This window comes from Cupressus sempervirens, chromosome 2, assembly GCF_028749045.1.
Source record: "Cupressus sempervirens isolate cs-2001-9-10 chromosome 2, ASM2874904v1, whole genome shotgun sequence".
NCBI classification, from domain to species: domain Eukaryota; kingdom Viridiplantae; phylum Streptophyta; class Pinopsida; order Cupressales; family Cupressaceae; genus Cupressus; species Cupressus sempervirens.
In genome coordinates this window covers 363,224,185-363,296,273 of record NC_143119.1, presented here as the reverse complement: position 1 = coordinate 363,296,273, position 72,089 = coordinate 363,224,185, and positions in this window count along the sequence as shown.

Below are 72,089 nucleotides of genomic sequence, written 5' to 3'. Positions count from 1 at the left end.
CCTTGTATCAATATATTTTCTACCCTTATAGAAATTTCATAGGCATCTGGTAAAGTATCCCCTCCCATAGTTTGTACTATGGTAGCTATGTCACTAATAAAGGCTCTGAGGTAATATAAGAAGGTATTACAAGGGGTAGGCTTTATTGCAATATGTATTCTATCCCATGTCTTTTGAAATCTATATTTGAAATCCATCATATATTCATGTGGTGCTCTCTTGATAGTTGTTAGCTGCTCTAAAAGTGATAGGTGTGATCACTCTTATCTTTAAAATGTTTACAAAGTCTTGCTCCTAATCCATCCCAATCAATAATAGAATTATGAGGCAAGCCTCTATACTATTGTAATTCTTTACCCTTTAAGGATGAAGCTATAAGCCCAACAACAACATCATCCTCTATAATACCATGTATATTACAAACATTTGAAATCTCTTGAATATGTTCTACAGGGGAGATGAAAGTTTCACCAGTGAAATCAAGTATACCTTTGAGAGCTGACACTAGGATATCATGTCTTTGAGCCAATAGGAGAGGACTCCCACCATTAAAGGTGGAAAATACATGTGCTCTAGGCTATGTCATATGGAATAATGACCTATTTAAATGAAAAGATAACAACCTACTGTAATCAATCAACATGAGGAGTGGAGAGAGATCTTGCAAGTGTATGTGCTACTACTGCACTCCTAACTGGTGATAGAGATAATCTATTTCTCTTTCTCCTAGGGCTTGAGAATGAAAGCTTATTGCATTGAAAATTAACTCTAGAAGATGCCCTTGTATGAGTCTTGGGCATGAGTCACATCAACTTGGTCTGAAACTAGATGTATTGTGGAAGCCTCTTAAAGGCCTATAATGCTAAGAGAAACACTATCTTCTCAACAAGTATTTGAAGTTCTTCTTTGACACTAGTGAACTTAGTATGCTTAAAATATTAGCCCTATTGGGCATGCCAAAAATTATTGTCACAAAAGCTTGCACCCTTGCCTAAAGTTTTTACCTAAAGGCAACCTTGTGAAACATGAGAACAATCTCCAAGTTGTGGGACTTGAACTATGAGATTGAGTCTTTGGAGAAGGCTGACTTCCTTACTATTAGGGTGCACCTAATTACTCTTTGAGAGGAAAATGGAGGAGGAATTCATGGAAGAAAACTACCTAATCTAATCTAAAGGGGGTGATACACTTCCACCTAACAATGCACTATTCATCAAAATATTCCCAAAATATACTGATTCAACCTTTGTTTCTATCCAATAGCCACAAACAAATCATAAACCAAATGAAATGCTACAAGGAAGGAGCTTCACTCTATAACATCTAAGGAAAAAGTAGATATTGCTATGCAAATTGAAGGATAGAAGACAAATCATCAACAAAGGTAAGAAAATTTTGCATTTATATTAATGGGAGAATGAGGTAAGATAAAGAATACATTCATGCATAGACAAAAGGAAAATTATAGTAGCAAAGCATAAAATGAAATACTAATGAATCAGAAAAAGGCTGACCCTAAGAAGGGTTACAAAATTTTCTTTTATAGTTGGAACATAACTCAGATAGCTTCTACCCTAAGAAAAAGCACAACAACTACATTTAAGGTTACAAAGAACAATCACTGCAAATTTGGGAAAGATCTGGTCATGGTACACATCCAAATATAGGAAAATCATATCATTCATCAAATAGAGCCTTGTGAGGATAGAAATAGTGGCCATTATCATTTTGACTAGGTAGATGGATAACCAAGTGGCGATGGAGTGTCCCTTTACATTTATGAGGCATAAAGAACATTTGTAAGTGGTTATAGATAATCAAGAAGATCGGATTTGACACTAAAGAGTTATTTTTCTTTATTCTTGACATGCCAAATTAGATAAATAAAAAAGTTAATGGGATTTGACTGTCTAATCCTACCATGTGGCCCAATGCCATTTGAATATTATACCACCTTTCTAGTCCTCTCATTCTATATTGATTGGTTGACTGCCCACTACTCACGACTTCACCACCATTTTTCTTTGAATTAAACTACCATTTACTACTAACTTTTCAACCTTCCCAACATGCCACATGGTGACATTTGATTTTCTTTCCTCTGTCCTAGCTTTACCACCTAGGCCCACAAGGACACATGTCAACTTGTCATTATGTCGCTAGGAATATTCATCTTGCAACTTTTGATAGAGACAAAGCAATGACCCTTGATCTATTTTCAATTTGATGATAGAGAAAATACAACACGTTATGAACTATGATGGGCCTACTGGGACACATATCCCATCATCTCTATCTCGCTATATATTTTTAGTGTACAACTTTCCATAGCAAAAAAGTGACAATTGTTGATCATGGAAGATTGGTCAACCATGACAAATACCCTTTCTCTATATGGTATATCTATAGCAAATAGGAACTTGATAGCTGGAGCCTTGTCTGACAACTCCACTAGTTGCAAAGAAGAAAGGCCTACCCAAGACATTTAGCATGCTATCGTTATGTCACTATGGATAAAGGTGTAGCAACTTTTTATAGTGACAAAATGACATCCATTGACCTTAGATCTGATTGACGGTGCTTGTTGAATATTTCAAGAACTTGGTTCAGTTGCAGAATAACCAATTAAACAAGAAAACCTATCATCTCCTTTGACATCCTTACAAGATGAAAAAGGAAGTGGCCCACTAGGACATGTGACATACTATCGGTATGACAAAAGACCTTTCATCTTTCCATAGCAACAAAATGACATCTATAGATCTATCAAAAGATCTATGGTTGAGATGTTTTTGCTGACTACCACACATGACTGAAAGAAAGAGGTCAAATTGTTCTTATGTCACTATGAAAATTTGTTGTGCAACTTTCTATAGTGACAAAGAAATGTTTGTTAATCTCTTTAAATTAGATGGTTGAAAAGATGTGGGCTTGCTAAGGTGTTTATAACGTGAGACAACCTGAAGACAAAGGATATAAAGATAACCCAAGGTTTTATATGTATCCTTTTAACATTAGAATGTTTGAAAATTTGAATATTTTTTAAGATATGACCATTGGCCATGCTTGATAGGAAAAAATCAAATTTTGGTAGGAGGGCAGAAATGGCTAACAATTATGTTCATTGGGGTTGGATTGGGAACTTCCATTGCCTTTAGGAACTCATGTCATGATGAGCATGAGTATGTAGGGTAGATGTGTGGAGTGGCTTCTCTTGTGTACTACGACTCGAAAATGGCCAACAAGGTAACATGAAGAGGTTCTAACAAGTGATAACAAAATTAATAAATGGATACTAAAAATTAATGAAAATATAAGATTTAAAATGCTTGGCCTCCCAAGGGATTTGATCAAAGGTATGTGTGTCTGGTGTCCTAAGGGAGTTGATCAAAGGCACAATATCTAGCCTCTTGCAAGAGTTGATTGAGTCTAGCCTCCCAAGGGAGTTGATTGGAGGCTTGAAGTACTTGCACTACGTGATGACAAGTAATGACACTCCACTGGAGTCCCTACATAGTCATCCATAAAGGATTTGACTAGTGACCTATTGTACTTGCATTGTCTCATAATCTTATTTTCAGTCATCTTACTATTTGGCATAAGTGTTAGCCATGGATATTTTCTTATGTGTGTTTTTGGTTGAATCATTATCTCCATTAGCACAACGAGAGTGGACCTATGGGTTCCAAGTGGTTGGAAGGTGTAGCTACCTATACCATTGTTGGGGACCAATGTACAGAGACTGTCTATTATTCTAGTGTAATGGATGCTTGATGTTTCACTTGGTATATTTGGTATTCTAGAGTATGCTTCCTTGTGATTTATGCTTTCATTGAAATACTTGGATATCATGTTTAGATTATGTTAGTTTATTTGAAGCATTCCTATATTATGATGTTTAGCATATGATTATATGATATTTTTTGATTAGTTGGAATATCTATTGCTTTACTTGTTAGCATGTTATATTTCCTTGTTCTTATGATGTTATTACACTTTAGCAGTGACACCCTCATAAGATAACTTTGACTATCTAGTTGGTAGTTTTGGATGTTATGCATGGGGATGGCTAGGACCTTCGAGGTCTCATGATGTTGTTATGGTTGGGAGGAACCACACATGAGTTTTGATATGATCTTTCATTGTGATGTTGCTTTATGTACATTTCCTTTAATGCTATGTTTTAGATGGTCAGATGCAGTTTCTGTCTTGCAGTTATAATGTTCAAGTGTCTAAGCTTTGATTTGTGGATCTGGTACTCCCTAGTGTAGAGGAATTATTTTCCTTTTCTTCAAATCTTGTGTATACCTTTCTTGATGTTGCGAATCCTTGTGCGAGATTGTATTCTCTTATGTGCAAGACAGTACTCTCTTGTGCGAGACTTGGCATTTCCTCACGTATAAGCTTGCATTTATTGTTGTGGTTCCCAATACTTCCTTGTGTGAGCCTCAACATTAGTGGAGGAGTTTTTGGATTCTAGGCTAGGTATTTCTTCCCGTGAAAGGGTAGTTTCTCATATAGCATGTTGTACTTCCTCACACAAAACTAAAATTTGTGATTTCCTCCCACAAAAAATAGGAGGCATCTCTGCTATTTTTTGGGAAACTCATTTTGGCAATTTGAGTACCCTTTTGAGTTTCTTGTATTTTCATGCTTCAAAAAATCTAAGATTTCATGTTCTATTGTCATTTGTAATTTTATTTATATTTGAGCATGTTAGTTTGGTTGTGGTGTTTGGAGATTTTTTGGTTGTTGGGATTGTTGGTTAAGTCTTCTGTTGTGATCTTCTTGATCCTTGTATGTTAATTGTCGTGTGCATCCATACTTGTTTTAGAGAAAATAGTCTTGGCTTTTCTTTATTCTTGTTTCAAAGATCTCCGGATGGGGCATTACAAATCCCAACTTGATCCATCTCTTAAAGTGATCAATCTAGACATAAGAAGGTGGAAATTTCATGCGAAGGAAGTGCATTAAAAAATCCACATTTTTGTTAATGATTGGTTTCTATTTTTTGAACCATTTATAGTCTGAATTAAATGCAATGGGGAAAAGGTTCACATTTTGCTTGCTATTTATTTTTAATTCATAATTGCATGGTCTAGGAATCAAATTTTTTTCATTTATATTTATCAACACCTTCAAATTGCCAAGATTTTTTTTTTGCATAATAAATCAATGTTGAACTATTCAAGCTCAGAAGTATGCACCATTGCATTAAACATTGAGAATATGTCTATGGGAACTTGACACCTATCATTATTGAAGATGAATTCTTTACCAATAGTTTTATATATTGTGCTTATCATGAGAAAATGTGAGGAGAGAATCATTCCTTTGATTCTAAGACCTTTGATTGACCCATCGAAAGCAATTTGGGTATCAGGTCCATGGAGCTTAATTATAGTTTCCTTGCTTTCACCTATTCTTCATAATTTCTTCACAAATCATATTTATAGGTGTATCCTAAATAAGAAAAATGTGTGTTGAAGAAGATGAAACAAAGAATATTTGTTTGAATATCTTCCTCTAAGGTGAAATGCCACTCAAGGAATGAAAATGCATACCCCTCAAACCAAATAGAACACTAAATTATAAAGGTGATCTGTGAACTTCCTTAGATATTTCTATTGTTTACTTATCAAACATTTTATTTTATAACTCTTAAGCAAAAAATCTAATTGTAATGAAATGATAAACCATATTCATATGGGAGATACTATTTGGATAAGAGACAAGCCATCCAAATAGCAACATAGAAGATTAAATTTCTTAAGACCGGATGCTTCCACCTTGGTAGTTTTTAAAAATATTTTGATAGAGGTATATATTAATAAATGATTTAATCTTCTATGAAGTATGGCTCACATTTCAATCTTCATTCATTTGTATATACATATATTCTTCTACTTAATCTCTACTTATCTTTATATAGACACATACTTTGATGTATTTTCCTTCTCTATATGTTTCTAACATTTATCTACACAACTATCATGATGTAGTTAATAGAAACCTATATCCTCTAATCATCAACCCCTCCAAAGTTATTCCTACTATCATAAAATTGACCTTCCCCTTTCTACATTTTATTTCATTCTTTTGTTGACTAGCCTAATTTATTTTCCCATCTTGAGCCAACTAAATACATGTTTTAAGAAATTTAATGATAGGTGATAATAATATTTAGGTACATTCAATGCATCCATTCTAAGGATTGAAGTATCTCCCATTTATCAAGCATCCTAGATCATAAAGGAGAAATCAATAGTGAAACATGTGAGTTTGATGCACTTAAAGGAGTAAAACACTGACACCATTATAGGGCTATAGCTTGCTACCTTTAAGCTTTGGCACACATTTTTGGTGTCGACCTAGTATGATCTTCTCCTTGCAAAATATCTATTCTCTTCTAAGGTGATTCTAAATATTATTAGACCTTAAATATTAGAAAGGATAATAGTATCTAAAGGTGATCCAAGTGAACAATAAAGAAAAATTATACACTATAAAATACAAATATTCAAAAAGTTGATATAATCAAAATAAATTACATTTTTTTATTTTTGTGAAAAGTGGCATGCCGCTTTGGTATATATATATATATATATATATATATATATATATTTATATAACTAGTTCAATGGTTCATGAAGGGAAAAACTAGAAAGAAACCCTCCAATTGTCACCAAATATAGAGTTATATGAGATTCTATACATTTAGATCCCCTCACTATACCAATATACAAAGCCCTTATAATATTTAAGCTATTTACACCATACATGTATGTGATATAAAACCAAACCATTTACATTAGGCTTGAACTATACAAAATACATCCCAAGAGAATTTACAAATTTACATGTTTCATACTCAAAAATTACCCCTTGGGGTCCCAAAAAATGAACTACTAAGACCTCAAATTAAAACCACCCAAACCTATAGTAGATCCGCTAAAAAAAAATCAAGACCACTGCAAAATGCAAAATCCACTTAGTATCATGCTACAAAGATGACTCCCAGTCCATCAAAATTGGAGCTCCATCATCAAATAAGTTCAATTGAGCCAATGGATTGTTAATTTGCAACAGATTGACTACCCCATGTTCATAGGAAGCTGATGGGAACCTAGCTCGACCATGACCTTGCAAAGATCTTGGAACATCATGAACATGAAAAAGGAGATCACTGATACACTTAACTTTCCCTCGAATCAAATGAACCTCTTCTCTTGACATAAGGTCTCTATGAATCCATAGAATGTTGTCTAGTACATTGAGGTCCTTGTTTAAAAGATTTTTTGTCAAATTTGACAGGAGGCTAAGAAATCTTGCATCTCTCCTAAGCGACAAATTGGTGAACACACCCCCGACTGGTGCTACTCCCATAATAACATCAAACTTGTTTAACTCCTCTATAATTAATGGTTTTTAAAATACACTATATTGTACCACCTTATCCATAATATGAACACCAGCTTCACAATCAAAAGGAAGATCCATTAAATAAGTTAAAAATAGAGAAACCACATGCGACAGCATGATCAAATTTGGCAAAACTAAATAAAGGAAATTGGAACCCAGAATGCCCATAACATCATCATGGAATTTAGCACAACCAAAGAAAAATACTTCTTCCAAATCTTTCATGGTCAGCCAACCAAAAAATGGAATTTCCCTTTCATAACATCTCCTAATGACTCTGAAAAACTTACCACTCCCTTCCATAGCTTATAAAGAAAGAAACCACTGCCATTTTTGCATTCAAATTTTGTGACAAGGATGTGAACAAAAAAAGAATAATATTTCTTTAAAAAAATCACCTCACACATGCAAGAATCCACTTCCATCAAATAATCCACTTCAATCTGATATTTTCTCGTACCAAACATTCTAAATTCATAGGCAAGTAGTTAACATGATTATAAATCACCTTGTTTTTATACATGCGTTGTACTGAACATTTCATATAATTTAAAAAGGATCTACTAATAATTGAAAAGCTTCATGCCCAATGACGATAGTGTCCTTTTACATAAAGTCCATCATACTAGCATTGCAAATATTGGATTAGGAAATACAAATTCTATCCTGCTCTATTTCCTCAAAAATATTAGGAAATAATGTGACATCAAAAGCTCTCACTGCCATGTGTGGTGTCTATAAATCACACCACAAATTAGATAGAATATCATCTACTCGATTACCCTCTCTTAGAGTGTGAGAGAATGACACTAAATTAAATCTATCAATTAGATTCCAAGCTTGATACAAAATGTACCCAAATTTCCAATTTTTCACATTACGCTGCAAACAAGCATTTATTACCAAGATTGAGTCCCCCTCTATATGAATATTTGCATAATTCATATTTAAGGCCAGATCAACTCCAAATAAAAGAGCCATTGCTTCTGCACAATTATTAGTACTTTAGGGTATTTTTTTTGCTAACAATTCAATCACCTTACCTTCATGATCTCTGATACACACTCCAATACCTGAAGCTCCCATATTACCTCTTGAACAACCATCAAAATTTAACTTCAAAATTACTTTCATAGGAAGAATCCATCTAACTTTCCTTCTATTCATTTTGACACTTGGCCCTAAGATAATAAAATTATAACTAGGGAAAATTAAGTAATTCCATCTATTTGACATTACAATATCCCAACCAGTTACAGTTAGATGCTCATTTGTTTTCTTCACATAAGCCATGGCCACTTCAACTATTGAACCCTCTAAACCTTTCAACACACTTCCAAAATTTGAATGTTGCTGCCTGAAGATATGTTTGTTCCTTTCCTACCATAAGGCCCAAAAGAATAAGGCTAGAATGCATTTCCATAAAAAAGCATAAATATAATGATTATTTGGAGATGGCCAGTCATTAAATAAATCCCAAAGTGTCTTTGGTAATGGAAACATCACATTTAACTTCTGCATAACAAATGACCAACATTCCTGAGCCAATTTTGGAGAGCTTCTTTCCATTGATCCTATAACGGCAGCTAAGAAGAGACTTACCTATGCAAGGATATGTGTAGGAGTGACCGAAGGATAGGACATGCCTCAAGTTATTGAATTTCAATCTTGTTTGGGAAGCATAATCCAAAAGATTGACTATAAAAGTGTGCCTTTTGCATGCTTCCATTGTAAGAAGGCAGACCACAAGGCTAGATTCTGCCCACTATTCAAAGGAAAGGGAATGGAGGGAAAGGCCCACCCTCAAGGTGGGAAGAAAGCTGCTCATGTTCCCAAAAAGGCTTGGAAGAAGAAAGAAATGCAAGTCAAGAAAAATGGAGAGGTTGAAGGAAAAGCTAATGATTTTGTTCCTGACCTCCAAGCTAAACCCTCGAGACCTCCAGGTTGTAGTGGAAGCACTGGAAGAAGAAGGGAAAGAGACAACTGAGGAAAAAACCAACCCTTCCCAAATGAAGGAAACCAAGGATAATCTCGAAGAGGCAAGTATTATGGAGTCTCAAATCCCTGAGAGTTCTGAGGAGGTTGATCTGAACCTTTCCTTTGTCCTAGAATCTATGGAGGAACAAAAAGAAGGGGAACCAATGTCTCAAAACTCCACAAACCCGGTTAGTAGGGAACCCCCTGTGATAGTGAATAGAATCTTAGAACGGCTATCTACTTCAACATCAAAACAACTGGCCAGGCTAGATGCTTTGTTTGATTTATGTAAAGAAGAAGAAGAACCACCCTAGATAGAAGTTAGAAGAAGTAAGAAGAAGAATAGTCGGGACCCCTCTCCTACCTCTCCTACTTCAACTAGGAGCAAGGCCAAGGCAGATCTTGGTCATAAAACCAGCCCGATGGGAAGGAAAAATAAGAATGAAATTAGGAAGGAGGAAGCAAGAAGAAACATCATGGATGGAACACAACGCACCATCCAGGAAGCCTGCTCATCAATTAAAGCATGAAGATCCTCTCATGGAATATTCGTGGACTCAATGGAATCCACAAGAAAGAAGTTGTAAGGAATATGATAAGGGATCAAAGGCCTGATATATTTCTTATTTAGGAAACGAAAATGAAGAAAGAAAATTTGAAAAATATTAGATTCAACAACAACATGAATGGAATAGCGTCAAACTTAGAAGGAGCATCTGGAGGGCTACTGCTATTATTCAATAACAGACATTTCAATATTGTGCCCGAGTATGATGAGGATAACATCCTCTTCTATAGAGTTCAACATTTGCAAACTAATGAATGCTAGTTTTTAGTGAATATTTATGCTCCCAACAACAAGAGAGATAGAAAAATTACTGGGTCAAAGTTGGAAAGTTGGTGCAAGCCAGTGACATTAAAAAAGGCATTATCCTGGGAGACTTCAACTCTCTACTGGAGGACAAGGAGAAGATGGGAGGATTGCCCCCAGATTGGGAAAGTAAGTAGGATCTTTCCAACTTCATCAATGACCTGGCCCTAATGGATTTGGAGCTTTTGGGGGTTACCTTTACCTGGTCTAACAAGAGAGCTGGTCAGGACTACATTCAGGTCAGATTGGATAGAGCTTTAATTTCCCTGAATTGGTTGTACTCTTTTAGCTATAGATTATCTTTGCTTCCTAGAGTCAGTTCTGACCACTGTCCCATTTCTCTTTCGGTGTCCCCTCTTGAGCCCAGGAGAAATTGCCCTTTTAGGTTCAAGAAAATGTGGACCACTCACCCTGACCTATTGGATAATGTCAAAAGATGGTGGGGGATTGGTGTTGATGGCTCAACCATGTTCAGAGTCACCAGAAAGCTCAAAAATGTGAAGAGGATGGTAAAAATTTGGAACAAGTCTGATTTTGGCCATATTTTCCATGACAAGGAGGAGTTGTCAGACAATCTATTTATCATCCAAGATAGTATACAGAAGGAAGGATATAATGAGAGTAACAGGGAGGCTGAGCTATTGATCTTGTCAGATCTTCATAACATCATCAACAGGGAGGAAAAGTTCTGGAGGCAAAAATCTCAAATCTCATGGCTTAAGGATGGAGATCAAAACACAAAGTTCTTTCATCTCACCACCCTAAAACATAGGGCTAACAAAAGGATCTGTGGAATCAGGAAGGGGCAGGTGTTGTTGTCTGAAGATCTAGTTGTCTCAGCTAAAGTGGTCTCCTTCTCTTCTCTTCTCTCCGAGGACCCCCTACTTTCTAAGGTGGACAAGGAGGATATCATCTCTTGTATTCCTCAAATTATTCAACCCCACCATAATAAACTTCTCTATGCTATTCCTAATGCTTTGGAAGTTAGAGAGGCCCTTTTCTCCCTACCTGGTGACAAATCACCTAGTCCAGACGGGTTTCCCACCTTTTTCTTCCAAATGTACTAGCCGGTGGTCATGGGGGATGTGGTTAAGGCAGTTTAGGAGTTCTTCAAAGCTAGAAGTATTCTTAAGGAGATTAATTCTATCTTCTTGGTTCTCATCCCTAAATCCCCAGGGGCTGACTCTTTCGACAAGTTCAGGCCCATCAGTTTGTGCAACTCTTTGTACAAGATCATCTCTAAAGTTCTCACTTCCAAAATGCTTAAAATCTTACATTTGATCATTTCACAGCAACAATCGAGCTTTTTTCCTAGGAGACAAATCTTGGACTCGGTGTTGATGGTTCATGAGTTTATTCATTCTTTAGAAGCTTCCAAGCAGGAAGGTATGTTGCTCAAACTGGATCTTTCAAAAGCCTATGATCGGGTGGACTAGTCCTTTCTTGGAAAGGTCCTTCAGGCCTTTGGTTTTGACAATAAAGTGTGTAAACTCATTTCTCAATTGGTGTCTACCTCCTCTCTTGCTGTTCTGATTAATGGAGCCCCCTCTGATTTCTTTAAGCCTTCTAGAGGTCTCAGGCAGGGAGACCCCCTATCACCTATCCTCTTCATTATTTTAGCTGATTGCATTGGGAGCCTTATTGAACATAAAAATTCTGATGGTAGTCTTATAGGGATAAAGCCTTCTTTGAGAAATGTCCCCTTCACTCACTAGCAATTTTTGGATGACACTACAATGGGGGGGGGGAAGCTTCTGTGAAAGAAGCTAAGACTTTGAAAGAGGTTCTTGATACTTACTCCAGAGGGACTGGTCAGCTGATTAACTAGAACAAAAGCTTGACCTTCTTTGTTAACACCCTTGAAGTAAGACAAAGGAAAATTGCCAAAATCCTTGGTTGTAGGGTGGGCTCTCTCCCTTCATCCTATCTAGGGCTCCCCTTGGGCTCCTCTCCCCCTGACTCTTTTTGGAATGGTATACTGGATAGATTCAACAAGAAGATGGTTGGATGAAAAGGTGCCTCTCTCAGCCAGGCTAGGAAATTTCTACTGATTAAATCCATTCTTCATAACCTCCCCATTTATGCTTTGAGCCTTTTTGGAATTCCTGTGAAATTTGCAGAGAAAATGGAGAAAATCCAAAGAGACTTTCTATGGACCAAACTTGAAGGAAAGAAAAGGTACCCTCTTGTTGCCTAGGAGAAGGTTTGCCTCCCCAAGAGGTATGGAGGTTTGGGCATCAAAAAGCTTACCCATCTCAATAAGGCACTTCTTGCAAAACAAATTTGGTGAATCTTCAATAACACTGGTGAATGGAGAGACATTCTGGAAAATAAATACCTCACAAGACCCTCTCTTCATTTTACTTTATTCAATGAGGAAATCCCTAAAGGGTCAGCTATTTGGAATGGTATCCTTAAGGCCAGGGACCTAGCTAAGGAAAGGGTCTCTTGGAAACTAGGCAATGAGGAGGATATTCAGTTTTGGTCTGACAGGTGGTTATGTCAAGGCCCACTTTCTGGCAACCCAATTTTTGAGAGATGGATGCAAGAATGCGTGGAGCTATATGGGTTTAATGTAAGCAATTATAGGGTTGGTCAGGAATGGAGAGACCTTTCCCTCATTTTTGGAGACTTGAAACCAATAATGACTATGCTTAACGCTTTGATCCCTAGTAATAATAAGGATGAGCTGGTCTGGAGGGATAATCCCAATGGAAGTTATTCTGTTGCTTCTGGCTACAACTCTCTTTGGGATTTAAAGGAGAAACCCCCTTGGGTAGATGCCTGGCTCACGGGTCTCATTCCTAAGATCAACATATTTTATTGGATGGCCCTTCAGAACAAAATCCTAATGCAAGATAATCTCATGAAGAGAGGCCATGTTATGTCCAGCAGATGCCCGCTCTGTAAAAACCAGTCTGAGTCAAGAAATCATATCTTCATTCAATGTGACTTTGCAAGGGAGGTGTGGAATTCTCTTAATCAGGAAATGGAGATTCTCTAGTGCTGGCCTGATAACCTTATCAACTTTTTTAGTTATTGGAAAAGCCTCTATAAAATTGCAAGCCGACATCATAATTATGCCTAGTTTTTGCCTCACTTCTGCTGGAGCATCTGGAAGGAAAGGAACAACATAATTTTTAGGGATAGAGAGGAGCCGGCAATAATTCTAGGAAGGAAGATTTTGAAAAACATAAAATAAAACCTTCAAGTGATGAAGGAGGAGGAAGTTAATATAGGGGACAGGAAGATGGTTAAAGAAAAAGACAAGGATCCCAAAAGATAGGATGCCAGATGGAATCTACCCCTGAAAGGATAGTCAAAAGACAAATTTGATGGCACTTCTAAGGGAAACCCTAGCCCCTCTGGAAGTGATGGAATTATAAGAAACAATTTTGGGGAGGGGATTGCAGCCTTTGTTCTCCTGCTTGGAACCCAGACCAACCATTTTACCGAAGCCAGAGCTGCGTGCAGTGTGGTAAAGCTAGTTTTTGAAGCTGGAGTTTCCAAACTTTGGCTTGAAGGGGACTCCAAAAACATAATTAACAACATTAATGGTAACTCCCCTCCCTTGTGATCGATTGCAAATATAATTGATGAGACATGTGCCACCCTCACAAAATTTGAGGAGGTTCACGTCACTCATGCGTTTAGAGAGGCAAACCCAGTTGCTGACTAGTTCACTAACAAAGGGGTGGAAGCAGACAAAGAGATGATCTGGCATTTCAGAAAAGATATTCTGATGGAGGCTAAGTCACTAATCGAGCTAGAGAAAATCCACGAAAGTATGGGTCAATCTAACTGTAATCATGTTTAATAAAGAAAGAATGAACGTAGGTACGAGCAATAATAAGTTTCTTAGTTTTCATATTCTCAAGGGATTTTCTCTGTCTTTTCGACACATTTGGAGGTTCGTTATCATTTTCACTTGCTATTGTATTAGAGAGGCGAATGATCACGAACCCAATAATAGAAACAGAGCCAAAATCTTGGCTGGAAAAAAATTGCAGAGATTGAGGCTCGTGAGAATTGTTGAAGAAAAAATGGATGTGATGACTGGAGAATGGAGCAAAAAGGAGCCAGCAGGTGAAGTGGAGAAGTGGAAGAATATGGGCAAAGTGTGGAAAAAATTGGAAAAGGGCAGGGTTGCGAATTTTTTCGAGAAACTCCATGGTTTTGACCCTGAGGTCACCAACAACATGGTGAACTCGTGGAACAATGGCAAGGTCAAGGTGAACAGGGTTTCTTTCCAAATCACAGAGGAGGTGGTTGCGGAGGTCACTGGTATCCCTATGGAGGGTTTCAAATTCTACAAGGACAAGAAACTTTCATCCAATGCAGTCAAGGAGTTTGTGAAAAATTCTGAAGAGCTGAACAAGCTGGAGAAGAAAGAGTCTTTCTATGTGACAGAGACTATAAAGAAGTTCTAGAGGTATGTTTTATTTGCCCTCATTTATTATGTTACCTTGGACCCTAGGTTTGATCGGGTTAGAACTCACCATTTTGTGATTTTAAATCATTTTCGCCATAAGAAAAGAATTTCCATTCCCTTTTACCTTCTCACTTCTATGAACAAGAAAATCTCTAGTTTCAAGAAGAAAGCCACTGTTAACCCTGCTTTGCATGAGGGATTATTGCTCCTCATCCATAAGCATTTCAAAGCTTAGTCTATATGAAAAAACCCTCCTCAAGTTGAGGATGTTGACAAAGGCAGCTCCAACTTTTCTTCTGACTCTGATGACATTGAGAGCATTAGCTCAGAGGAGGAGAATGTTTCCTCAAGAAAGAAGAAAAAAGGTCAAGCCAGGAAACTGGCCATAGCTACAACTCCCAGTAGGAAAAGCCCTAGTTATCACGGCCAAGCTCAAGCTAAAGAGGGTTATGCTGAGGAGGAGGAGGAAATGGATACGGAAGATTCTGACAAAGTGTCAGAGGAGGAGTTGGAAGAGGAGAAACCTGGGAAAAAATGGAAGAGGGAGGTTGTGAGAGTTGAGGAGACTAGAAATTAGAGGACGGATGCTATTCCTGTTCCCCTCTCCCTTGTCCAGTCATAGCCTCCTTCAGAGGAAAAAGTGAATGTCATCACTGGTGAGAACGAGGAGGAAGTGCAAGTCAAAAATAGGATAAAGGCCTAGAAAAATTTCAATGTGAGGACTGCTACTATGGGGATTTTTAGGGAAGTTATGAACCCTCAGATCCTGGAGGAGAACATGGAGCAGCCTAGGCTCAATGAGCTCATAGACCCTGCTATCTTGGCCATCTCAGACAACACAAGGGAGACTGGAATGAACCTTCTGAATAATGCCTATAGTAGTATGATTGACAACTTCTAAATCAATCAAATGGCTCTTCCATGAGCTGGAGGAAGTTAGAGAAAGGGTATCCCAGATGGAAAGTATTAAGAATAAGACAGGTAATGACAGCTAGGAGGACCGGGATAACAGAGAAAGCTTAAATGAAAGGAGATTAAGAAACCTTGAAAACTACAACCACAACCTAGCAAGTTAGATGATTTCTCTCCTGAGTTTGATGAATGACAACATCCAATCGCTTGCTAGTAAACTTAAGGATAGGGGCTTGCTAGTGGAGGAGGGAGGACATAACAGGGATAAGGTCAGGTTGGATGATGACAAGGCCACAAATAGTACGCTCAGAAGTATGGATCAGGGCATGGAGAAGGTCTAGGATCAAATGGCAAAGGAGTAGTAAAAGATAGTCGAGGCAGCTCAGACTATGTAGGAAATGGAGAAGATAACTGAAGACTAGTTTTCTTGTCTTTTGTCTTTTCATCTTCCTGGATTTTGGCTTTTGGACAGGCTTTTTGTAGTTTGTTTTAGTTTGTTTTTTTTTTGGCCTTTCTGTGGGCCTTTGTTTTGGGCTGGGCCTTTGGGCTTTTTTTTAGCTGTTGGACCTCTATTTTGGCTGGGCTTCTTTGGCTTATTATCAACCTTGTTTTTGTAAAACTTATGGGTTTCAGGACCCCTTAAAACCTATTTATCTTATCAAAAACATTCCTGAGCCACTTTGCAATGAATGAATAAATGATCAATTGATTCTAGTTCCTCTGAACACATCACACATTTAAAATTCTGAACTATTTTTAACTTTTGCAATTGATCTCCTATTGGAATTCTCTTTCTAAGTGTGAACCAAGCAAAACAACCAGCTTTTAGTAAAACTACTAAATTCCAACAAAACATATAAGCCCTAGATTTCTTCAAACCTGATTGTTGGTAAGAAGTAGCCAAGTAACCCATTTTTATCGGGTATTTCCCCTCCTAGTTAGTAATCCAAATTAATTCATCATTCTTCAAAGACACCAACACAATTCTAGCTTTACACATATTGACAAAATCCCTCTAAACCTCCTCTGGGATAGGAAGATCTGCTAGATTCTTCCAACTAACTATGCCTAATATTGGATCCACCTTCTTAAAATAATTTGCAATGTGGATACCCCAATTCTCACAAAAAAATATGTTTCCATATCCCGAAAGATTGCAATGTATTTAAAACTAGAAATCCATTCCAAGAATCATCCCAAAATAGTGTTGTAGCCCCATTACTTATTTTCCATGAAAGGTATTTGGTAACCAAATCTTGTGACTCCACCATAAAGTTCCAAATTACAGAACCCTTAGGTAATTTTTCTAATATAAAAAATCCTTGTAGGTGCTGATGAATCTAAGTATTTCCATTGCATAATCTTACACCATTTTGCATCAAGTCTTTCATACATAAACCATACTAACTTAGCACCAAAAGCTTTATTCCTCCATTGCAAATTTGGCAAGTTAACACCCCCATTACTTTTGTCATATGCCATTTCACTTAGTGATATTAATGGAATTTTTTTAACCCCTAACATGTTATCAGACCATAAAAAACCTCTAATTATGCTCTCAATCTACTTGATAACCTTAATAGGAGCTGAAAGTATAGAGAAAAAGTAATTCGATATAGTAGCAAGCACATACTTGATTAACATAATACGACTTGATAAAGTTAACCATCTCACCTTCCATGACATAGTTATGTTCTTAATCCTCCTGATAATATTGTTCCAATAAGAAGATTTATTACTTCCCATGAAGAAAGGAACTCCCAAATATGTAGAAGGAAGATGATCCTTCTCAAACTCTAAAATCTTGCAAATTCTTTTTCCCACATTAGGTCTTGTGTTGCATAAGAAAATCTTAGAGTTTTCATTACTAACCCTTTGTCCATAAAAATTTGTATATAAGTCCAATACTAACTTTATATATTTTTCTTCTTTGATACTTGCTAACCCAAACACCAAGGTATCATCTATAAATAAAGAATGGGTGACATCTAACTCCTTTCCCCCAAATTGGATGCCCTACCAACTATTTGATTATTGAGATTTAATAATAGCTCTACTGAGAGCCTTAGCCATCAAAATTAATAGGGCTTGAGATAATGGGTCTCCCTACTTGATACTCTGTGAAGATTTGAAGTAGCCTTTTGGAGAACCATTGATGAGAATTGGAAAATATGCTTTTGATACACAAGTTTTGATCCATTTACATCATTTTTTTCCAAATCCTAATTTCTCCAAAACTTTAAAAAGAAAAAACCAATTTACTCTGTCATAAGCTTTCATCATATCAAGATTTATCACAAATGAAGGTATATGATGCTCATTAATGAAGTGTAAGGTTTCATGTGCCACTCTGGCTCCCTCTGGTGTCTCTCTACCAGGTATAAAACCCCCCTATTCTGAAGAAATAATATTTGGCAAGATAGCTTTTAGTCTAAAGTAAATGGCTTTAGTAAAGATCTTATAAATGGTATTACATAAAGATATGGGCCTAAAGTCTAAAAATGATTGTGGATCACCAATTTTAGGGATGATAGCAACATTTGTAGCATTGAATTCTTTCAGCATACCCCCTTTTTTCCTAGAAAACTCTAATGCTAAAAATAGCTCCCAACCAATAACATCCTAGCACTTTTGAAAGAATAAAGATGTGAAACCATCAGGTCCAGGATCTTTATTAGGCAGGAAAGATTTCACCACTTCCCAAATTTCCTCCATGGAAAATGGTTTCATAAGTCCTTGGTTATCCTCCTCTAAAATTATGTTTGGAACAACATCAAGAAATTTAGCAAGTTGGTCTTCACATAAATCTTCCTTATGCATTAGGTCAAGAAGATATTTGAAAAACTTAACCCCTACCCTCTTGATTTTTGACTCATTAATAACCTTACCAGATTTCTAATCCATAATAGAAAAATAACATTATTAGCTTTCCTCTAACAGGCTACAGCATGAAAGTACTTTGTATTGCCATCACCCTCACCTAACCAAAGTTCCCTAGATTTTTGTCTCTAGTACTCTTCTTCTCTACTACATAACTCCATCCACTTTGCTTGTTTTTCCTTTTGAATGGAAAATAACTTTGAATTCAGCCCAGACTTAATAATTTCTTCATTAATCTTGTCAATTTTTGAAAAAGATTTCTTTTCTTCAAAAATGTTTTTATAAATTTCCTTATACCAAACCTTGATTCTATCTTTAAGATATTGCATCTTTTAAAGAATTTAAACATGTGATTTCCCTTAACTGTTGGTGCACTAATCCACCATTGTCTGATTAATGGTAAAAAATGAGGATGCCTAAACCAGATTCTCGCAAACTTAAAAGAGGACTTTTTCTTAACCATATGCTTTTGTATATTCTTATTTAAATTTAAGGCAACTGGAAAATGATCAGAACTTGGAAAAGATAAAATTTCTGAGGTGAAGCAAATTGATTATAAATTCCAAGCTTTAGCAATAAATTTTTTGTTGAGCTTCTTTGCAATTTGCAAGAACCTGTCTCTTTTGTTAAACCAAGAGAGAATAACATTAGAAAAAACCACTTCTGACAAATCATTGTCACAAATAAATTTGTCAAATTCCCCCATAATTTTCATAGAAGGGAAAATCCTACCTTGTTTTTCTTTAATATTTCTGATAGCATTAAAATCTCCTCCTATAATGTAATATTGAACCACTAGACCTCTAAGTTTCCAAGAGATTTAATCCCAAAGCTTTACCTTCTCCACTCCACTAGTTGGCCCATATACATTAAATACCATCATAGAAATATCAAAATGCTCAAATTGAAAACATTGCCAACCCATACCTATATCAAGCAAGTGACTAAAAATTGATCTAGGATTCCATAAAGTTATTAATCCTCCTAATGCCCCAGTGCTAGAAACATGAATAGATTTCCAAATTTTCCATTTAGCAACTGTATCCTAATATTTAAAATTTGACAATTTTGATTCTTGCAATAAAATGATGCCACTCTTTGAGTTATCCAATAAATCCTTAATTTTACTCCTTTTTTCAGTGGCATTAATGTCCCTAAAATTCCATGTAATAATCCTCATATTACATTTAGAGGACCTCTAGTCCTCTTGGTAACTCTCTTAACTAATTTAAATTTATCTTCCAATGTAGATTGAATCCCCAGAACAATTTCCTCTTTTTCTTTCATGCTTTTACTTTTCCTACCATGGGTCTTAGGAGTATGAACAACATTTTTTTTTCACCAAGTGATTGCATTATTGAGAAGGTTTGTGAAAAATCAAACTTTTCCTCCCCTATGTTCAAATTATTAGAAAAATGTTGCTCATCCTAGGCACATGCTACCTCCCAGATCTTTTCTATTAACCCTTGGCACAAATCGTTCTCCTCACACATGAAATTTGACTCCTGAATATTAACTTATTTATTTATTTCATCTGCTAACAATTGAAATTGCTTTGAAACAATAAAATCGGATATCTCATTTGACAAATTTTGCATATCCTTTTCTACATTATGGCCCAACTTAACACTTTTCATAACTACTTGAAATTGTGGAATAAAATCACCCAATGAGGAGCTATTAAACATGACTTACTAAGTGATAATATCCTCATAAGACCAACAATAGTTTTCTCTGGAAACCTTAGGATAAAATCTGATAGAAATCTCTTTACATAAAGGAAATCTAATTGTTAAATGAAGGACTTTTTCAACATATTCCATGAATTTAACTTGGTCCTTAAAACTAAAACCTATTATACAAATAGGGAAAAGCAGAGCAAAGTGGCATTTGGACATTCCTTTGGTAAGATAAAATTTGGTTGTGTGACATTACCTCTGGAGATTCAATTTGTTGCACGGGCAATTGAAAACTCTGGCTTGAGTTTGTTAAAAACCCCTCTTGCTGATTTGATCTTGAATCCTAAATAATTGACTTAGACAACGAATCCTTCTTCCCACTATTTACATCTACAACTGAACTAAAATGCAGCATGTCACCCACCTTATTAACTATTGCCTTAAAAATTTCTTGCATACTTTCATGTTGAATTAGAGATGCTATTACATTTGGGCTCTCCAGATTTGCCTCTATATCCTCCTCACTCTCAATCTAACTAGATGATACCTCTGCAACCCCATCTCTAAGTATCTTTGCATCTTTCCAAAACTTACAATGTTCATTCAATGTAGAGTGATCTTCAAAAACCATAATCCTATCAATGTTGTTACCCTGAGATGTAGAATTAAAATGCCCTACCGACAAAGCATGTTTCTCAATCTCCTTTGGCCCTTGAACAATAATCTTTTGATACCAATCTCCCTTTTTCAAATGAAAAATTAAATTATTGGGTATTGGTTTTTTGTTGCTTATCAAAATACAAACCCTTATCGACCTAAAGAGTTGCTCATAAGGTATCAAATCATGTTTGATAAAAATTCCCATCCTATTTGCTATGAGCTCAATAATCTCAAGATCTTGGTATTCCAAAGGTAAGTCTGGGAATTCTACCCAGTGTGGGAAGAAGATCACATCATCTGATTTAGGAAAATAATTTGGTGTAAAATGGTATGTAGATAAACCAAAGCCCTTACAGAACCAACCTTTGAATTTATGCACACTATCCCTATGCATGGCTAAATGAAATAAAATAGTAAAGCAATTTAAGGCTAATTCATGAAACAAAATTTCTTTCATACCTTCCCAACTTTCCTTTGCCCAATCTTGAATTTCTTGTCAATTTAAATTATTATCTTGAATTTGTACTCTCAGTGCTGTACTCCTCAAAAAACCCACATGCGATGCTAAAAGCCTTTCCAAAATGGTGATTTCTAAAGTCTCTTGACATATGATATCACTTTTCTCTGAATCCTTTACTCCCAGTCATTTTCTCCTCCGAATTTGTTTGACCTTTGTGTTCTTCTGCAAACCCTTTACATTGCCATAGGCATAATTTGGATTAAAGGCAGCTCACTAAGATGATTTCAAAGTCTTGCTATCTTTCTTCACAGAATGAGAACATTCTCCCTCTTCCCAAATCATCAATCTTGCCATCTGTGGAAAACCATTTTGTTCTGCAAATTCTCTACTGATCTTACCATTGAAAGGTGTTTCTCTTACACATATATCAAACGGCTCATGTTGTTTTTTTGTTCTTTTTTGATTCATTTGAAACTGTGGATTAACAAAGAATGGCTTCACTGGTTGCACCACCACCTTTTTGTAGAAAATTTTGTTCCATGAAACACTTTGCCTACCTTTGGAATCTTAATCATGAAACTCTTTAAACTTTTCTGCAAATCTCATAGATTAAATTTCTTTGTCCTTTCTTTTTGAAGAAAATTGAGTATCCCTGCCTGAATTTGTATATGCAATTGCATGCTTTGTCCCTTGATCCAACCAGTCTGGCTTGATCGCCACGAATGACCCATGCCAATCCCCTTTCAAATTTTTTTCTCTTTCACCATCCTTAACTTTCCTTCTGGTGAGACAATTATTAATTTACTCTGAATCCTATTATTTTATTGATTGATGAAGAAGATTTGAAAAGAAAGGATAACAAGAGAACCTTCAAAATAAATTACATTATTTTAAAAGAATGTGCAAATAGGTCAATGTTAGACACAAGATTTTATAATGTTATGAAAAACATCTTAATCTAATGATATGATATATATAAACTGATAAGTATTGTATGTACATTCTAAGTAAACTTAAGTGATAAGATGTGAAAGGGACCTAGTATGGCACTAGTTAGATAACACCCCTATTTAAAGTAACACACCCCTTAGGATAAACTTAGGAGGAATAGAAAACATGCACACCTAGGTCCTAGCTACTAAACCTAATGAGGTACATAAAAATAAATATAATCTCACAAAAATATAAAATGAGAAAATTGAGTGGAAGAAAATTCCTCCGCAAAAGAGAGGAAAAAAATCTCCAAAAGATAAGAAGAAAAAATTAAAAGAAAAACATGTGAGAAAAACTTTCCTCACCTCAAGGGAGTGAAGAAGAAGAGATATGGTATACAGTATGTTTTCTCCTTCTTGAAAGGAAAACAGGGGGAGAAAGATGATACATGGTTTTCTCCTTAATATTTCAAGTTGTGCATGGTCATTTTTATAAATACACTAAAATAAAGTGTCATATTTTTTTGCAAGTTTTATATTGTATGCTTATTTAGATTGGCTATCCATGCATCTCAAATTTGATATACTTGATCCCCTACAATCTCTTGTATGGAGGTAATTTTCATCTATTCAAAAGGTTGGATTCTACATCTAGAGACTTTGTACATGTATTTCCAACTAATACCCAATTAAGATAAAGATTTGTAAGTTGACACCAAGTCAATTATATACATGCTAGAGGCTTCATTGTAATTGTCATCTTGTTTTTCTCTTTTTGTAGTTTGATAAGGTCTTATGGATGAACTATAGTAAGTCTAGTTCAAATAATAAGACAATTTAGTCATTAGTTTGATATGGGACGATAGGGTCATGGTATGGTCAAATGTGGTCAAAGGATTCTAAAGAGAATTATGATTCGAAATGATGTAATAAGGTGTTTTTAGCCATTCTATCATGTACAGGGTGAAAACTCATGATTTGGGGTCATAAGGCTAAGTTTGAAAAAAGTTGTCAAAAACTTGCAAAAGTTTCTTCACAACTTTTGCAAGTTATAATGCAAATTCAGAAAATTTGTAACCCAATGGTCACCCATTTCAAAAGTAGTTGCAGACCATGGGAAGTGGATCCAAAAGGTTTAAATAGTCTCCCTCTAGGTTGAGGCAAGTGCTGATGAGAATTAATTAATAAATCTTTTATTTTTACTTTTAATGATCCAAAGGACATCTTTTTAATGTGAATATCTATAATTGTTAGGACTTATATGCATTACACTTAGAAAATTGACATTTTTAATTTTGAACTAATGCATTAATGTTGATATTCAAATGGCATTGTGTATTTTCCTTATCTATTATTGAATGAATCGTGTGAATCTATGTCATTATTATGCATATTTTATGTTTCATTATTTATGAGGTGATTACAAATTCAAAGAAAATTATTTTTGAAATCCCAAACTTTGTGGAAATGAAGTTCACTTAACTGGAGAATATATTTCAAAACTAAAGGAACCAGTTATATTAATTCAAGAAAAAACCACATATTTCATTCATTGTTCATACACGGCTTCAAGTGTTTTGAAAACATAATCCACCTATTTCTTCCATTTCACTATTGTAATGATATAACTTCTAGTTCTATCCCTTTTTCTAGCCTTTGATCATAAACATTTAGATCAATAGTTTTTAAATTTCAAATAAGGAACATTCACTATAAATATTCCATCATTACTTTGTTTTAGGGGGTGATGATAGTAGTTTATTTTTAGTGGTAGGAAGGTGGTTTAAAAATTTTAGTTTAGGAAGTTAGTTATAATCTCTATTATTTCTTTTATAGTCAAAAAATTGTGATTTTGACTTCAAGATTGAAGCTTGGATAATTGAAGAAGCTATTGGATCTTGTTCACATGTTCTGAATTCATTTGCAATTGGGAATATTGTGCTCATATTTGGAGTTAGATGTTGAGGTAGTTTCTATGGTCGTATTCCTTGAAATTTATCATACTCAGTTTAATATCATAGGAATCATTCCAATTCTTGTTAATTTAAAATGGGTTAATTCCTAGAGTGAGAACTATAGTTAAAAATTGAATATCAAATGTTAGGTGAGTTAATTAGATTAAATTATCATTCTAAACTTGTTGAGTATTATAATTATTTTTCTTTGTTGAGATGATAAATTAAAAAGTTTTCAATTACGTATTGTCTCAAATAGATTAATTTAGATAGTTTGAGGGATTTTTAGTATTATTCTAAAATTATTAAAAGTGAAGGGAAATATTCACAAATCCATTCTAGAGTCAAAATTTAGAATAAGTAAAATCTTTAGAATTTTGGGTAGAGTTGGACTAGAATAAGAGATCTCTAGATTACTCTGGATAAATCCAAAACATCAAGTTAGTCACCATTATTAGTGCAACCCCCACCCCCCACCCCCCCCACACCTCAATCATTGAGTCTTGCCAAATGGTCCTTAAAGAATAGCCTTGTACCCACTCTGACTGATATTGGAATTTAAACTAAATGATGCAATTGCAAAAGAAATAAAATTCCACATTAAGTGACTATTGGATTTTTGAGGCATTGACAATACAAATCAAACTCTATTTCTTGATTTTTACTGATTTGTGTGTCTTTTCCATATCAGTACAACTCCATATATAGAGGATTCATACCCTAGAAATTATATGGTTGGTAAGAGGGTTAGGTTTGATTTTCATTGCATCTATTATGATGATGAGCGAAAGAGAAAAGGGTGACAAAGACATGATCAAATGAAGAAGAAGATGGAAGATGATTGTGCATAGCTGACCATACATCTGATAATGATTAAGGTAGCTCTCTCCTAACTCAAATGCTAATGAAAAACCCAATATGAAAACTAGGGTGAAAATGCAAAGTGTGATTTACAAGTGTCATTAAGTAGGTCCTTATTTTTATTATCAAGCCTTATTAAAGGAATTTTAAAGATCATACAACCATTAGTAGTGCAAGCATAACTATGAAGATATGAATATCATATATATTAGATAGGATGTAGGAATCTAACATAAGCATCAAAGACATAGAGGTAAAGATGACTCATAGTTAGATTCCAAGTTATTGCCCGAATATTACACCTATGCCAAGGCATTAGTGCCATGATAACCATGAGTGTGGTCTCATGTGAAAAAATATGATGAAATAGTCAAGGACGTAGTTCAACATCACCTAGGTATCCAAATGAATTAGGGCGAGGTATTTGCAGTATTCCAAATAAGAGAAGGCACTTATCATAAGCACCTGATGCACTAGAGCACATAGGATCATTCAAACTACACCCACATGCAAAAGGAAATGAAAATATGCCCCATGCCTCTAGTATTCTAGTCAAGTAACATCCCAAAGTAACTGAGGGAACATAAGTGAAAATAAATGACAAGCAACAAAAAAAGAAAATCACCAAAAAAGTCTTAACTATTTTAGTTTTAGTGCAGTGTGAAAAAGAAAGGAAAAAGAAAGATAATCATTACTCTCTTAGATTTATGCCTGCAAGTGAGATATATTGCACAAATTAACTACTGACAAAGTGTAAGCCCATAGTAGACTATCCCATAAGTGTTAAGAAACACTCAATATCAAAGTGGGAAGTGTTGAGAAACACTATTTGAGGTGGTGTCATGGAACACCAATGCATTGTAGAAACCAAAGTTGACATAGTTTGTGCTCCCTAGACCTAGAGAAAGACCAATTCTAGACCAAGAGAGAAGTATGCATGATGAAATGAAGTGGTTAAGTGCCAAGGATACACGATGATAGATAGAAGCACATAGGTCTTAGGTAGTGCCTATTTATAGGTTTTCACTACTTGGAAGGATTTTTTATTTTTTATTTTTGAAATTCAATATTTTTGGTGATACACTAGAGTGCCTATTGCTAGGTTTTCACTAAGACAATCATATTTTAAAGATATTTTCCTCTTTTTAGGATTTTTTGAGATCATGAGCTATGTACAAAGGCTCTAGATGCCAAGAGAGTGAAGCATAGAACTTCTTCAGAGAGAGAATGTTAATGGGCTTGGGGATCTAGCCTCCCTCAAGTGTTGAGAGCTGATATGAATTAGATCAAAAAGAAATAGTAACAATAAAAGGGCCCAACCAATTTGGTTCAAGTTTTCCATTTTGCTATCTATTTTGATAGTTCTTGGGATTTTCTCTCAAGACTAAGTAACCGACTTCAAAAACTATGTGGTGTATTTTTTATTGTATCTCTTATACATCCATTTTTTATAAATGCTCATATGATGAAGGGATAAAATTCGTTCATCCAATAGTTCTAGTTCTTGTAGATAGGAAATATGATAGTCTTCATCTATGATTAGTCCTCTAAGGGAGACTCAAAGTAAAGGTATCTTGACCTTAATAAGTAAGACAACATCAATACCATAGATGAGGGTGAAAGGAGTATCTCCTATAGGTGTGCAAAAACTTTTTTTGTAAGCCCAAAAAGTAGGATTCATTCAAAGATGCCAATCCCTACCTGAATTGTCAAGAGTCATGTGCAAGATCTTTAGGAGTTTTTTATTTGAAGCTTTGACTTATCCATTTTCTTGTGTGTTGTAAATAGAAGACTAGTATTTCTTAATCCTCAATTTCTTAAACAAATATTTGAGATGTTTATTCTTGCATAGTTCTACATTATAAGTAACAATGGAGGATAACACACCATATCTATAGATGATATAGTTCAGGATTAACATTGATACCTGCTTTCCTATAGTAGCTGCAAGAGTTACAACCTCAACACATTTGGTAAAGTATTCTATAGAAGTGATGATAAACTTATGACCTCTAGATGAGTTGGGATGTATCTGGCCTACTAAATCAACATCCCCCTAGTGAAAGGGCTAATGCAAGACAAGAGGTATGAGGTCTCTTCTTAGAGTGTGGATAGAATTTCCATGGATATGACATTTCATACAACTTTGCCAAATGAACCACATGTGTCTACATGGTAGGTTAATAGTAATCATCCCTCATAAGTTTTCAAGCTAGCGCAAGACTTTTAGAGTGAGACCCACATACTACCTCATGTGATTTAGCCATCACACATTTAAATTCCTCTCTTTCTAAGCACATATGAAGTATTTTGTCTAGACCACTCCTATATCATTCACTAGAGATGAGGGTATATTAGGAAGCATTATGGATAAGTCGATGTTTCTCATTGAGTAAGGTTGTTAGTGATTATTTGATCATGGTAGTAAGAATAGATATTTACATAGTGAGAGGAATAACAACTCATAATGGTGCAAATCATGTGATTTTTTAGGTGAGACATATACATGGTAATGTAGCTCTTCCACCAGGAATTCATATCTTGATTAATGCTTTTCTAGCTACAAGCTAGAAGACAAGGTAGCCATGACATTAGCCACTTTGTCCTTAGCTCTAGGAATTTGTTGGAATATAAAAAAGGTGAAATAATTCTTGAGATAATCAATAATTTTCTTCTAGGATGCCAATTTCTCATCTTTAGTTTGGTAGTAATTATTTGTTTGCTTGACAATCAACTGAGAATCTCTACAATCCTTCATTCAATTTCTAGTTTTATCTGATTAGTGAGAGCCTCATACTCAACTATATTATTTGTGCACAAACATATAAACTTATAAGACTTGGGTATAGTATATCCTTGGGGGGAAATAAAGAGGACTCCACCACCAACATAATTTTTTTTATAGGAGCCATCGAAGAATATCTTCCAAATGCATTTAGTTATGGACATAATAAAGGATTCAAGAAAGTCAATTTGCATTGGAGCATTGACTTGAAGAGTAAAGTCAACTAGTTGATAAAAAATTCCTTGTCCTTTGATGGCCTTATGATCAATGTATCAATGTCAAATTCAAAGAGAATCGTCACCCATTTTGTTAGTCGACCAATAAGGGTAGCTTTGCTTAATAAATATTTTAATTGATCAATTTTGACAATAAATTAAATAGTGTGATCTATCATATAATGCTTGAGTTTGTGAGACACAAACACTGCAAAAATAGAATCATTTTCAATATTATTATATTTAATCTTATAAGCCACTAGAGTTCTGTTGATGTAGTATGTGGCTCATTATTTTCTTGTCTCATCCCGATGTTCTAATAATGCCTTGGGGATGTAGTTAGAGCTAAGACATATAGGAATGATAGAGGTATAAGAGGCATTAGGATAGGAGGATTATCCAAGTATTCCTTTATCTGTTTAAGTTCTTTTCACAATTTCTTTTTTTGCAGATGCAAGTAGCTCCTTTGTGCAAATTTTTGTTAAAAGGTTGTGCTCGATTATCAAGTTGAGATATGAACCTCCTAATAGTTTGAAGATGCCCTTGCAAACTCCTCATTTGACTAATATTTTTGGGAGGTGGCATATCCTAAATGGCTTGAACATTTTTAGGGTAAATGTTAATTCCTTTAGCTGAAATAATATATCCAAGCAATTTTCTTGAGGTGACACCAAAAGCACATTTCTTAGGATTTAGTCTTAGCTTGAACTACTTCATCTGATCTACGATTAAACCAAAATCTTCAATGTGAGTATTTATATTCTTTTATTTAGCCAAGGTATCATCCACATAACCTTCCATGGATATATGCATCATATCATGGAATATATTTTTTATAGCTCTCTAGTAGGTAGCTCCAACAATTTTTAGTCCAAATGGCATGGCATTATAGTAAAAGGTTCCCCATGCACAAGTGAAAGTGGTATTTTCTTGATCTTTGGGAGCTATCTTATTTTGACTATATCCAAATAATATCTCTATAAGAGAGTTCATTTCATAGCCCATAGTCATATCCACTATCAAATCTAGGTTACGGAGTGGAAAGTCATCCTTAGGAAATACTTTATTAAGATCATGGAAGTTTGTGCTAACACAAATGAATTTGTCATGCTTTGAAATAGATATTGTATTTTAAATCCACTCAACATATTCAATAGCTCTTATGAATCTAGCATTGAGAATTTTTTTCAAATCTTCTTTAAATAAGAGAGCTACATATGCATGTATTTTTCTCAGTATTTGTTTAACAAGTTTCACACTAGGAGCTAGAGATGATGTATTATAAGATATGTATCAAGACTTGACATCTCTAAATATGTCAAAGAAAAGTTGATCTTTATCTTCATAGAGATCTAAGTAAATTCCCTTTTCTCTTCCTTTGATAGTGAATGGTTAGATGTATGATTTGAGTTTTTTCTTTTGTCTTGAGATTTATTGGTTGTGCAGGCTCTATCTGTACTAAAGATATTTCTTGGAAATAACTAGGAAGACTGCTAAGTACCTCATCCTTAGGTTCCCGAGGGAGGTTTTTCACCCTTGGATAGATCTTTTGTTTTTACCCTTTTGGCTCCAACACCACCACAAAGTGATTTTCACCATCACATCACCTATTCTTTTTCATTTTTTTTGACTAAGGCAATTGATATCCAACCCACTCATATTTGCAATTGGTTCATTGGTGGAAGATGTTGACCCTCATTTTTATTTTTCCTAAATTCCAAAATCCTATTGTGAAAATTTGTTGAGTTAAAGTGAATAGTTAGATTTTTTGTGATGTGCTTAATCCTCTGGTTAAAGCTGCAAATAGGATAAAAAATAGCCTTTCCTTAGTGCTTAGAATTTCCTTAAAGTTTTTAAAAATTATTTTCCTTCATGAGAAAACCCTTGTTTTAAGTCTACACCCTCTATGAGCCTTTTTAAAATTCAAATGTTTCAAAGGGTTGTAATTTTCCTTAATACTTTGGCATTTAATGAAAGCTTGTGAAAATTTTAAGTGTGTGACCTGGCAATCAAAGTTGATCGTACAGTCAAATCTCATCATAATATAATGGCCTTTTAAGATATGACCTGACAAAGTAGTTTCCTTTGATTTCCTAGTCGGAGCAATCAGAATCCCATTTGACTTTTATACTGTGACTGAGTGAAACAACTAGAAGCTCACAAAGAACCTTTAACCACATGGTCACAGGGCTGATTGAATAGTTAGAAGGTTTGACTATGAAGGAGTTACCAAGTTAAAATACTTGAAATTATTGCCAATCACATGGTTAGGGAAGTTCAGTCATGTTAAGAAGAATGGAATGTGACTGAGAAAAAGGTAGTTATGAAGCCAAAAGTTATTTATTCATTGAGTCATGTGGTTAAGATATATATCTAATTCCCTAACCACAACTAGGTGAAAGGGTTAAGAAATTGTTAAATCACACAGTTATGATGTTAACTAAGCAATAAAAGGAATAAATTGTGACCTATCAATCACTACTAAGAGGTGCATGAAATGTTTGATCACTTAGTTGTGATGTCAATGAGGATAGGGATAATTGATTTACTAATGCCCTGCCTAAAGATCCTTGGAAACAAGGATGAAATACAAGCAAGATTATTTTTTTTAACAAGTGTAAGTGCACATAAAAACAACATATGCAGATCATAAAGATCACAATAGAAGACTAACAATCATCCAAACACCAATAGATCTCCAAATGCCACTACTAACCAAAACCACAATCAAAAGAACATAAGAGATCAACCAAACTAAAAGACAAATACCAACTCTTGAAAATTAGATAACTCTAAATTTCTAAAGCCCTAAAATTTCCTAGAATCTTTATCGTAGCCCATAGAGGTCTGAAACCTATCTCAAATGAATCATCAAATATATTAAAACATATCTTAAGTATAAGTAATATGTCAACTTATACTTTAATGATATATTTTAAACCCCAAAGGACTGACTACAAAAAAAACACATTCAGAATCAAAATGCAACACCAAAGGATTGAAGAACACTAAAGAGGGTATCCAAAACAACTCCCAAAAAGTTTGGGTCCTACCAAAAGGTGCCTACTACCCACCCGCATAGGTTTTAACAATTTCTAGGTGATACTACAACACTGGGTGATATTTTCTAGTATCACACGATACTTCTAAAGAAGTAGAATTACATTTTTAGGGATTGAACAATAATTCTCTCAAGGGCGTGTGATACTTTTCAAGTATCATATGATATTTCTTCAAAGGGGGTGCGATAATTTCTAGTATCACACTATATTTCTACCTTAGGGGTGTGATACTTTCCAGTATCGTACGACATGATTCTAATGGGCATGCCATACTTTATTGTATCACACCATGTTGACAAAAGGTTGCTTAGGAAACTTAAGAAACAGTTAAGAAAATATAAAAGGGAAAAATAGAGAATAAGACCTCCACACCGAGAAGTACTGGATCCAAATTTTGAGGCAAGAACACTCAAACCAAATATGAAAGATGGAAAGAACCACAACTAAACATCTAACAAATAGTAAGAAGTAAAAGTACAAAAGGGAAACATCACAGTATACTGAAAGAAACTTTGTAATAACACAATAACATTACAGTGAACAAAACAACTAACTAAGTATGTGGTTCCTCCAAATTGTCAATGGCATCATAAGACCATCATGGGCCCTAACCATCCCTCGTGCATAACATCCCAAGTCATCGATTAGATCATTGGTACTATCGTAATAGGGACATCACTACTAAACATGCTACAACAATCATAAGGAAATCTAACATGCTAGAAGTAAAGCATAAGATAATCCTATAAGTAGATAACATCATCTATCATATGCTAATCAACATCATAAGGAAATGCATCAAAACTAACATTATTGAACATGATAAACAAGCATCCCAATGAAAGCATAAATCACAAGAAGGCATACTCTGGAACCTGAAGTACCAAGTGAATACATTCAGTAACAGTCACACTAGGACAATAAATTGTCTCTGTACACCAGTCCCTAGCAGTGGTGTAGGTAGCTATGCCTCCCAACCACATGGCACCTATAGGTCCACACCCACCATGTTGATGGAGATAATGATTCAACCACAAACAAAAAAACAACATCCATGGTTAACACACATGCCAGGCAGTATGATGACTAAATCAAGGACATAGACAATGCATAAACTATAGGTCCTGGTTAGACATCTCAATAGGCTACTAAGTATGGGCTAACATCATGGAGATTCACTTGGCATTAACAAGCCCAAGCTTGGATTGTGTGTTTCAACTCCTCAATGGAGGACCCTACACAGACATTTTATTATCTTAAGTTTTATTACCACCCTTTATTTTATTTAATTATCACTTACTTAAAACTTCCTTCACCAAACCTATGGGACAAGGTCACCAGGCTACAAGGTAGAAGCCCCATCCATATGCTACCCTACCCTACCCATGCTCATCCAATGATGAGTGCTCATAGGCACGCCAGTTCCCAACCCATCCCCAATGATCATAATTTCCAGAAGAAACATGGAAGATCGGGCCCTGAGGGTCACCTAAAAAATGTACATGTATGTACTCATGTGTGGCACATCACCATCAAGAAGATCAACATAAGGACTAAATGAGAACACAAGCATAAAGTCACTCAATTGAAATAAACTCAGGAGGATGGATGAATCATGCATCCCAATGCAACAAAAAGATGTAATAGTGGTCTGACTGATATCCAAATAGATTATCCAGGTGCATGAACCACATTGTGCTAAGAAAACTTGAGAAAATAGGGCAACACACATAACAAGGTAAAAACCTCAAACTTTGGAAAAATTTCAAAATTAAAATCCATTTAGCCTTGGGTGCAAAAACCCTAAAAATCCAAAAATAAATGAAATCAGACACTGTATGCAAAAACGGCCAACATAACAGCTCAAAACCCCAAACCCTCATCCCAAAAATAAGGAAAATGTTCATACCCAACCAACCGGGCAGAACCAACAAACAAAAATAGAGGGGGACACTAGTTCTCAACCTCCTAACATATTTCTACAAGAAATAAAAGTTGAAACAGAGTAAAAACAATAAAATGGGAAAGTCCTACCTGACAGCAAAAGGGGCCAAAATTGAAACCCATAGAATAAAATAAATACTTTATCAAAACTGCTAAAAATGACGGCAAAGCAAAGACTCCCTGAGCTTGATCCAATGAGACCAACCTTGTGGAGATCCCATGCTCACAGCTCCTAGAACAAACAAAAGTCCAATCCCTCAGAAGAGGATTTTGGAAAATGCTCTCCAAATTCTCAAATGCAAAATAGAAAAAAGTGAGGAATTAAATTCCTCTTTCAACACTTATTCACTTTTTGAGTGAATAGTCAATTATGGAAAATAGACAGCTAGAGTAGCTAAACTTTGAATTGACCCAAATGAAAATAGGTTATTATCCATAATGGAAATTCACCTAAGGAAAAGCTGCCATAAATTAAATCCAAAAATATTTAAAATTTGAAAACCTAAAATCACAGAAAATCACTTAACACTTTCACGAAAATGCGAACTTGTAAATGCACAGACATGCTCACTGGTCTAGTCACATAATGAAGATGAGTTTAGATTTACTAATCACTGAAAGGTTTTTATTAAAATAATTAAAATAAGCATATGTCAACCATATAGGTGTGACATTGGCAAAATATGAGTAGCTGGATCACTAACTCCATGTGCCACTACCAGGGATATAAATCTTGCACACTAAACACATGATCAAGTGCAATTGCATATAATATAATAACCAAAGCAATTAATGCATTAATTAACTAATTAATCCATTTACACCACTCACATTGGCATAAAGCTTAAAGAACAAGAATAAAGTAAATAACCATAACATAGAATCCATTTCATAACATAATCAACAAATATGTCCAATAAACCATATAACTGGATATCATCATAGATTTACCATCATCTCAAAGTAGCATCAACATGCAAATATGATAAACTGAATAGCATAATAGTATAGCATCTATGGTACTGAATCAAAGTATAACATTTGACCCTTGGGTCATCAAAAGGTACAAAATAAGAGTATCAAGTATCTCTCGAATCAAAATAAATAACTAGCTACAAACTATAAACATGAGAGGCACTATATCCTCCCACACTAGCATAGGCTTACTCTTGGAAGCCAACAAAAGGGTAGGGGTACAATCGCGTTAGTCGTGTAGCATCTTCCCAAGTCATAAAGGTCTCATCACTTGGGTCCCATGGGACTCTTACCTACTCTATGTCCTGACCTTGTAAGGTCAACCTCTGTTGTTGTAGGATATGGATGGGCTCTAAAGTAAGCTTCCCTTCTACTACCGACAAAGCATCCCAATCAAGAACATGGGTCACATCTGGAATTTACTATCTCAACATAGAAACATGAAAAACATCATGGATGCATGATAGGCTAGGTGGTAATGCTAGTCGATAAGAAATAGGACCAATCCTCTCAAGGATCTTGTAAGGTCTAACAAAATGTGGCCCCAACTTAGAGCCTTTCCCATAATGGATGGGTCTCTTCCTCGGATGCACTCTCAAAAATACCTTGTCACCAATAGAAAAGTGATGATCCAACCTATGGGCATTTGCATACTTCTTCTGCCTATCCTAAAAAATAACCAAATGCTCCCTAATGCAAACAACTTGTTGCTCCATATCCTGAAGCATCTCTAGACCCAATAGAACTCAGTCCTCTAAAATATCCCAACTCAAAGGGGTATGACATGGTCTACCATACAAGGCTTGAAAATGTGACATACCAAGAGAACTATGATATCATTGTTGTATGGAAACTCAACAAGGTATAAATAGTCCTCCCACTTCACCTACCTATCCATAACATACATGCAAAGCATATCCTCTAGAACTTGATTCACTCTCTTAGTTTGACCATCGGTCTTTGGGTGATAGGTTGAACTAAAATTGAGTTGTGCACCCAAAGCATGTTGGAGAGATGTCCATAGTGCAGAAGTAAACACTAGATCTCTATCCAAAATAATCTATCAAGAAATCCCATGCAAACGAACAATATCTATGAAGAAAACATGCGCTATAGAAGAAGCTGTGTAGGATGCTCTCATGGGTGAAAAATGTGCTACCTTGGACAACTTGTCCACTGTCACCATGATACAGTCATGTTTTCATGATGACATAGGCAACCCTATCATAAAATCAATAGATATTGTATCCCACTTCTACTCTAAAATGGTATGTGGCTGCAAAAGACCTATTGGATACTGATGCTCTACCTTCACTCTTTGGAACTCAAGGAATCTAACAAAAAAATCAGCAACATCTCACCTCATCCCTACCCAAAAGTATAGCTGTTTGAGATCAACATGCATCTTCTTGACTCTGGGATGTGCGGAATATGGTGCACAAAATTTTCTTCCAACAAAACCAAGATACAAAGATACAAAGGTACAGAAATACACCCCATGTGATGCAATAGTCCATCAAACTCAAGTACATAACCTAAAAATCTCCCCTCAAGGGTACATCTAGACTCAATCTCTGCCCCCACCTCTTGATACCAAGTGTCACTAGGCAAAACCTCCAAGATATGGCTTCACAAATCCACTCCCAATGACATCACTGATACCTCATGTTGCCTCCTACTCAAGGCATCTGTGATGACATTCTCCTTCCCTTTAATGTAATGAACATCAAAGTCATACTCGCACAAGAATTCCATCCAATGATATTGTCTCGCATTCAGGTTTGGCTGAGTAAAGATACATTGCTAGCTCCTATGATCACTATGCAACTCAAACTTGTGTTCAAAAATAAAATGCCTCCAATGGACAAGGGCATGCACTACAACCATGAGTTTCAAATCATGAGTGGGGTAGTTAAGGTCATGGTCCTTGATTTTTCTAGACCCAAATGCAATCACTCAACCATCCTACGTTAACACCACACCCACGCCTTCCAAAGAAGCATCTATGCAAACCATGAAATCACCTATAGGATTAGGCACTACAAGGACTAGTGCACTAGTCAAACACTCCTTAAGAGCATCAAATATTGCCTCGCACTAGTCTGACCAAACAAACTTCTTCCCTTTCCTCTAAAGAGAAGTGATGGGGTGAGCTACTCGTGAGAAATCCTTTATAAAGTGATGGTAGTAACCACCAATTCCAAAAAACTACAAACTTCTGAGACATTAGTGGGTATCGGCCAATCCATGATAGCATGAATCTTCTCTAGATGCACCACAATTCCATCATCAATGATGATGTGCCCCAAATAATTCACCTTAGACTGGAAGAACCCACATTTACTCAAGTTTCCATATAACTAATGGTCTCTCAAGCACCGCAATACCTGATGTAAATGGACTTCATGCTCCTCCATAGTCTTGAAATAGATCAATATGTCATCCAAGAATATAATGACACACTGATTAAGGTAAGTGCAAAATAAACCATTCATCTAACTCATAAATATTGATGGCACATTGGTTAACAAAGAGGGTACAACTGTGAACTCATAATGCCCATACTGTGTATGAAAAGCTGTGTGATGAATATCAGCCTCTTGAATACGAAGCTAATGGTATCCCAACTTAAGATCAATCTTCAAGAACACTCATGCTCCCTTTATTTGATGAAACAAGTCATCTATCCTCAACAAAAGATAAGAGTTCTTCACCATCACCTTATTCAACTGCCGGTAGTCAATGCACAAATTCAATGAACCATCTTTCTTCTCCACAAAGATGACTAGTGCACCCCACAGGGATACACTAGGATGAATATGGACCTTGGCCAATAATTCCTTCACCTACAATCTAAGCTCACTCAACTCTTGAGTAGTCATGTAGTAAGGAGCTCGTGAAATTGGCTCCACTCCTGGTACAAGATCGATATGAAAATCAATGTCACCCTCCGGTGGCATACCTGGAATCTCATCAAGAAACACATCTACATACTCAAAAAGGAGTGGGTGATCATCAGGCATCACTTTATGACTCTCAGCTTCCTCATGATCACTAAGAGATAAAAAATAACTGGCAACCCTTCTGCACACTCTACTTCAGCTGATTAGCTGAGATCATACAAAGTGAGACTGGTCTCTAAACTCCCAAAAGTTATACCTACCCACCTGTGTCATCAACACACTGTACCACCTTATGATGGAAATCAATATTCACCTAATGTTTGGCTAACCAATCCATGCCCAACATAATGTCATATGATCCTAGAGGTAGAATGCGTAAATCCACTGTGGTGGTGAAGGTTCCCACATTCAAACTACGACTCCTAACCAACATGTCAACAACCACCTTAGAACTCGTGGCTAACTCAACCTGCAACCTATCAACCTGACATATTGCCACTAGCCCACATCAATGAACAAGAGATAGTGATATGAAAGAATCTAAAGCACTAGAGTCAAACAAAACAAAACTTAAAATACCATGCAATGTACCTATAGCCTTGACTACTATACCTTGATGCTCAACTTGGTGGTTGTCAACCACCACAAAAAACTTGTAATTCTAACCTACATCTCCTATAGTAGGCTCAAATATTGCTGCACCCTTACCAGGTCCTATGGATGACTTGATCAAACAATCATAAGATTTATGACCAGGCTAGCCACAAGAATAAAAATTCCCAAAAAAGTTGGGTCCTATCCCACAACCACCCTGGGTAGCACTAGGATAAGGTGCACTACCCCTGCTAAAATTTTGCTAAGCACTCTAAGGAGGATGATCCTACTAAGACTTCTATCCTTAGTGCTAGCTATCTCCTTTCTTCCCTAAGGTACCAGAAGATTGACCACCTTTGGTCTAATAAACCTTCTACTGGTTACAATGAGAACTACCTTGTGAGGGTGTTGACTAGGTCTAGGCCTTTCTAGAGGATTGAGAATACTGTGCATCTTGCCCCAAAGGTGATGCACTTTGGTTCTAAGAACCAGATTTACCACTATAACCCCTAGCCATATTTCTCTCTATGATCCTTTCCTTCTCCATGATAAGAGAAAGTGTCCTTGGTTGATGAGCATAGACATCACCAATGATGGAGTCTCTAAGACCCCTAACAAAATGTTGAGTGATGAGTGCATCATCATGCCTATAGCTCAAATACTATTTAGACCAAGGAACTTCTTCTCATACTGATCAACTATCATAAATCCCTATTTAAGCTTATGGAATTCATCAATGTTAGCTTCATGATACTATGGTGATAGATACTTCTCCCTAAACCTTTCCTCAAAGATCTCCTACGTGAGATCCACGACATTGATACCAAGCCTTTCACTCTCTCCATTCCACCATATGGAATCATGTTCCCTTAGCAACATGATTTCACAATGGGCCTTTATGTTGCTTCCATAAGGTAATAATGAGAAACAACACCCCATATCAAGTAACCAGGTCTCAACCTTGAGTCCTATTCCTTGGCCATCAAACTCTGGTGGTTTGGACCTTTGAAGTTCTTGCATCATCTCAATTTGAGTGAGATCAACTTCATCCCAACCATGACTCCTCCATTGATGCCTTCTTCCACTGAGTGGTGTATGAGAATGTTCCCATTCATGCTCTTCCTCCCTATGCTCTAACTGATGGGAATCTCCATGATGAGATCCCTCTTCCTAAATATGATCCTGTTGGTGCTCCTCAACACAAGGGGCCAATTGAGCAGGAATCTTCTAGAGTACTAGCAACAATACCCCCATGCCATCTTGATTAGCATTATTACCTCATTCTCCCTCCCATCTTGACATTCCTCTTTATGATATTCATTTCCATAGTTACCACTATAGGTACCACCATAGCCACTAGGTCTATGTGCAGGAGGCATCACTGTGGGAACAACAAGGTGATGTTAGAAAAGTTAGATCATAAGCATAAGAGTCAAAAGAATGAACTGAAAAGATATCAATTAATCCAACATAATATAAAAATATACAATAGAAAACAAAACCATAGTGGAAGCATAACACAAAGATCCCAATGTTGCAACATGGGCTCTAATACTAGATGTAATGCCCCACCCAGAGATCCTTGGAAACAAGGATGAAATACAAGCAAGATATATTTTTTTAAACAAGTGTAAGTGCACATAACAACAACATACATAGATCATAAAGATCACAATGGAAGACTAACAATCATCCAAACACCGATAGATCTCCAAATGCCACTACTAAGCAAAACCACAATCAAAAGAACACAAGAGATCAACCAAGCTAAAAGAAAAATAATGACTCCTAAAAATTGGCTAAGTCTGAATTTTTGAAGCCCTGAAATTTCCTAGAATCTTTATCTTAGCCCGTGCAGGTCTAGAACCTATCTCAAATGAATCATCACATATAATAAAATATATCTTAAGTATAAGTAGTACACCAACTTATACTTAAATAATATATTTTAAACCCCAAAGGATTGACTATAGAAAACACACATCTGAAATCAAAATGCAAAACCAAAGGATTGAAGAACACCGAAGAGGGTATCCAAAATAACTCCCAAAAAGTTTGGGTCTTACCAAAAGGTGCCCACTGCCCACCTGAAAAAGTTGTCACAATTTCTAGGCGATACTTTAATATAGCACTGGGTGATACTTTCCAGTATCATGCGATACTTGTAAAGAAGTAGGGCAACATTTTTCAGGGACTGAGCTATACTTCTCTCAAGGGCATGTGATACTTTTCAAGTATCATATGATATTTATTCAAAGGGAGTATGATACTTTCTAGTATCACACAATATTTCTACCTTAGGGGTGCGATACTTCCTAGTACTGCATGACAAGATCCTAATGGGCATGCAATACTTTATTGTATCGCACCATGTTGACAAAAGGTCACCTAGGAAACTCAAGAAACATTTAAGAAAACACAAAAGGAAAAATAAAGAATAAAACCTCCACACTGGGGAGTATTTGATCCATATTTCGAGGCAAGAACACTTAAACTAAATATGAAAGATGGAAAGAACCACAACTAAACATCTAACAAATAGTGAGAAGTAAAAGTATAGAAGGGAAACATCGTAATGTACTGAAAGCAACATTGCAATAAAATAATAACATTGCAATGAAAAAACAACTGAGTACACAATTCCTCCCAACCATCAATGGCATCATAAGACCATCATGGGCCCTAACCATCCCTCACACGTAACATCCCAAGCCATCAATTAGATCATCATTACTATCGTAATAGGGATGTCACTACTAAACATGCTACAACAAGCATAAGGAAATCTAACATGCTAGAAGTAAAGGATAAGATAATCTTATAAGTAGATAACATCATCTATCATATCCTAATAATATCATAATGAAATGTGTCAAAACTAACATCATTGAACATGATAAACAAGCATCCTAATGAAAGCATAAATCACAAGAAGGCATACTCTGGAATCCAAAGTACCAAGTGAATACAACCAGAAATGGTCACACTAGGATAATAGACTATCTCTGTACACTTGTCCCTAGTAGTGGTGTAGGTAGCTATGCCTCCTAGCCATGTGGCACTTGTAGGTCCACACCCACCATGCTGATGGAGATAATGATCCAACCATAAACACACAAAAACATCCATGGCTAAGACACACGCTAGGAAGTATGATGACTGAATTCAAGACATAGACAATGCATAAACTATAGGTCCTAGTCAAAAATCTCAATAGGCTACCAAGTAGGGGCTAACATCATGGAGAGTCACTTGGCATCGACAAGCCCAATCTTTGATCATGCATTGCAACTCCTCAATGGAGGGCCCTACATACACATTTTATTATCTTAAGTTTTATTACCACCCATTGTTTTATTTAATTATCACATACTTAAAACTTCCTTCACCAACCCTATGGGACAAGGTCACTAGGCTGCAAGGTAGAAGCTCCCTCCATATGCTCCCCTACCCTACTCATGATCATCCAACAATGAGTGCCCGTAGGCATGCAAGTTCCCAACCCATCCCCAATGATCATAACTTTCAAAAGAAACATGGAAGATTGGGCCCTATAGGTCACCTGAAAAATGTACGTGTATGTACTTTTTTGTGGCGCACCACCATCACGAAGATCAACACAAGGACTGAATGAGAACACAAGCATAAAGTCTTTCAACCAAAATAGACTCGGGAGGACAGATGCAACATGCATCCCAATGCAACAAAAAGATGTAATAGTGGTCTGACTAATATCCAAATAGATCATCCAGGTCCACGAACCACATTGTGCCAAGAAAACTCAAGAAAATAGGACAGTACGCAAAATGAGGTAAAAACCCCAAATATTGGAAAAAATTTGAAATTAAAACCCATTTGGCCTTTGGGTGCAAAAATCCCAAAAATCAAAAAATAAATGAAATCAAACACTATATGCAAAAATAGCTAGCATAATAGATCAAAACCCCAAACCCTCATCCCCAAAACAAGGAAAACATTCATACCCAACCAACTAGGCAAAACCAACAAAGAGAAATGGAGGGAAACACTAACTCTTAACTTCTTAACATATTGCTACAAAAAATGGAAGCTGAAACAGAGTAAAAATAATAAAATGAGAAGGCCCTACCTAACAACAAAAGGGGCCAAAATTGAAACTCACAAAATAAAATAAATACTTTGTCGAAACTGGTAAAAATGATGGCAACAAAAAAACTCCCTGAGCTAGATCCAACGAGACCAACCTCACGAAGATCCCACGCTCACAGCTCCCAGAATGAACACAAGTCCAATCCTTTAGAAGAGAATTTTGGAAAATGCTCTCCAAATTCTCAAATTGAAAATAGAAAAAAGTGAGGAGTTAAATTCCTCTTTCAACACTTATTCACTTTGTGAGTGAATAGTCGATTATGGAAAAAAGGCAATTGGAGTAGCTAAACTCCAAATCAACTTAAATAAAAATAGGTTATTATCCATAATGGAAATTCAACTAAGGCAAATCTACTAGAAATAAAATCCAAAAAGATTTAAAACCTAAAAACCCAAAATCATAGAAAATCACTTAACACTTTCGCGACAATGCAGACTTCTAAATGCATAGACATGCTTATTGGTCTAGTCACATAATGCAGATGAGTTGAGATTTACTAATCAATGAAAGGTTTTAATTAAAACAACTGAAATAAGGATATCTCAACCATACAGGGGTGACATTGGAAAAATATGAATAGCTAGATCACTAACTCCATGTGCCACTACCAAGGATATAAATCCTGCACACTAAAACACACGATCAAGTGCAATTGAATATAATATAATAACCAAAGCAATTAATGCATTAATCAACTAATTAATCCATTTACACCACTCACGTTCACATAATTCTTAAAGAATAAGAATGAAGTAAATAACCATAGCATAGAATCCATCTCATAACATAATCAATTAATATGTCCAATAAACCATATAACTAGATATAATCATAGATCTACTATCATCTCAAAGTAGCATCAACATGCAAATATGATAAACTAAACAACATAGCAGTATAACATCTATGGTACTGAATCAAAGTATAACATCTGACCCTCGAGTCATCAAAATGTACAAAATAAGAGTATCAAGTATCTCTCAAATCAAAATAAACAACTAGGTATAGACTGCAAACATGAGAGGCACTAAAAAGTTATCAACTTAGTGACATTTTCAACTAATAAGAAATATATATTTGATCACACCTTTGTGATGATAAGAGGGAAATTCCCGAGACAAGCCACAACATGGAAAAATAGATTAAATTTCACATTCATGGGGTCTCATAGTTAAGGATAAAAAGAAAAGTTTAAACTACAACCAAGAGAGCTAGTTAAGATGAAAGCAATATCTAGTAGATCACACAATTATGATGATAAAGAAGTGTTAGTAAAGATAGACTATGAAGCAAGGACTAAATTAAAGGAGTGTAGATATCCTTTTCTCACACAGTCATGAAGCAAAGTTATTATTAGATAAACCAAGTTATGACTTAGTGAAGTCTTAAGGTCAAACTACATGTAGTTTTTTTTTATTGCATGATCACAGGAGTAAAAACCTAAGAGCTTGAAAGATGTGCAAAGCCATGACTTAATGACTATTAAAGGAATTCACTTGGTCACAATTAGTAACTATAACTATTAGAGAAATGGAGTGACTATGAAATTAAAGCTAAAAAGGATGTAAGATGTTTAAGGCACTTAGTTTTGCAATTAATGACTAAAAAAATGATTAGACTGCTATGCAGCGAAAAGAGGTATAAAGCTATGATCACTTGATCATTGGTGTTTATGTCCTATGGAAAATGATGATTGCAAAAATGGTGATCAAAGGGAGTTACAGGGTTGTGAGTATAGGATTCAATATGAGAAATGATTATTAAAGAGCCTCATTATGACCTAAAAGTGATGCCCTATCAAAAGTGCATAAAGAATTTGGAAAAGCTGGCAATACAAGAAGATTTGGGCGCTTTTATAAAATTTGAGATTTTTCACTAATGTTGACATAAATAGACATAAATACTTACTTTGCTAATTTTTTTTGGTCTATTAATAAGTTGATATAACAAAATTCTAAGTTATAGTCTATTGCATAATCTAAAGATAAAATTTGAGCACCAAGAGATTTCCAAAGCTTACATAGATTTTCAAAGCTTTTAGAAGTTGGTGTTAACAAATTTTATTGTAAATAATTAATTTGCAAAATTCTTGACACAAGAAGAGGGTAAAATCATAACTCAAATTGATGTGGAAGAATCTTCGCAAGCCACTGAACAAGAAAAGCCAAAGGTAGCAACAATGTATATAGAGGAGTGGGTATATTTTCTTCCAGGGCCTTCTCATGTTTAGACTTTGAATGCACATGTTTATAGAGATACATATTCCTTCTGTTGAGATTCTATTGTACCATATACAAATGGAAATGAACTTTTTTGGTATTTCCATCATAATATATATGCAAAATCACCTATCCATAATCTATGGGTTAGGAATATGGAAAAACAGATAATGCCAGGAGTAATAGTGGATGTTGTTATGATAAATGCATTGATAAAATGCTACAATCCAACAACTAAAGATTTCCACAAAAATGATATGAATATCCTATGCAAATTGGATAGGGAGACCTTCATTGAGGTTTTTGACCTAGGAGGACCAATGAGAAAGGAAATTGAAAATGAGAAGATGAATGAAACTTTTAAAAATTCCAAGAATTTCTTTACCAAGAAATGCCATGAAGAGGCACATTCCTAAGTCAAAGCTAGAGAAGGGTGAAATGCTAGTGCTCTTACTTTTTACAATGATTTTGTTTTCCCTATTACAAACATGTTAGTAAATATAACTAAAAGAGTACCTAGAGGTGTAAGGATGCTAATTAGACCATTTTCTTTCTTAAATGGGGATAAGGTACTTGGCTAGGATTGGGCTAGTTTATTTTTATTTGAGAAATTTTCAATTATAAGGGTTTTTGGGTGTCCACAACCCCCACATGTATTGCCAAAATATATCCCTAAGAGATTAGGCCAACAAAAATTATTTAAGCAAATGCTGATGCTGAATAAAGAGTATTAGGAGAGGCTCATTTGTAGAAAGGAACACAAAAATAGGAGACTTTATGATAGGAAAAGTACCTACAGAGGAGGTTGACTAGTAAATGAAAGAATTCAAACTTCCCTAAATTCTTGCTAGAACCTATGATCCAAATAATTTGGTGAGGCATGCTTTGAAACAAATGAGAAAATGTACTCTCCCTAGCAGAAAACCTAATTAGGAAGAGGACCACATCATGAAATGTCTCGAGGTAGAGTTATGTAGAGATAGAACCCAAAGATGGAGTAGGATAATGAAGAATAAAGAAGCCATGAAGGCAGCTGATCCATCATTTAAGGATTTCTACCATGAGGCAAACTACTTAGATAGATATAACAACTGCTTAGACAATTTTAAAAAGATAATGGCACAAGTGCCTACTGAGATTAGAGATAGAGTAGAGCCAAGAATCCCTTAACAGGGGGATGTTATAACCATTGAGGTTGAAGATGACTAGCTAGAGAGTTCTTTATGGGAAAAGGGAAGGAAAAAAATAGAAAATGATTGAGATCCATACCAAGGTCAAAGGAAAGGAATTGCATGTTCTACCCAAAGGATCAAAATTATTTGGTATAATAAGGCACAAATTCTTGTTAAAATAGGTTGGGGAACATGAAAAGATCCCAAATAGGAGTGAATTGCAAATTCAAATGTTCAATGAGCAGATCATACAAGTTCAAGAGTTCATGAAAGATGATGAATTCATAAAATTAGATGAATTCAAGTCTTTCTTATACAAGGTTAAGTAGGATGAGATTACCTTGCAATTGCAACTAGGTGACTCACCCCAAAAATTGTAGAATTGGTCCAAAAGTTGGAGGATTATGATCCTAGTAGTGAGAGCCCTACAATAGAGGAAGCTAGAGAGCTTGTAGCTAGAAGTGGTATGTTTCTCTTTCCTAGATGGGAGCTCAGCTCATCCTTCATGTTACATTAGATCAAGAAATAAGACAAGTCAGTGTCCTTTGAAGAAATCGACATTGCTAGGGAGTTATAGGGCCCTAGTTTTAACATTGGCAATAAGAGCATGGTTATATGGATCATGGCTCCCAAGGGAAATAAGCCAGACTTGATGGAGATATAGGAATCCCCCCAAGGTAATGTGATATTTTGGAATGTCACTACTGTACCTAGCCATCAGATTCATAACTTGCAAAATAAAACATCACTGATGGGGAAAAGCAAAATGGATATGTTGGAAGAAAATCTCTTTCAAACATATAGAATATCCATTGATGCTAGGAAAAAGTATGAAGAAGAGTTGAAAATAAATTATGTCCTAGAACAAAGGGTGTTTTCCCTAGAAGGAGAGACAAAAAACCTTAGAGATTTTACAAGACCTATCACAGAAGTAAAGTACCAAGTAGTCCAAACAAAGGTTGATGCAATAGATATGGGAGGGAGCTAGTAGATGGACATTGATGAATGGGATGGTGCTAAAGAAGTGGAAATCATGACAATTTAGAGCTTGATGATGCACAAAATAGGTGCCTTGCAAATTGTGTCACAGAATGTGCACTATAGTTACACCTCATTGCAAGGAGCTAAATTTGATTACTTAGAAGATGTAGCTTTGTTATCTCCTTTGTTTATAGCTTTGGGACCATATATAAAATTCTTTGATAACTTAGTTCCTCTGTTACCCCAAAAGGAGGAGTTTCCTAAGATAGTAATTATTAATGCAAGGAATATGATCAACAAAGTGAAGGACTTGCATGGGTTTTTCTTAGGAATAATGCAAGTAATACAAGGTAAAATGAAAGCAATTGCTACTAGGATTCCAAATTTTATTCCTAGTATCTTGGATGTTGGTGGAATAATTAAAGAGTGGAAAGAATTTTCCTCCTCTTTTGAGGATATTTTGAGGCATCTATGATTTGTTGCATACTGCAACAATGAGACAGATGTAACAACTTTCTATGATACGATTGATTTAATGTTTAGAATAGAATTAGATATGAATAAGGTCACATGAGAGTTAGAGGCCATAACTAATACTAAGTGGACTAATAATATTGGTGACTTATATATCATTTAGGATTCCACATGGCCGAATGTGGATACTGACACTACAATATGTGAGGTCATTGTAGATATCAAAGCTCTACCATCTATTGATATTGAAGACCAACAAAAAGATACTAAGGATACCTACTGATAAGTGCCACCTACCAATTTTGCAATTGTATCCAAAATTTTGATCTAGATACAAAGAATGTTTGAATGTAATTGAATGAAAAACATCTTGACATGTGTCCTCCCATATAAAGCTGGTTGCAATCCTTCCTATAAGAGGATTTCTAAGATGTGGAGTTGAGGTTTGAAGTCTTTGTAATTTTTAGAGTTATGCTATTTTGCATTCAGTCTAGTTAGTCTTTGTGTGAATTTTTGTGAACATTGAATAATAAGTTGTCATGTCTTGAAGTATTTTTGATTTTATACCAGTATTATATGATTTTCAAGGAGAATTAATACAAATTGAATATCCTACGATATCCATTTTCTCTAAATTCTATCTCCATTTTTATGTGTTGGTTATGTTGGGATTGAATGAGTAAGGTTCATGCAATTTAATGCAACTAGGATAGGTTGTATATCAATTTTCTATTGCTTTTAATTCAAGGAATTGAGTTATGCTTCAATAAATTGGTAGGATTTCTAGTCATATAAGAAGGATATTCATAAGAATGGGGTTTGGGGTTAATTTTTGATATATTTAATTGTAAGGCAATTAGTTAGGTCAAAGTTTTACTAGGTATACTCTAAATAGTAATGAATAGGGCACTGATCATCTATTCAGTTTCATATTGAAGAAATCATGGGGTTGCATGGAGCATAAATTTAAAATCAAATTAACTTTTACTTTACTGTTTGAAGATTAAAACTGATAGTCATCACTTATTTCAAATAGTTCTCTGTGTGTCATAGTTAGCTATTGTAATCAAAAGCTATTTTCAAATTCAAGAAGAATTGTGACCATTTCCACTATAGGGGATTGATTTTTGAAGATGGAGAATATTAGTGAGTAAATTGTAAATAAAGTATCACGCATCTAGTCATTTCATCCCTAAGGTGCACCAGCCTAAGCCCTACAAAGCTTGAAGTGTAGAGAATCTCTCTGATTTTGTTAATGTTGGGTCTATATCTGAAGAATTTTCAATTGATTATAGGAGGTAGCTAACCCTTAGACTAAGATTTGTTCTCTACATCCTAGTACAAGGTATTTTGTTGCATGGTAGTTTCAAAATGCCAATAGAAGAAACTATAGGTTAAGTAGAATTTAGGTAGAATGCAACTTCATAGTCTTTTTGGAAGGTAAGTAGTTTAGGTTGTTGATTTTATTGCAATTGATCACTAAGGTTAGGGTAGACAAGTGATATTTATGTAGAGGGTTTGAAGTTATTGATGCAATAGGACTCATCTCTAGTAACAAGACATTTAGAATCTATAAGGTCCCCCTTAAAGTACCTAGATCAATTGGTCCCCTAGTGTGGTCAATATCATCAATAAGTGTAATACGTGGGTTCAACTCATCAAGTCCTATGGGTTACTCATCTACTACCTATCTTGCTTCCATATATTCAGTTGAAATTGGAGCCCATTCATAGTCATGTAAGTCTGTGCTATGGTTCCTTTCCAAAAAATGTGTAGTATTCCTTTAGATCATTTCTCTATTTGGGTTTGTAACATCCAAATCATCATGCTAGTAGGATGTAGAAGCTTCATAAACATGATCTAGTGGAGACCCTTTTCATTCCAAAGAATAAGAGTAGAAGGAATAAATTTTTCATCATCTTCCATAAAAACATTCATAAGTGGATTTTCCTCCTTGAAGATATTAGTACTATCAGGAGCTTGATCAAAGATGGGTTTTTTTCTAGTATTGGAGAATCCCAAACCAGTCTTGTCCCTAGACTTACATTTCCATTTGTGTGACTCAAATGCTCTATAAGAGAATTCTTTTTGTTACTCAAAGGACCATGACTTGAATATACCATATTTCTAGGGGGCAAATTTAGTAGTAAGGGTGACATCTTCAGGGACTTCTTATTTGTAGATCCATTCTCTAAGTGCTCTATCATCATTCTCATCCTCTAAGGATACCAAAAACTAAACAAAAGTGTTGTAGATAGTCATTTATGAAGATTAAAGTTTACCATAAGAGCATGAATAAATAGGAAGAGTAGTAATAGAATACAAGCAATACTCTCCCATCCCAATATTCATCATTTTTAATTTCTTTTCACAATTAAGAATTGTATTCTTATTTTCTTCAAAAATACTATTGTGTAGTACCAAAGATACAATGGGAGTATTGATTGATATTGAGTTATCTCTAGAAATGGAGACCTCCATACCATTGTAGGGAAATTCTATATATTGATGCTAGGTTGAAGGTATTGCTTGCATGATGGATCCATGGTCTTCCAAACAAGAAGTTATAATCAAGATGAATTTCTAATACTTGAAAGACCATATCTTTCTCCATAGGTCCCATTCAAATACGAAAAAAAAAAAACCCCTTAAATGATCTTTATTCTTCGTCATATGATTTGATTGTGATTATTTCTATAGGGTCAAAAATGAATTCTAAAAAACCCAACTACTTGACCAAGTTTTAAGAATTTTTTTTTAACCTTTTCTCTTTATCTATCAACTCGTGTATGAAATAAGTTCGATGAATTTGGACTTTGATATGCAAGACAAGGTCATGTGGATGGTTTAAAAAAATTTCATCTTAGAGAATTTGAGATAATGTGGGCCAATGATGTGGTTGATCATAGTCTGGAATTGATCAATATCAATTTTTATGGGGGCATTAGTTGCATGTAATGATTTCTCTAGGATTTCCTTATGGGTAGATGACAACTCAAGCAACTCAAATATTAAAATTTGAGTAGGGGTTCTTTGCAATTGATCCCCAAGATTGTACCTTGACTTAGAAGAAGTAGATGCATGTTTGAATGAGGTCCCTATTTTCTTGGATGTTGATTGTTTAAAGGAATTAAGAGCTTGAAGGATGAAATTTTGTTGACTTCTCGGAGTAAAATTTAAATTTTCAGTATGTGAAGATGATTTGACATTGTCATTGTCCATGTATGTGTAGTTGACCTTGGAATCTTCATATTCTTCTTCTCAGATGTTTCTCCTTTCTCATATTCAAGTAGAATCTTACTTAAACCCGTGTGATCCATTTTTTTCATAAATCCATCCACTCCTACCTTTTCATTATCAACAAGGTCTTGAATGATGTATTTCAATCTCATGTAATTTTCAGTTTTATGACCTTTATTCCCATGGATAGTCACAATAATGATCATCATTTCACCACTTAGGTTTTACAATAGTTTCATATGGTCTAGAGTTGTTTGGTAATGTGGCAGTCTTTTCTATAACCAAGGTCTTTAGCACCACATACCATGAGTGTTCCAAAGGTGTGAAGTTATGCCTCTAGGTTTAGATACCCATGTGGGTTTTCCTCTTGATTTTTTAATTTTTTGAGTAGCACTAGTCAACTTGAAAATAAGTTCTTTGGGTTTAGGTACATCACCAACACCATCATTGCACACATGCTTATTATTGTTATAAGGTTTGTTCTTGTGTTTCTTCTAAGAGCTATTTCCCTTTTTGGATTTATCATTATTTAATGTGATCACACACTTTTTGACCAAAACATCCTGTATACAAAAAATAATTTTTATCATGGAATTAAACATAACAAAGAGTTATTTCTTAAGGTCATAATGTAGTTTGGGTATGAGATTGTTGACAAATATATCAATTTTTTCATTCTTAGAAAGTTGTCATGGATAACATGAGTGTAACTTCCTCCATCTTTGTTTCATGCTGCACAAGTCAAGCATACTAACTAGATGTTAGATGTTATAGGAGTAATGTTGATTAAACCTTTCCTCAAGCTCATCAAATGACTTAAGTGGAGGCAATCTTGTAGCGATCCATTCCATAGCTTGATCACTAAGTCTCCTAGAGAAGAGTCTCATGGGATAGGTGTGATTATGCATAAATTATACACTCAAAGCATAAAATTGTCTAAGAAGATCATGAGGGTCACCATTTCCATCATACTTGTCATATTTGGGAGTTTCAATATCACGTGAAAAAGGAAGCATGTATAAGATCTTGCTAAAAGGTAAAGCACATATTGATTCAAGTGAAAATGATTTCTTAGAATTCCTTTATTCCATTTTAAAGGATGATATTTCTTTGGTTATTTCTTGCATTTGTTTTTACATTTTCTCAAAAGATGTAGGTTACTTCTTTTGAATCAAGTTGTCAATTTCTCTCCAAGACCATCCTAGGTGTAAGAGAAATCTTGCAACACCCAAGAATATTTCCTCTTTATTTCCTAATTTTAGAGGTGGATGTTCATCTTCATATATGATCCTACTAGTTGACGTTTAGTGCCATATCACGAGTATTCATGTATTTATTGCAGATTTTTGGTGTGTAATTTTGCTATAAAAACTCTAGGCTCATTGTTGAAGACCTTAGTGTTGGCATTATATTGTATTTGTCATTAGTAAAAACACTTATTCGACTATGAATGATTATTGAGCTCATCACTCAGTCTATATTGTATACTGAGCATTTAGTGGTTACCTTATAGGTTCATTACTTAAGTAGTTCACACCAAGCATTCCTGAAGCTATCGAGTGAATGTGTAGTCCAACAATATCTACCGAGTCTACAGTGTTCACTGAGCTTCACAGTGTCTACCGAGTCATCAGTTTGTATGAAGGAAGCCAGTGTTTACTGAGTGATGGAAGTGTAGTGTTTACTGAGAGAAATCAGGGTAAACGAAGGATTCAATTTTTACCGAGTGACACTATATCTACCGAGTCTCCAATGGTTACCGAGTTCCAAGCTACATTGTGTGGTTAGTATGGATTGAGCCTCTACTTCTACTGAGTTCATGATGATGCCGAGTAATGCAATGGATGCCAAGTATTAGAAGGTCACCAAGTTAGCTTGAAGAACCCAAGTTTTCTACTATTTGGCTCCAACTCAGTAATATATTGTTCACTTGTGTTTTGGCTGACCTTGCAATTATAATTATTGGAATGATATATATGTAATATATTATATCATTTACAATGTATGAAAATATCAAGAGAGACATTTAATATTTTGAGAAAATGCGAATTAGCAGTAGAGCAGAATACTCAACAAGGTCAACAAGGAATAGTAAAAGATTCATCAATCACAAAAGGTGATTTGTACTTCAAAGATCTAATCAACAATCAAGTTGTAAGTCAAATCTACTATTTCATCCTAACAAGTGAACCAGTTTCTAAATCCTTTAACAAAGTAGACTTAATAGTCTTTTGTAAATCTCTTAACTAAGTGCATACTTCATTGTATGTTTGTAAAATCCTCTAGCAAGGTGGACCTAGTAGTCCTTGTGCTCCTAACAGGGTAGATCATCCACAGTGGTCAATGTAAGCCTTAACAAGCCAACTTTATACTGCAGTATTGAAGTTTTGTGGGTATCGTCTCCACCCCAGTTTTACTCTCTATTTGGAAGGTTTCTAGGTTACCAAATCATTGTGTACATGTGTTATGAATGTTTGATCTCCATTATATGCAGTATATTAGATGAATGAATGGTGAATAGTATATATGGTTAAAGTGCTAAATTATTTTAAAGTTTTAAAGTTACCGATTCACCCCTCCCCTCTGAGTAACCTGTCATATCTTGAATATTTCCAACAATTGGTATTAGAGCTTTGTGGTTCTCAGGATAAAGTTTGAGAACTTGAGCAAAGATCAAGGACAATGGAGATATTCAGACTTGACAAAGCTATTGAAAAGGAAAAGCTAGATCTAGAAATGGCTATGACTCAAGTCAAAGAAGCAAAGGAGCATCTTTCCCAATCCCTGAAAAGAAGGAAGGAACTTGCAAGACAAATGAATGACCATTAGTATGTTGAAGAAAAGATTGAAGAGCTTTTACCATCAAGTAGTTCAAATGAACCTAATGAGGCAATCAAGGAACTACTAGCAAAGAATTGCTCTCTGCAGGAAGAAGTAAGAAAGCTTAAAAGAGAACAAGAAATCCAATCAATTAGGCTATGTGAAGTTTTAGAATAGAGAAACAAGGCAAATGAAGATTTGGAGGCAAGAAATAATCAATCCAATCAGCATGAAGATCTTATAGATCAACTATCTAATGCAAATGAAGAAATTATGAATATGAGATCTGAAAATGAAAGCTTAAGGAATGATTTAATCATTGAAAGACAAATCAATGAAAGCTTACAAAGTGACTTAAGATCTAAAACAAAAATTAATGAAAGTTTGGAAAATGACTTAATCACTGAAAAGAAAGTCAATGAAAGGATAATGAAATCTCAAGCAAACATGACTCAATTAAATGAACAAAGTGAGCAGAATCTTCATAGACAAAAAGGTAAAGCTAGTCTTGGTTAGAAGGAAAAAGGTGAAACCTCTAAACAAGGTCCCCAAAGGAATCAAAGACCTACTTGCAATCATTATGGTAAGTCAGGTCACACATCAAACAAATGTTGGAGCAATGGAAAAGGTAAATTCAATGGTAAATGCTACAATTGCAGTTAGCATGGTCATAAAGCTAATGAATGCAAGGAGAAACCAAAATTTAAAGGTAATTGTCAAAAATGCAAGAAGCATGGTCACAAGGCATTCCAATGTAGATCAAAATCATTCAATCCAATTGAACAACTTGTTAAGGCAATCTTTGGATGGGATTACAATACCTAGTGCAGATGTCATTATTGTGGAGAATATGGACACATTGGCAAAAACTGCTCAAGGCATCACTTGAGAAACATAGATACAATAGTAAGATGTTATACATGCACTGAAATCGGTCATATAGCCAAGAGTTGCATGAATATAGGAAGAATTGAAGATGAAAAGAAAGCTAAAGCTGATAACATTTGAAAGTAGATGAGGCAACAATGGATTCCTAAATCTATGGAGTAGAATAGTTCAAATGATGGCAATGTCACTCAAGAAGTGGGTGACTCCACCATTTCCAATTAGATCCATAAACAAGGATATAGAACTACATCTTCAAGTGATATCTCAAGCAGTTCCAAATGAAAGAAATAAAAATGATCAAATCAATATTTTAGATACAAAGGGTCATAAGAAATTGGGTCATACTGAGCATAGTCAATCTCAGACTCAACCGAGCTAGGTCAGGAGTAACTAAAGTTTTGTTCAATCATCGAGTTGCAAGCTTCTACTAAGCAAGTGAATGAATGATAGCCTATCAAGCACTATGTCATCTCAACTACCTTCATATCAAGCATTTATGGCAAAATTTTCATCAAAAGGGCAGAATTTGATTTCATTCTTCATCGTGATTTAAGAGCTAAGTGATTTCCAAGTGCACTCAAGAAAATTCCAAGCAATTCCAAGCAATTTTCTAGCAAAGAATTTGTTCAAATTTTTCTTACACCTATCGAGCAGTGATGGCATCTAGGAGTAGCAATAGCAGCGAGGCAAAGAAGGGTTCAGAGATGCTGGTAAAGGATGTAGAATGGAAAGCGCCTAACTTCAAAATTGTTTCGGCCATTGCAGAGTCACTTGACCCTAATGGAACTCAATCTCAAATTCCACCAAAGTTGCTCATCATAATCAACATTCCTACTCATTTCAAATGCACTATTCAAGAAATAGGAACACTAGAAATGGAGAATGCCCTGGGAGAACTATGTACTGATGGAACCCTAAAACCCAAGCATAAGCACTTAGAAGAAAAATGCTTGACCCATATCTTGCATCTGCCAAAAAACTTCCAAATTAAGTGGATTAGGTATATTTTAAGCCATGTGCACAATGGTCAGTTATGGTTAGAGCAACCTATTGTGATAAAAAAGAAGATGATTCACAAGATCACAAGTTTCCCTATGCTCAACAAAGTTGAGGTTACCAAAATCCTAGGTAGGGATGAGTTACAGAAGAAAACCCTAGCCAAGTGGGACGACAGAGGACTGAAGATTAGCAATGTATTTGACATAGAACTTAGGTTTGGTATTCATATCATTGCACATAAGATATATAGCTCCGACAGACTAAATAGTGTGCCGTGTGAGGCTGTAGACTTAGCATATAAGATAGTTAAGAAGAATTTGGAGTATGACTTGTTTGAGCTATTACTAAGGCAGCTAAACAAAAACATGGATAGTATTAGATCGTCAAAGAATAATCCCTATAAATTTGGCTCCCTGTTAACTTGTTTATTCTTCTATATTAAAAAATTCTTTCCATCCAAAGGAACTATCGTGTGGAGAAAATATTTTCCAATTCTATATCAGATTAATGAGTTTATTGCTGACATGGGTGAAAACTTTGAAAAGGTTATGGATAATTATTTTGAAGATTTCAAGGAAAGAATGAATAACAAGTTTTGAATTCCACCAAAATTAGTTGAAGACTACAAAGATGATGTATGCTTCATGGTTGATTATGGTAGAGTATACATTCAGGTAGTCAGACCCCGAGTTGCATGGGTAAAATCTCTTCCTTATGAGGTCAATATTGAGAAAACTAGAGATATTATTGAAGCACTAGTGAATGAGCCTATAGATCCTATTCTTCCTACCTTTGGAACTTATGATGAAGCAAACCCTAGAATTGAGCATGAAATCAAGCTACCCCAGGCTATAATCAAAGGAAAGAGGAAGATAGCAAAATTGAAAATTGCAACTAGCCCTCTAATGCTCACTGAAGGTAAAGGAGAGGATGAAGAAAAAGAAGAAGAAGAAGAAGGCAAAGAAAGAGAAGAACATGAATTTGGAAAGAAGAGGAACCACCTAAGAAGAAAGGAAAGGTGTTTATCACCAAACCTTAGAAGAAGCCAACTGCAATATTCTCAAGAAGAACCAGGAAAGGCAAGAAGGAAACTATACTTGTCAAGACTCCACTCACATTTGAGGAAAGGCTAAAACAGTTAAGGATTGGAGCAAGTATCAACAATTTTAAAGCTCTCAAATATGAAACTCAGACTCCTATAGAACAAAAGGAGATTAAGGCTTGGTATTGGAAAAGTTAGGAACTTGGAAATTCTCTCCTGATCAATTTGCATCTCAAATTCTAGTAGTACTTCTTGACAAAATAAAAGTCAGATGGGAGAACAAGGTACAAACTATCAAAGATACATTTGAACAAAAATTGAAGGAATTAGTACCCAGTCTGACAGATACAAAAGTCAAAAAGGCATTGAAAGATCATGAAGGAAGAATGAATAAGAGATTCAATACTTGTCTCATATTATTAAAAGACATTGAATCAGTTGTCAAAAATGCTATAGATATTTGGAGTGATGCATATCATCTCAGGAAGCCATCAGATGATCCTGTTGAAATTAAGGATGATGATAGCAGTGACAATGATGCTTTTGATAACACTCCATCTATCATGTTATGCTAGGAGAGATGCATGCACTAATGGAAGAAATAGAGGAAGAAGACAAGGAGGAAGAAGCAATTGAGGAAGAAAAAGATGAAGAAGATTCAATAAAAATTGCAGCAGAAGTTATTGCATCCCTTCCTCACTCTCCACCAAAGAATGGTAAATCTACTATGGAGATAGCTTCTGAAAGTGAAATTGTGAGCACAACAATAGTCACTTCAATTGCTCAATCTTCACTAGCCACATCCCAGCTCCAAGTATCTAAAATAGAAGTGCCAAGCACTTTATCTATTGAGCTTCCTATCACTTCTTCAGCTATCGAGTTAGCTACCTTAGCTCCTTCACCATTAGTTAGTGTAACAATAAGTTCTACAATTTTTTCTTCATCAATTATAGTAAGTTCTACAATTTTTATTTCACCAACATTATCTGTATCCACTATAACTCCAATTAGTTCAGATACTACTATGGGTACTGTATCGAGTGTGACACCATTTTTGGGAAGTGTTTTAGTTTTTGATCCAATTAGCACTTCTATTGGCATTCAATCCTCGAATCCTATCCCATTTTTCACTACTAGCCCTTCTATCTCTACTATTGTGTCTATTCCAAAGGTCAAACTAGTAATCATAGAAGTCAAACAAAAACATCCATTAAAACTTCTAATCACTGGAAAGGAAATTGAAGAAGACATTGACTTAGACACAAAAATAGTGATACCAAAGATTGACTTTGACATTGCTACCATTGAAGAGATGAGGTTAGCTAGTCAACTCATAGAGATGAAAGCTACACAGAAGTAGTTAAGGTCTGAAAGCGATAAGGAGTACAAAATAATTGAGAATGCCAAAGATATAATTACACAAGCTATAGGTGTTGAAGTAGATTCCACTGAACACATTTTGATTTAGTTAGAAGAGGCAGTACACAAATTTAATGAAGATTCTTCTGGACAAGAGAAACTGATTGAAAAGGTTGAAAGGAAATATGATGACAAGATGCTAGAGCATATTGCTCAACAAATAGCAATCAAGCAAGTTGAATTATCCACACTTTTGGGTAATTTTGAAAATTCTTTTAATAATGCAGCATCACTTTTTGCCAAACTTTGTGATGTCTCTATTTTTACTAAAGAAATAAAAGATAAGATAAATAAGATTGACATTGATATGCAATCAAGTGCAGCTAAGTTAAAGTTGGACTCCTCCTCCACAATCTCTCATCACACCAAAATCAAATATTTGGCAGACGTGCAGACAGAACTATTGAGAGAGGAAGCAAGGATCCGGTCTACACTAATAGACATCCAGAACATGATCCTTCCTATCATGGATACAATGTAGAAACATATTTCTCATTGCAAAACATTGATCCAAGATCAGAACTTCTCAGTGGCTGATCACATGATTCAATTATGATTCATGATTCAATTGCCACCATCCTTAAGATACATCAAGATTTTCTATCTCACTTTGGTGTAACCATATAAACTATATATATAGTCCTTTGGCATTATTGTCAAAAAGGGGGAGAGATTCAGCATAATAAATGAGGAGAGTTATCGGTATAAGTGAAAGGGGGAGTTAGCACTCAATAGAGTTAGCACTTGTGCATAAGTATCTTTGTATATACATTATAAGTCATCAAGAAGATATATAAAAATGTCTATGTAGTAGTTCTACAAAGATCAATTTTGAAAAACCAAAATTTACTGAGTCAAGTTATGTATATATGTTTTGGCTTATAAGTGTTTTGTCACTAATGCCAAAGGGGGAGATTGTTGGCATTATATTATATTTTTCATTAGTAACAACACTTATTTGACTATGAATGATTACTGAGCTCATCACTCAGTCTACAGTGTATACTAAGAATTCAGTGGTTACCTTATAGGTTCATCACTTAACCAGTTCACACCGAGCATTCTTGAAGCTACCGAGTGAATGTGCAGTCCAACAATATCTACTAAGTCTATAGTGTTCACTGAGCTTCATAGTGTCTACCAAGTCATCAGTTTGTATGATGGAAGCTAGTGTTTACTGAGTGATGGAAGTGTAGTGTTTATCGAGTGAAATCAAGGTAAATGAAGGATTCAATTTTTACTAAGTGACACTATATCTACAATGTCTCCAATGGTTACCGAGTTCCAAGCTACATTGTGTGGTTAGTATGGACTGAGCCTCTACTTCTACTGAGTTCATGAAAAAGCTGAGTAATGCAATGGATGCCGAGTATCAGAAGGTCACCAAGTTAGCTTGAAGAACCCAAGTTTTCTACTGTTTGGTCGACTCAGTAATATATTGTTCACTTGTGTTTTGGCTGACCTTGCAATTATAATTATTGGAATGATATATATGTAATCTATTATATCACTTAAAATGTATGAAAATATAAAGAGAGACACGTAATGTTTTGAGAAAATGTGAATTAGCAGCAGAGCATAATACTCAGCAAGGTCAACAAGGAATAGTAAAAGATTCATCAATCAACAAAAGGCGATCTGTACTTCAAGGATCTAATCAGCAATCAAGTTGTATGTCAAATCTACTATTTCATCCTAATAGGTGAACCAATTTCTAAATCCTTTAACAAGGTACACTTAACATTCTTTTGTAAATCTCTTAACCAAGTGCATACTTCACTGTATGTTTGTAAAATCTTCTAACAAGGTGGACCTAGTAGTCCTTGTGCTCCTAACAAGGAAGATCATCAGAAGTGGTCAATGTAAGCCTTAATAGGCCAACTTTATACTGTAGTATTGAAGTTTTGTGGGTATCATCCCCACCCTAGTTTTACTTTCTATTTGGAAGGTTTCTGGGTTACCAAATCACTGTGTACATGTGTTATGAATGTTTGATCTCTCATATATGCAATAGATTAGATGAATGAATGGTGAATAGTATATATGGTTAAAGTGCTGAATTGTTTTAAAGTTTTGAAGTTACTGATTCACCCCTCCCCTCTAAGTAACCTATCATATTTTGAATATTTACAACACTCAAAGGCCTTAGATGGGCTCCAAAATGGGGTTGAATGGAGCTTGCATGAGTATGGCTCGATAGATCATAAGCTAAGGATTATGAAAAGTGGTTATAATAGCCATTCAAAGTAATGGTTCAAAAGTTATGGCCTTCCAAAGTTGGGCAAACCAAAATTTCCAAAATAAGTGTTAAAGGTGTATCAGACCAACTTTGTATGTAATTTTAGAGTTAGCCAGTCTCAAGGGTTAGGGTTTGATATCTAAAAAATTCATGGGCATTGCTCTGGGTTATAACTCATAGCTCTATGTTGAAAATTATTGTAAGGAAGGCACCCATGTGAGTTTGCATATTGTATTTTAAAATTCTATAATTTGGTATTTGGAACAATAATAAGAAGCCATTTATTGTTCTCATCAAATGTTGTTATTTCTTTATTTCTATTATGTGTTTGTGGTATTGAGAGGAGAACCCTTCATCAGATCTTCTCCATAAGTCATTGTAAATGTCTATCTTGTTGAAAGCATAGGATCTTATCTTTAGTGATCTTAGGATCTGATTCATTGCCATGTGTGAAGCCATATGAGGCATACCTATTATGTGAAGACCTAAATAGTGAATCATATCTAGCATTGTGAAGTGATCTTGGCGGTGTGCTTTGGAGTTAACCATTTCCAAAGTTTTGGTTATTGAATTATTGAGCTAAGAACATTATTTCTTTCTCCATGTAAGCTCATCTTCCTAAGTCAATTTTTTGACCTAGGTGAGGTAAGGGCTGTTCCAAAAATTCTACCAAGAGGATCAAACTAAGTTTCCTTAGGTGACTCATCAAACCTAACTTGGGGTTCCTTTTCTTGATAATATTGATGTCTAGTAGTCAATGGTAACTTGTCAAAGCTAATTTGAGGTTGCTTTCCTAGAAAAAAAGGATACCTAGTTGCCAACGATATGAAAGAGAGTGTAGAAGCTAATAGGATTTCTTTAGAAAAATTTATGTCCAAACTAGATGAGTAAAATTTCCACTTGTCCAAAAAAAATAGAGAGTAAAACTATAGCAAAGATAACTTGTCACAAGGTGTCCAAGTTGTAGGCTCAAATTTTCCATATGTTCAACACTTGTGAAACTATCAAAAGAGATAAAGCTAAAGAAAGAAAAGAGATGACAATAAAATGATTGGACAAGTGAATAATTCTACTAATAATATGTGTAACCAAGGATTCCAAGCAATCTTTTCAGCTGATAATAATCTCTAACCCACTAGTTTTAGACTAGGAGATTGAAAAAGCCAAGTGTAAGCTTACCTAACCAACTAGGAACAAGCTCCAAGCTAATAAATTTAGAAATAGAAATCGAGTGATAAACCACAATGAACCAAGTGATATAAGGACATACATACAATACTTATTGGAAAGATAAACAATAGACTAGTATGGTACAATATTCTAGAAAGGGACTAGGTGATAAATAGTGAAAAGCAAGATAACATTTCACAAAACTGATAGAAAATAGTGTAGAGGGCTGTATGATTCTTCTTAGAACTATAGGTGACACTTTATAATGCCATTTGATATTTCATAATAAAATAGGTGACCAAAAAATATGTAAATGAAAAAGACCAATTTTTTGACCCAAAAAGCCCTAGTTTTATTTGTTGTTTTGAGAAGTTTGACAATGTGAACGTTTTAGTATCATTTAGGCTCAATTATAGTAGCAAATTCTTGTTCAAAAATTACTTTTTATCAAGAAATATGTGACACATGGAGTAGTCTTCAAAAAATCAAGTGAGGGACAAAGCAACCTTGCATGACATAAACATATGTGAGGTCTCAAATGAAAGCCCTATAAATATCACCATGTATATGTTCAATAGATTTCCATGGGTCTAACACAAATTGAAGATACAACAAGAAAATATGACCTAAAGGACACATATTTTAGTCAATATCTTTTCCCACAAACTGATGCCTCCTAAGCTCACACAAAGTGATTTCTCACAATAGATACCAGCTTTGTCATGGAGTGCTATAAACACATACAAAGGGACACATATGGTGAGTCAAACCTTTGGGTGACCCAAGAAATCCACTTGGATCAAACCTGCACAAAGATATTGAGTGGCTAAAATAGGAGTGCCTCTAATCCTAGGTTCTTAGTAAGGGCTCCATTCATAATATCCCCTCTTGCATCTTATATAGAATTAGGCCTTTGCAACCATGAGGGCACTTAAATGTGTTAGTCTCACAAGAGAGATTAAGGCGACAAGTACCCCAAACATATCAAGCATACCCAACTAGAAATTCCTCTATGGTCATAATCCCATGAGAATCCTCACTCGATGAATAAATATACTATATCCCTCCAAGAATTTAGTCTTTCTGAAGGGCTTAATGATTATAGCTGTTTGGAGTAGCTGAGTTTTCTTGTTGCCACTTGTTAGTAATCTCAACAATGCAATCATTTGGCAAGAGAATACTAAAAAGAAATAAGTTAAGTCACAAAATATGAAACCAAAACCCATAAAACTACTTGTTAGGATGTTGTAAAAAATAATAATTGTGAACTACAATTTAGATCAAAGATAACTAAGCCACTAAAATAAAAATAAAAAAAATAGATGGTTTGTACGATAGACTAAAGTTCAAAATAATATCATACAATATTCATCTTGAAGCTAGGCAATATTTCAGGACCAAACAACAAAGGAACTAAACCAATACAACACTTGAACAAACTACAGATGACACTTCACAAAATAGCCATGCGACATAACATAAATTGGTAAATATTTTCTATAATAGAGATAAATATTGCTCCCAATATAGAGAAATGTTGTCCAATATTTTAGCCTGGAAAATTAAAACTAATAGATCTGTGATAGTGAAATCCAAAAATGATGCAAAACATAGTTAGAAACTTGGTTCTATCCCCATGGTACATGCCAAAAATGTCTGCTAAAAAAATAGGCACACTTCTATAAACCCTTATAGACAAGATATCCAATGGAGATGGAGTCTTGAATGAAATCTTATAGCTTCTCATCCATGGTGTGCAATAATACAAATAGTATGATGGCACGGCTCTCTAATAAACCAAAAAATGGAGACCCTTGCAAGGTGTACCATTGAATAGAAGATTCAAGAAGTAAGAGAAATAATTCTAGTATCCAAGAATTTCAAATGAGAATGCATGCAAAGTTAACTAGAATGAAGAATGCAAGATTAAGTTAATAAAAATGTAAATGCAAGAGAGGAAATCCAAGCTAACAAGATCAAGATTACTTTGCTCCTAATTAAGTTATGTGAGATGAGCTAATATAATAAAAGAACTACCAATATATAATTCAAGAGTACAAGAGCGTAAAGTGAGTGCTCAAGTACTCAAGAATTCAAGAATCAAAGCATTATCATAACAATATAATAATGTTCTAAGATTATAAGAGAGTGTGAAGAGAGTCTTTTTAAAGAGACTTGGATGGTAGAGATTAAGAGGAGAAATCAATGGTAAAGATTTATTATTGTTTGACTTTGAGCTCAAAATTCTCAAGAGGCAAAATCAAAGGCAATGTTTAAGAGGAAAAAGAATGAGTGAATGCAATTAATAGGAAGAAGAGGTTCCCCTCACATTGGAAATTATGTAATCAAGGTGTAGACAAAAAATCTTTTTCTTTTATTTTTAAATTAGGAATTATTGTTTCATGTGCACACATAGGATAAAGGGGACACATAGGATAAAGGGTATTTTATTTAACTAAAAGAGAGCATGTTCTTTCAATTAAATAAAATTTAGGATAAGGTCAAACCATATGATAAAATTCAATAGATAATTAAATAACAATTTGATCAAGGAATAATAATTATAAATTATTGAAAACTAATTAAACATAAGATGATCTAGCATAGAGATTAAAATTGCTGAAAATAAGGCTTATAGTTTACTACACCATTTTTGGGTGATTAAAATATTATTCTACTCATACAAATGAATTTAATTTTGTATCTTTGTTGTGGTATTTTATGATCATTAATGTTTTCCTAGTATTCTAGAAACTATGTCATCCAATATTGAAGTCTATTCCGATAATTATTTTAAGCAAGAAATATATTTTGAAAACTTTTGAATGACATGTTGACATGGATTCTCATTTTTCATGTTGAAATATCTTATGATATGGCAAGTAGATCTCTTAGAGTATATGAAGGTCTAGTTATAGCTGGCAAGTTGGTAGTTTTCTTTGACACATTTGAATTATCTTCGGCAATTGTTATGGTTGTTGTTAATATGGAATTGGGAATTATGTAGCATGTTCTTGGTCTATCTTTCTCTTGATATAGATCATAATTTCAGATTTAGGTGTAGGTGATATATCTCATGATTATTAAATTATTATATTTAGGTCTAAGTCTTACACTTATTGCATACATCTTATTTGGACGGGTTAATGCTATTATTGTTTATCTCTTATCCATTTGGGTCTATGGTTCAAATTCTTTTGGCATTAATATTATTTTCAATTTTCTATTGCATTGGCTGAAATGAAACTAATTTGCAATATATTTTGGCTTGGTCAATTTGTTGGCAAGTTCACTGAGGTAAGCACATGGATATTGTCATTAGTGGCAATACTATGCATGGTTAAGACCACTCATTTTGAGGGTGTATTGTCTTAAATTGGAAACATCCCAATTTAATTAATGTTTAACACCTATTTAATGTGATATCATTAATCCCCTTATCTCTTTCATCTCTTCTTCCCTTTCTATGCTTTCTCCTAAGTGGAATTAGGGTAAAACCCAATAGTTCCTTTTTAAAGCTTCTACTTTCATGGTGTTAAGCTCAAGGTAGGATATATTTCCCCTAGGCTCCTCCTTTTCATCCATATATCCACTTGGAATCTACTCCTCACTTTGAAATGACATTTTGGTAGAATTTGGATGTGATTGATGGATTTTGAGACTCATTTTGGAGCCTCAAGATAACCTCGAGGGTTTGTACACCTAGTTATCAAGGGCATAGTGTGCCCCTAACTAATTAGGGCACAATCTTCCCCTGATGGACCAATCAGGGATGTAATACACCTCTAATGAGACCCTAGTTTGGACCCTTTCTTTGGGTCCCATGTTCTAGGTTATTGAGATCCTTTATTCCTAGGCCCATTGACTTGCAGGAGGTAGTCATTCCAAGCTATATATAAACCCCCCTATTTGCTCCATTTTTATAAGATTATATCACAAAACATCTTTCTCTCAAATATGCAAGCATCACAAGATAAAGAATCCACATTTTTAAATTTTCAAGTTCTCTTCAAGCATCAAAGATATTCAAGGTTTCCTTCATTGAAGATTAAGGATATATGCATTCAAGCCATTGAAGAAGTTTATGCTAGATCTTCTATTGCATTTTCAACATTGAAGATCTCCCTTCATATATTCAAGGTCCTTTGGTGCATCTTATACATGATCTACAAAGATGGATTTCAAGTACATATGTTCAAGAAGGCTTTGGTTTTACTTTGATTTCTTTTCTATAGTTTTTGAAGTTGATTCAAAGCTATTACTTCTACATACTTGATCACTTTCCAAATTCAAGAGCATATTCATATATTTATATTGCTTCACATTAGATCTATCACTACTACTTGCTAGCATTCTATTTGAATTATTTTAGTTCAAGGTCAATTCATAAATTGGGGTTTGACTAAGACAACCCTCCACCCCCCACAATAAAAACACAAACTTCTTGTTTTGTAGGTTTTAGGTCTTGGATGAAAGAATAGGTTATGGATTTGGACAACCTTTTTGACTTTCTTCAAAACTAAAAAATCAGAATCAACATCACATATGTTCAATAAGGGTCACACTTCACCCCTGATGTACAAGTTTTCCCTAGACATATCAAAAAAATATTTTTAGGTTTTATCCATCTCACATATTTTAGCCTACATCTCTGGTTACAATAGCTCCTTACATCATTCAACAATAGATTCTTAAGCTTATACTCTATAAGATATTCTCTTATCCTTTCTATTTCCATACTTTTCATCTCATCATTACTTTATTTACATATCTTTACCTAAATCCTCATAAGGTGGGGGTAAGAGAAAAATAAAACCGAGTCATTCACTCTTGTTCACTAGGTTTTGCATTCATAATTTTCCTCATGTTAATCAAATCCAATTCAAAAAGGGTGGATCTTGGTAATCCCCCTTTCATTTATTTAGGGTTGGTTTTATTCCATTTTCCTACTGTTGGCTCCTGATTTAACAGTTTTGAAAACAACCAAGAAACTAGAAAAATGCATCTAAGTCTAGAAAATTCCTATGATGGATACATCTAACTGTAGTCTTGGGCCAACTATAAGGCATGACCCTTCTTCACTTCAGGCTCTGCAAGACCTAGGTGGGTGGACCTCAGATTCATTTGATACCATACCAGTGCAAAACATATCCTTGAATCTAACAAAGTAGATAAAAGCCCTTATATCTCCTAATGACTCATGCAACAACACAGATCTACAGTAGCTAGATGCAAATCTATGAATTTCATAGGCTGAGTGAGGGCATCACATTTAGGTTCTTCAACATGCAAGGGAAAGAACATTTGATTAATAATGTTGAATTCAACAAAACCTCAAATATGCAGCAGTATGACCTAATGATCCTGTAACTGATTAGTACCTTAACCATTGGGCAAATCAATGAATCACAAACACACATATGGATATGTGATACCTATTTGTATCTTTAGATATCTGATCTATCATTACCTGTAAAAAACTTGAAAATATCCTTAGTTCAATGATGAAAACTCTTTGAGTCACCAAAAATATCCGAAAGCTTCATGAAGATGCTAGTGAAAACTCTATTTAACTAACTTAGAAATGACCCCAACTTCATTTTCACTATCTGTTACTGATCCTGTAACTGCATTTTTAATTTTAGTTGATTCCACTAAGAAGGTCCCAACTTTCATGTTTCTGGCTATAACTCTAACCCATGAATTCCTATGTAGAAATGAACTCCATAATCATAAAGTTCGTCTTCTCATGAGTCTCATGATATATAATATCGCATATGTAGCCTACCAAAAACCTCTAGAATCCCATTTTGAGAAACGTCTCCCTTTATTGAAAAATTTAGTCCTTTAAATATGGGGTCAACCGTAGTTTGACCTTTATGACACATGGTTGTATCTAATTTATTGACCTTTGCCACTACACTACCTTGTCATCACCTTGTATGTAGTGCCACATCACCATATTAGCTAGGCCTATTGACATGTGTCAACAGACCGCTTACCCACATTATCTAAACATCATGCATCTTCATTTTGCGAAAATGCCCCATTCGTTGGATCTGCCATGAGTCAAAATCTTAGGCCATGTCTAAGTCTATTGATGAACTACGACCGGGGCCCATTGCCGCATGGTGCCCAGGTGCATTCCTAGATTCCTTATCAGTCAAGCACTTCCATGAAGTGAGGAAGCGCTAGCTGTAGGATGTGCCACATGGTGGCATCATGTGCGTCAGTCTCCACATCAGCTCATTGGTTGGTTTGTTCAAAATTTTGCTCCAATGGCCTCTAGCTGGCTGTACATGGGTCCCTCAATGCATAGCTTGCCTAATAAAAGGCCATTGTCGTAAGACATGAAGTCATTTGTGTGGATTTAAACACTTAAATATCCTTCCACATAACCCATGTGGGATAGATACATTAAGCTTTTTCTACTCTACACTTTTGACATGTGATTCTTCTTACTTTAGCTTCTACAACTTGTGTCTTCTCCTTCCATAAAGCTCCTTGCAATCATGTAGGTTCTTCATGCTTGAGCTTGCTCTTTTTTAGGCTAGTGGATTTCTCTTCTTACTACCCCCTTCCAGCACTAGGAACATCCTTCCACGTGGGCTCCCCTATCTCCTTTATTCATTTGTGTGAGGCCTTTTTTAGCATGGTAGACTACCTATTATAACTCCTTGCTCCTATGCCCTATGGATTCCTTCTTTTATCTGCTATTGCTCTAAATTCCCTTGGCGCTAGGCATTCTTTGTTATGTTGCACTAGGCGACTTCTTCCTCAACATGATTGTGGTATTTTGCTACAAGGTTGTCAACTTGGTACCTATGGCTCCACTTTAAAATTTCTCCTCTGTATTCTTCAAGCTCCCTTTCTTTGTGTGAACAGGGGTGTGCACTATATTTTGTGCAAGTTTCTTAGCCATGAGTCTCTACTTCTCATTTGTTGCTCTGTATGCAGCTACCGCTCGTGGTGGGAGATCTCTTTCTCTTACAAAGTTTCTCTAGCTTGCTAACTATGTAGACTGGCTGGAACTCTTTTACAATGTTGACTACCCTACATCAAACCATTCTCCTTCATTCTAATGTGGGTCTGCTCTCTGGGAATCATGGCCAACTGAGTTCCTAGTGTTATTTTGTTTGAATTTGAATTTGTTCCTCCATTTTTATGGTGTAGAGTTCCCTTGTTTTGAGATGGCTTCCTCATTGAAATGCCTTCCCCTCTTAATCTATGGGTCTCCCCTGGTATTCACTTTTAAAATCTGAGTTTAAAAGAAGGAAACCATTTCACTCTGCATTCCAATCTTTGTCTCCAAAATAAGAGATTAAAAAATCATCACTTCCAAGACAATGAGTTGTATGTGGATATGCCAAACTAGTCTTGGAGTAAATAATTTCAAGTTTAACAACCTTGGAAAGGGTTGTCGCTCTCGGGCCCTTTGATGTATTAATGGCATAAATATGGCTTGATACAAATGAGGGTAAAATAAGGTAATGCCTCCGCATAGAAGCATCATCATGGCAAGAGCTACACACATTCCATTAAGAATGGTGTAATTCATTACCTATATGAGTCACAGGCAAGTGATGCACAATCTTTGAATAAGTTGAAGATTCTAGATCTACATCTACTATGGTCAAATAATGAGGCTTTGGCCTTCCAATTCTTGTATATAAAGTTATGGAATAAAGAAGCCTCTCTCAAGGACCATTCATTGCATCTTTAAGACTTGTATATCTAGGTCCACTTTCAACATGATATCCAACTTTAACCTTCTCCCCAACTTTAGCTGCAAGAGATTGAATTGTTGAGGTGACTTTTGTTAACACACTAGCCTTGGTCAACTTTTGGAGTTTCTTTATTCTCAGGTGTTTCTTACAAAAAAATCCATATCCAAATTTTTAAGGCAGTCTCTAAAATATCATTATCTTTGAAATTTGTATATCCTCCTTGAGACATTACTTCAGATGTATCAAGTGCTTTATAAATGTGATATTAATACCCAGGTCATGGAATTAATGATTACATCTCAAAATAAAGTCTTTTACTTAAAAATTTGGCATCTATTTGGCACCTTCTCAATGTCATGAAACTCAAGAATCAATACCAATAACAATTCCACAAAATGCAAATATGCATGACCATGCCTTTGCACATCAATGTGAGAACTCAAAACTAATTCCTTTAAAGATAGTATTTCTTTTAATCATAAAAATGACACATTTATAATCACATTTTCACCTCCACCTTTTCTATTCAGTCTGATGCAATTAGTCAAGCCCCAAAGTGGGTCTGGCTAAACAAAATTTTTTTTTCGAACAACTGAACCTTCAAACTAGCCATTGATTGTCGAGCACTGGTTTGAATCAACATCCATCACTAAAACATCATTTAAACTCATTTTACCACTTATCCGTAAGCTACAACTTTTTGCTAACAGAGCCTGTCAGCTGGCTTTAAAAACTGACCCAAACATCTAACCGGGCTCTAAAATTTGACCGTTGATTATCTTTTCCACATACTCCCATCCTATCAAATTTCATCTCATGAAAAATTTGGGGTCAAAAGATATTCACTGTCAAAGTTGACCTCTTAGAACTGCATGCAAGAAAACACTAAATTGCACTCGGATTTGGCTTTGAAAACTGGGCAAATAGACACTTGGGAAGACAAAAATTGGGACTTTGGTTTTCTGTCATGAGGACATTATGGATCTATGATTTGGGCTCATGATTAATAACAAGACACAAGCGGCGAGCAGTCGAAGTGGTCTACTTGGATTTTGCAGACTAGAAGCACTAACAGAAAAGCAATTTTTGCAAATGGAATTGACTTGGAAAAGTGTCCAAATAGATTTTTCATGACTTAAAAATTGACACACTTGGAGTATTTTTAGTCGAAAACATAGTGGTAAAATCCATTTGATCTCACCTATCACAGATGTCAAGTTATGACATCACGAATAGGGGTTCCAACAAATCTATGAATGCTAACACTAGTAAAAAGTTATAAATTGCGTTTGGAATCATGTTTGAAAATTGATCAAATGGATTTGTCATAAGTTGAAACTTGAAACATTATAAGTCTCTAATGTTTAAAATGCAATGCAAAAGGAATTTCAACATTTTGGTCAATTGGTTAAAATTTATACAAACTCGAAATGACTCAAAATCTGAAACATAGGCTCTCTATTATGGTTACTAGATATTTCCAAAGTGGAAAATCACAAAACATTTCTAGGTGCAAGATATTCAGATGCAAACATAGCCTTCTGTCACTATTTGACAGTGAAAATGCAGATTTGATAATTGCTCAAAACAAGATTTCACAAAATGGCTCGGAATGTCAATTTAACTTCATGGAACACTTAAACGCACTAAATGGAAGGTGTTAGAAACATTAAACACCTCATGGGGCTCAAAGGTATAGTCGGGTAAGAAGGCATCAAAAAGCATTTATAGGGCTCAATTTTCTCAACAGTGCTCAAAATAAAAGCTACAATTTTGAGTGCCAATAGTGGCTCTGTCTGGGGATGCATGCCCCTTATAGGCATGGCAAGATTTCAGATCTCTGGGTAAAGCAGACCACAAACTTGAACTTCAAAAACTTTCTCTCGAACAAGTTTATTGAAAGAAAAAACAACTACCACTACTACATAAAAACCATGACCCTGGGCCACCAAAATTTAACAAAATTATTTACATCTATTATAAACATGATTCTCTTATGAACTTACATGAGGTAAACTGAAAATATTTCTTCTATCAGTTTTACCAATCAGATTAGCATTCTAAATCAACTCATCGAGCAAAATTGAATTTACAACTTCACTTTCATAATGCATATAAAAACTTGCTTCATTGTCAACCACTTGCTCATTATGAAAGTACTGATTAGCATGCCCAAAAATATTAGACTAAAATTGAAGATCTTCTTTAAAAATTGGATTATGCATGCTACCAGCCTTGAATATGAAGGCTTCATACTCAACTTGGGGAAAAGGATCACACATACCTTGAACATATGTATCCTTATACATAGCTGAATGATATTCAAATGAACACTCTAACTTGTATTCACACATGTCATCAACATCAGCATCTAAAATCATTTCACAACCACCTGATGTATCTTGATAATTGAAATGTTGATTAGTTTTTATCTCATCTGAATCATCATAAAACTTACTATGAAGTGTCAGTTTCTCTTCAAAGACAAATCCATCGAACACTTCATCTTCAAACTCATCTTCAAACTCACAAAATGCAGCATCATTAGAAGATTCAATATCACAAATAGAAGAGCAATATTCTGACTTATCATAGTAGTATGACACTGTATCACCATTTTCATCTAACCCTACTAAATCTAAAACCTCCACCTCTTTAAACAAAGGGTTAATGATTCCATGCAAGGATCCTCTTTGAACATTTGGACAAAATATGGGTTGATCATCCTTAGGATTTTCATTATATAAAGTGCTAGTATATACTTTAAAACCATTACCCATCTTGTCTTCATGGAGACTTTCAATGTATGAAGAAAAGTTAGAATTATATGAATACTCACTCACTATTTCTTCTACCAAACATATAGTGTCTATAATACATTCTCTTCATTAACTCGTCGAGGATAACCATTATGAACAAACCCTAATTCATTCCTAAACCCCTCACTACATGCTAGAATTTGACTGTCTAATGTCAAATCACTTGACAACCCTTTACTAAAGTCTTCAAAATCATTAACATTAACTAGACTCAACATTTCTTTATCTTCATACCTTGAGGAAAAATAACTTTTAAATTCTTCATTGGCTAACTGATTTGTATAACACAAAAACTGAGATGCACTTTCTTTTTCAAATTCAGAAAAAGAATTCATACCTTCACCTTCGAATGAATGTTCACTATCATCATTGCTTTCTTCTTCCCAATTTGCATCTAGTTTACATGAAGATGAACATATGCTAACAATATCCTCTTCTTGACTTGAGTGACAACTCTCATCATCAGCTTTGTATGACACCTCTTGATAATATACTAGATCAACAACTTCATTATCATCACTTGAAAGATGACTTTCAGCATCTTTATACTTATATTGAGATGCATAACTTTCAACTTCAACCTTTATAACATTCTCAATAGAATGCAATCTCTCAATAAGATAATTCATTTCTCATGTATTTGACTAATCAAGTGAATCTATCTTATCATCCACTACTAAAACATTACAAACATATGTGCTCTATTCCTCTAACTATGACTAAGATAAATGTGATTGACATTCTTCATCTTGTGTTATCTCTCCATGACATGTCGGATCAGCAACATTAAACTCATGATCATAGAGATAACTCTCAGCCTCCTCACTTGCACAAAACTGAGATATAGGTGCAGTAACCTCAAACTTTGAAGTGTTAGTTACATCATCGTACATATAATTATCATGAGAAAAACTTGCTACTGTAACTAATGTTTGATTTGTAAAATCAACACAATGCTGAACCTTATTAGAGTCTGAAATACTATTCACTACTATAGCGTCATGAACATGTGTGTTTCTATTTGCAACTGGACTAACCTTCCCTATACACACATTCTGATTTAAATTCTTAATCTAATTAAAACTTACAATAGGGGTGTTGATATTTTGATTTAAAATTGAAACATCAACACTATATTCATCCTTTCGTCCAAACACATTATATCGACAATCATTCATAGAAAAATGACCTTTAATCAATCCATACCTCAAATTATTTTCAATATCCCTAGC